The sequence below is a fragment of the Cervus canadensis genome, chromosome 28, assembly GCF_019320065.1.
Source record: "Cervus canadensis isolate Bull #8, Minnesota chromosome 28, ASM1932006v1, whole genome shotgun sequence".
Lineage (NCBI taxonomy): Eukaryota > Metazoa > Chordata > Mammalia > Artiodactyla > Cervidae > Cervus > Cervus canadensis.
The window spans coordinates 21,162,179-21,234,267 of NC_057413.1; the positions used below are offsets into that span (position 1 = coordinate 21,162,179).

At 37.6% G+C, this 72,089-nt stretch overlaps 6 protein-coding genes across 6 annotated transcripts; all 6 read left to right on the forward strand.

Annotated features, from left to right (window-relative positions):
- Positions 1–10,775: 10,775 nt before the first annotated feature.
- Positions 10,776–11,723, forward strand: LOC122429092 (olfactory receptor 5V1-like). Its single transcript, XM_043449248.1, has one exon. The coding sequence runs from the start codon at positions 10,776–10,778 to the stop codon at positions 11,721–11,723; it is 948 nt and encodes a 315-aa protein (XP_043305183.1).
- A 7,026-nt stretch (positions 11,724–18,749) lies between these two features.
- On the forward strand, positions 18,750–19,700 carry LOC122429964 (olfactory receptor 12D3). Its single transcript, XM_043450689.1, has one exon. The coding sequence runs from the start codon at positions 18,750–18,752 to the stop codon at positions 19,698–19,700; it is 951 nt and encodes a 316-aa protein (XP_043306624.1).
- Positions 19,701–25,972: 6,272 nt separating this feature from the next.
- Positions 25,973–26,929, forward strand: LOC122429971 (olfactory receptor 12D3-like). Its single transcript, XM_043450715.1, has one exon. The coding sequence runs from the start codon at positions 25,973–25,975 to the stop codon at positions 26,927–26,929; it is 957 nt and encodes a 318-aa protein (XP_043306650.1).
- Positions 26,930–35,637: 8,708 nt separating this feature from the next.
- LOC122429973 (olfactory receptor 12D3-like) lies at positions 35,638–36,576 on the forward strand. Its single transcript, XM_043450718.1, has one exon. The coding sequence runs from the start codon at positions 35,638–35,640 to the stop codon at positions 36,574–36,576; it is 939 nt and encodes a 312-aa protein (XP_043306653.1).
- Positions 36,577–47,568: 10,992 nt separating this feature from the next.
- Positions 47,569–48,525, forward strand: LOC122429239 (olfactory receptor 5V1-like). Its single transcript, XM_043449478.1, has one exon. The coding sequence runs from the start codon at positions 47,569–47,571 to the stop codon at positions 48,523–48,525; it is 957 nt and encodes a 318-aa protein (XP_043305413.1).
- Positions 48,526–56,683: 8,158 nt separating this feature from the next.
- On the forward strand, positions 56,684–57,637 carry LOC122429093 (olfactory receptor 5V1-like). The gene has a single exon (XM_043449249.1). It carries the CDS (start codon positions 56,684–56,686, stop codon positions 57,635–57,637), a length of 954 nt encoding a protein of 317 aa, XP_043305184.1.
- The last annotated feature ends 14,452 nt before the right edge of the window (positions 57,638–72,089 follow it).

The following is a 72,089-nucleotide window of genomic DNA, read 5'->3' on the forward strand; positions in this document are numbered from 1 at the left end:
AATAATAGTAATAACTTTTCCTCCTCTTAGAGTGTTAGTGGAGCTAGTGGTGTTCTTATACTGATCTCTTTCTGACCCTCACACTTGGAAAAGTCATAAAACCTTACTGGGGTAAGAAATGTGCTGTGGTGTACTTAGTCGCTCAGTTGTGTCCAACTCTTTGTGACCCCATGGACTGTAGCCCGCCACGCTCCTGTGTCCATGGGGATTCTCCAGGCAAGAATACTGGAGTGGGTTGCCATACCCTCCTTCAGGGGATCTTCCCAACCCAGGAATTGAACCGGGGTCTCCTGCATTGCAGGTAGATTCTTCACCAGCTGAGTACCAGGGAAGTCCCAGCTAAGAAATAAGACCACATTAATCAGACAATAGCCAGAGGTATATTTGACATTTTATTACTGCTTTATGTGATGGTGAGCTTAGTTTTCCCCTACAATCTGAGAAAATATAATTTTATATGTAAATATAAATTTTCTCAAAACAGGATCCCCAAGTTATTACTTTGATGACAAATGTTATTATGCTTCTTTTCTCTAGTTGCCCTGGGACTCTTTTTCATTTCCCAAATTGCCAAATCCCTGGATAAGAAAAATTCTTCCTCAAACGAGCTCACTAGTTCCTTATTTTACCCTACACTGATCTCTCTTTGAAGTATGTATGAGTTCAACCCTCTTAAAATCTTATATTTTCTGAATGATTTGCTTTCTGAAGTTCCATTTTCATTTTGTCTTCAATAAATTTGCTCTTCAAATATTAAGGAATATTCTACCCCAAGTGCGGTTTACCTTCTTCACTTCTAGTTCTGTTGCAGGACAGGGGACCCCTTCCAGGGCCCAAAACTGGGCTCTTGTCTAACACTCGGAAATAAATTGTCTGAGGAGACACATCTGCTGACAAAGCAAGAGATTTTATTGAGAAAGGGGACCAGGGTGGAGAACAGTAGGGTCAGGGAACCCAGGAGAACAGCTCTGCCACATGGCTCACAGTCTCAGGTTTTATGGTGATGGGATTAGTTTCTGGGTTGTCTTTAGCCAATCCTTCTGACTCAAAATCCTTCCTGGTGGTGAACACCTTGTTCAGACAAGATGGATGCCAGTGAGAAGGATTCTGGGAGATGGTCAGATATGTGGTGTCTCCTTTTGACCTTTCCTGAACTCTTCCAGTTGGTGGAGGCTTATTAATTCCATGTTCCTTACCAGGACCTCCTGGTGTAAAACAACTCAGGCAAATGGTTACTGTGGTGCCTGGCCAGGGTGGGTGGTTTTAGTCAGTGTGATTCCCCTAACAGTTCAGTCACTGTGTCACTGGCCAGGTCTATGTGCTTTAAATCAACTCTCTCCCAAATTGTCACAAATTTCTCTCATTTGAAAATTGTGTTTTCTCTTTTGATTTTTGTATGAAATAAAATTCTTATTTTCTACTGCAGGGATGCATTAATTTTAATTTCATTGGTGGGACTGAAGCCTTTTCTTTAGTGAAGGCTAAAACTCCTAAGGAATTGTAAGGAAATTAGCTGTAATGAAGTTTGATATTTGACTAAATTTGCCCTATTTACTGAAAGGCAGGAAACCTTTTGAATCTTTTTTTCCTCTATTATTTACAAAGTATATTGTTTTCCTTCAGGTACCCTGACAAAAGCAGATATAATTACATAAAATTGTTTCCTCTTTGTTCCTTTTATTTGCTGATGTAACGATCTAGCCCTTGTATATTTGAGGGAAGAAGCAAGGGTGGGTAGAAGACTTATAGATATGGAGGCACTGAGAAAAAAGTAAGAGCTGTAAGGAAATTTGTATAGAGATGCAGATATTGGAGAGGTGGATAGTTCAATTCTGAGAAATAACTGAGGGCAAAAGAAAATGATTTGACTAGAGTAAAAAAGTGAATGGACTGGGAAGCACTTTGAGGGAAATCATAGAGTTTTAGGTTTATCTCTGAAAGAAAAATTGAGAAAATTATCTGATCTCTACACATCTTCAAAAAGGGTTATTTCAAATAACTCAGTAGATTTTTTTGATAGCGTGTATATTTTGTGTATTTAAATAATTTTATCATCACTGTTTAAAATAAAAATGATATGCCAAATATCATCTTGGTTTTCTGACCAACCCAAAAAATATTATCAAAAATTATTCTCGGAATAAACAAAACACAACACACACACACACACACACACACACACACAACTTTCTTAATTTCTAAAGAAAATTAACAATTAGATTCCTCTGTTTTAAATTATTTCTTTCACTATGTCAATATTTAGACATTAAAGATCAGTATGAAGAATGTCTAGAGAAGCAGGAGCATTGAATGAGGACCGTGACATGGCAATACAACTGTGGGAAGTAAAGTGCCTTCATAATCCACAAACACAATAAGGAGTCCATCATAAGACAGGAAATCAGCTCTTAACACCGGGTATTAAAAAAAGCCAAAACAAAACAAAACAAAAAACACACTGGGTATTTAATTTTCATACTAGCAAGCAGACAGATCACTTATTCAGAGATAGAAAATATGGGCAACTTCCCAGCCGGTCATCTGTTTTATTCTCTTACCTGATTGAGTATTCAGATTCATAGGTAAGAAAGCTTTTTAGGTTGACCCTCCTAATGATAAAAAACAGTAGAAAAACATTTGTAAGGATGGTTCTTCCTGAGATTGTAGCATAAGCTCTTTATTTTGAGAAGTCTTCTGTTCCCTTTCTGAAAATTTGCCTGCCTTTTTATGGGTCACATATTTCTACACAAGAAAATCCTAGGGGAGAATGTCTCCTGGGTACCGAGAAGAATTGCTGTAAGGAGAAACACAATGTTTTTCACACATACAACATGATGAGGTAAGCTTGGGGAATTCTTTTCTTTAGTTCCATTTGGTTTTTTTCATTCTTCCTATTTTCTTTACTGTTTTTGTCCCTTCGTTTCAAAATCATAGATAGCGGTAGGATTTCAGTGGCTATTCTGTGTCCTTTCATTTCCTAGGACAGGGGTACAAATTCACTTTTTCATTTTGGAAATTATCTTGGAAATACTCATTGGTGTATATGATGAAAAGAAAATTGGTAATATGAGTTAAGGAATGGGAATCACATTAGCGTCATGGCAGAGTGAGATGCTCCTTGTATCTTTCCCCTTCAATTTATAGCCAGTAAAACACCCACAGCTCAACAAGGTGCCTCTGCCAAACCACCAGGATGTCAGATAATTCCACTCATCTTTTCATCTAAAAGAGGGTGGACTGGAACCCATAAAGGAGGCAAAATTGAGGAACAGCAGAAACGGTGCCTACAATCCCAGCATACCCCTTGTGCCCTGGCCACAGCAGCTGGTAACAAAGCCCCAGAGAACCCAGTAGTAGCAGGTGGTGCCCATGACTGTGACTTCCCAGCCATACTGGCACTCAGAGCCAAAGTAAATGGGCATCAACAGTGGGGTCTATGACCCTATCCTTCCAGCTGTGGAGGCATCCATGACTTGGGCCCCCAACCCTCCAACCATAGTGGCAGCTTCCACATATGCCACAGCATTGGACATGACAGAAGCACCAGTGACCCCAATTCCACCTTGATAACACATGGTAGATAACGAATGGGAAAGGGGAATGAACCTAACTTTTACCGAGCGCCCTTTGTGAGTCAGGAACAATATCCTTTATCCATCTTGCTATCAATTTTTCATTTTTGTTGCTTTTCAGGAGTTCCTTGCTATGTAATATGTTGCAAATATTATATAAAGATAACATTTATTGTGTGCTCATTTTATGTGTAAATTTTTGTTCTGAGTTCTTTACCTGTGTCAGATTATTTAATTTTTACAAAAGCCCAATGAGGAGGAGATTAAAATCATAAGAGCACAAAAACCCAAGGCTCGAAGGATTTTAACAAATTTCCAAATTTATAACAATACATTGTGAAACTAGGATTCAAAGCGAGTCACAAAAAAATCTAATACTTTAAAATATCACCCATTCTTGGTTCCAGATCAAGATGGTGGAGTAGGAAGTTCCTGAGTTCACCTCCTCCCATGAACACACCAAAACTACAATTGTGTATGACAACTATCTCTGAAAACAGACCAAAGACTAGTAGAACAGATTCTATACAACTAAGGATATAAATAAAAGGCCATATCAAGATGTATATGAGGGGCAGAGATGTGGTCTAGTCAGAAACCACACTCTGGTGTGGCAACCAACAACCAGGTGGGCTATCACAACCTCAGAGGTCCCCCTCGGTAGGCTAGCCATGAACACTGTGCATGTACGATCAGTTGCTTCAGCCACGTCTGACTTTTTGCAAGTCTATGAACTGTAGCCTGCTAGGCTTCTCTGTCTATGGGATTCTCCAGGCAAGAATACTGAAGCATGCCCTCCTCCAGGGGATCTTCCCAACCCCGGGATCAATCCCTGGTCTCCCACATTACAGGCAGATTCTTTACCATCTGAGCCACAAGAGAAGCCCAAGAATACTGGAGTGGGTAGCCTATGCCTTCTCCAGGAGGTCTTACTGACCCAGGAATTGAACCGGGGTCTCCGGCATTGCAGCAGATTTTTTACCAGCTGAGCTATGAGTAAGTGAAGTCGCTCAGTCGTGTCCGACTCTTTGCGACCCCTTGGACTGTAGCCTACCGGGATCCTCCGGCCATGGGGTTTTCCAGGCAAGAGTACTGGAGTGGGTTGCCATTTCCTTCTCCAGAGGATCTTCCCGACCCAGGGATTGAACCCGGGTCTCCCACAGTGTAGGCAGGCGCTTTACCGTCTGAGTCACAAGTCTGCAAATATTAAGCCCGCCTTACTTGTTTTGCAAATAAGATCATTTAAACTATTTTTCTAGATGAGCTGAATGGGAAGGAAGTCCAAAAAGGAGGGGATATATGTTTATGTGTATGTATGACTGATTCATTTTGCTGTAAAGCAACTCTACTCCAGTAAAAATTAATTTAAAAAGAAAAAAAGACCAAGTTGAACTAAGGATAAGATACAAATGCTGTATGTTGAAAATTAACATTTTTTTCTTAGATAAATTAAAATTTTTTAGTCTCTCCTTTAAATTAAATTTATTTAGTGGTTAATTTTTATTTGACCATTAAAAATACAGAGTGTGAAAGAGTAATATAATTTCTGAGATAAGTGTGTTACCTGGAAGTCAATTTTGTTGTCTACGTGGCTTTTGTCCTTACCTATAAGTTTTGTCTTTATTTTTCTTTCTCATGCCCTAAATTTTGGTGTTAACAAAAATTTGATATTTGGATCTTTGTTTTTTTTATTTCATGCTATGTAATCTTCATTAGTTTCATGAGTCAAATGTTATCTTCTTCCACATAACATAATTGTTATTATCTAACTCTTGAGTATCAGTTTAATATATTCAAACATTCTTTGGAGATATCTGCTTGAAAAATATTATTAATAATAAGAGCCAACATTTGTTCAGCACTCTGTGATAATCACTGTGCTCATGTCTTGTACACATTTTTAACTTAATCTCAGTGCCCTGATAGACCAGAAAACCTGAGTCATTTAAAATTCATTTCTTTGCCAAAATAAGCTTTTTCTCTGAATGCCTTTTTACTTCAATAACTTTACCATCCTCCAAATTTCCTCACCCAAGTTTTAATCTTTAGCTCTATTTAATTTTTCTGTCCCCTGTGGCTGAAAAATAAACATGACCACAAAATGTACCTATTTTTTTTTCTTCACAGTGATTTTGATTTTTATCCTTTTCTTTCCTTTTTAATATCATCACTTACACCTCACAATCAAGCTTTCTTAACTTCACAGCTATATCATTGCATTAACTTCCAAATGATTTTTCTTTGCCTCTAGAATTTATATTTAGGAAAACTCTGCATAGAAGCCTTGTATTAATTTTCTATTGTTGTGTTCCCCTCTACCCCCATCACTCTTGATTGGGATGGGGAATACATGTAACTCCATGGCTGATTCATATCAATGTATGACAAAACCCACTGAAATGTTGTGAAGTAATTAGCCTCCAACTAATAAAAAAACAAACAAACAAACAAAAAACTCTTAACTGATTCCCAGTTACTTAGAAGACAAGCCATAATTTCTTAACCTGAAATTTCATCCTTCATGATCTGTATTCATGCAAAGATGGATGAATATTTACCAGCTAAAGTGAAGAAAATATTTTTAATATGAAGGTGAGATTAGGCCAGATACCCGAGTGAGAGAAAAAGTCTTGGACCTTCATTCTGTGTGATCCTAGAAATGTTCAAAACTTATGGGGACCTCAGTTTGTTTTCATTGCCAGTTGGATAGTGGTAGCAAATAAACACGATTGGAACAGGAATGTCTAAAGGCTTTAAAATCTCCTAAGTCAGTCTCTTCTGAGGAGAGCTCTTATGAAATCACCATAAAGGATTACCATTTATCTGAGACTTTTCTATTTCAACTCCCTAAAGCAGCATATCCTGCTTCTGTAACACCCAGAACATCGGCGTTTAATTAGGGATGCTGGGCTCTTGTTAAATGTTTCTAACAGCATGGAAACTCCAGGGACAATAAGTCTGTCACTTCAAGAGTTCATAAAAGAAGCCTCGTACCAGGTTTTGGGAATCTGAATTTGAACATCTACTCTCATGTTCTCTTTTCTATTATAAGTAAGTGTTTTTCTTCTTGTTCTTACTCTCCTCTTCTTCCACCTCCTTTTCCCCACCTCCCTACTTCTTATTTCAGCCTGATTCTTAGACTTACTGTTTTTCTTCAATCACCCTCTTTGGAAAACAGTAGGGAATAGTTAGGAAAAAGGAAATCAAAGATCTCATGGAGCTTTATTTGTAGGAGACAATAAGATGCCCATCCTGTCTCTGGGTGTGTGGGGCAGTGCAAGTGTCTGTAAAGTGTGTAGCTTTCTTCAGCAATGTCATTTTTTAGCTACAGGAAAGGTGCTTGGCCCTCCAAAGTGTTTGATTTATCTGTTCTGCCAATATTGTGAATTCTTTTAATAAGAGACAAGTCATTCAGTCCATGAGAGTGAAAAGGTAAAAATCCTACTGGATGATAAAAGAGTTTGGCATGATTTGGCATAAATGACTATGATCAAATTCATATTATGTGAGAAACAAAGACATGAAATAAATTTGTTTAGTCCAGAGTCAAAAGTTTCATATAGCAAAGTCCTTCATGAAGAAGAGAGACCAAACTTTACCTGTGGTTTCAGAACTCAGACCTAAAACCAAATATGTGAAAAAACAATAATAATATCTATAATTCATTGTTATTTTTAGGTACTACACATTAGGTTAAATACTAAATGCATTACCTCATTTAATGTCACAATTTTCTGATGAGAAAGATATCATTATTTTCATTTAGGGAGGAAGAGCTTTATAATTCATTCATGGTCACACGGCTAGTAAGTGGGTGGAATAGCTGCATTTTTTTGTGTTCACACAGCTGGTAGGTGTAACCATTCTTCCAGTAATAAAACACAGTGACCAGGGACTTCCCTGATGATCCAGTGGCTAAAAGTCCTTGTTCCCAATGCAGGAGGCCAGGGTTTGATCCCTGGTCAGGGAACTAGATACTACATGCTGCAACTTGATCCCATATGCCACAACTAAAACGTGGCTCAGCCAAAAAACCCCACAATGATAAAAATTTTTTTCTAATACTTGGATTTGTCTAAAGATGGAATAGCCTCCCTTTGCAGAGTTTATATCTCGCATCAATACAGTATACAATTTTAGATTGGATTATCACCTTGCAAAATATAGGGCTTGCCTGGTGGCTCAGATGGTAAAGAATGCTCCTGCAGTGCTAGAGACTGGGTTCAATCCCTGGATTGGGAAGATCCCCTGGAGGAGGGCATGGCAACCCACTGCAGTATTCTTGCCTGGAGAATCCCCATGGACAGAGAAGCCCGGTGGTTGACAGTCCACGGAGTTGCAAAGAGTCGGACACAACAGCATCTAAGAACAGCACAGCAAAATATCTATATAGGGTATTTCAGTGGCCGGACTAGATGACTCTTAAAGGCTCCTTCCCAACTGGAGCTGGAATTCCCATTCTGTATGTTCCATAAGAGATGATCCAAAATACCGCATTGAATTTTCAGCACCAAGTACCGTGCCTTAGACTCAGTAATGCTCACTAATTATATAAATAGCCACAGTTAGCCCTGACTTTGATTTCAGTGTGGGAGAGGAGATGGATAGTGGTGGTACAGCAGATAAAAGCCTAAAGAAAAGGTTTTCTCAAGATTTCTACCTTTTTCATGATTTTTCAATTAATATGTGCAGTGTTATCATTTCTAGAGAATTCATTAATTAAAGGGAAATATTCTATTGTAGAGTTTTTCCTTCGCTTATCTGAACACTCTACAAAAACACCAACATAGGGTCCAGTAACACCAAACAAACCATTCTCCAAAATGGAGCTTTTCCAAAACAAGTTTCTCATTTGTATATACTGGATAAAATGGTCAGATGATCCACAGAAAGGTTTGTTGTGTAAATGAATTCATATTAAACCTTTCACTTTAATATTTATAATAATTCTGAAAGCCAGTTTATACTTTAGCTTAGTTCTAGTACTGAACTCTTGGGATTACTATTTCTCTGTCTTCCATTCAGTTGTCCACTGAGATGGAATTCAGCCAAGTACTGCCACCTGTAGACTAACTCATGAGGAATTTTCTTCATGGAAAGCTTATTTTTCATGATACTGAAATGATGCAGGGGAACCAGGAAATTAAATAGAAATAAAATAATTTACATTTACTAAATGTATTTAATCTCATAATTTTTTGAAACAAGACTCTCAGTCTTAATCTCAGTTTCATTAATATTTCCTTGATATTTGTTCTTTGGGTCTTAAACCAAAACATATTTCTAGGGTGTGTTTTGGAAACAGTTTGGCCAACCTAGGGGAAAAAAGCTAAATAATTAGAAATAAAAAGTTACTGATTATTACCATGGATACTATGTTGCTTTTTTACTTTTTTTTTTTTACTATTTTTTATTTTGACAACTTTAAGCATTAATATATACAAAATTTAATCCTATGTCCAAGAGATCCAAGTTTTAAATTATCCTTTATTTTTGTGTGGAAATGTTTATAAATTTGATCTTTGTCATAAGTATCTGAGTTGGAGTAATTCAAACTTTTCATGGATCTGGAAAAAACAGAAATGGGAAAGGACAATGGGCTTATGTCTCATCAAAGCCAATGCTGTCCTAGCAATATTTTACTCAGTGTTTTATTTCAAATTTACTCTTTGAGTTGTAATTTGCTATGATCATAGTATACTTAATTTACTGAGATCACTAACTGTGACATCACATTGCCAAAACCACTGATGACAAATTGATTTTTAAACATTTTTGATTCTTCATCATTCTAAGCAATCAGAATGGATCACTGGTCAAACTAAAACTGTTACTTTTACATCATAATATATAAATATTTTTCTGGAATTTTGGAGACAGAGAGTTTATAATAATTTTACATATGACTCAGGGCTTCCCCTGTGGCTCAGCTGGTGAAGAATCTACCTGCAATGCAAGAGACCTGGGTTCAATCCCTGGGTTGGGAAGATCCCCTGGAGGAGGAAACGGCTACCCACTCCAGTATTCTGGCCTGGAGAATTCCATGGATTGTATAGGCTGCGGAGTTGCAAAAAGTCAGATATGACTGAGTGACTTTCAAATCACATATGACTCAACAGGAAACCAGAAAATTAAAATGATCTTCCCATGTTCAAACAGCTAGTAGATTATAGAACTGAGGAGGGAACCCAGGTATTCTGACTTGTTGTGAGAAGTATTCTCTTGTTTGTTTCATGTTTTCTCTGATCAGCTAAGGTTGCTGTTGGTGACCATACTAGTTATGGTCAGAAGAGAGAGAAGTTTAACTTCAAAATTTCCTGCCCTGAATGCAGATACAGGACTTACTGACTAAACCACCACCACCATCACGATATTTGAGGCTAAAAAGAGACAAAATTATTATTTAAAATTTTTATTTATTTACTTGGTCTTGCTTTTACAGCAGTGAAATCTCCAAATCCTAATCACTGGAGCACCAGGGAAATTGTATGACAAAACTTAGAGCACTGGAGAGTGGTTTCAATAACTAATTCCATTGATAACATTGTCATCTTCAAGTCTTAGTGTCATGGTTTGTAAGAGTCTGTTCCAGGACGTGCTTACTAGTGTCAACTATTGTTTTTTAAGATAAAATTTTATCAAAGTACATGGTATCACATTCTGAAACTATCTTGTTTTTGGAATTTTCTATTCCACTTTCATTTTCTTAAAATAGAACTTAAATAAAAACCATAAAAATCAATCTCTAAGTGTGCAAGGAAGACAAGGAGGCATCACAAGGAGAAACTCAAATAACCCCACAACTCTTGAAACAAATTACGTGATGGATATTCACCAGTCATGTCTAAGACACAACGAGGTGCTAGGAAACGGGCTTGCCGAGACATATTTATATAAATAGCTCTTATGCTGCACATAGACTTTTAAAATATTTACTTTTTCCTGTAAAGGTGTTGCTGACATTCTGTAAGAGATGCGTCCCATAGGAAAAGTTTAAATGTGTGTGTCGAGGGCTTATGTGATGATTGCAGTACAACACTGTAACTTGTCATGGATTCTAAATTTGAGTGTTTTTTCCTGATGTTTTCTGATGATCATTTTATCTATAAAGTTATATATTCTTGTTTTGTAGATTACTGCTGTTGCAGCACATGAATACTGCAATTTGTACTGCTTCTTTCTCAATTTCCGAGAGAAAACATCATGGAAGGAGAAAATCACACTCTGTCTGAATTTATCATCTTAGGATTCTCTGACCTAAACAATGTGCAGTTTTTATTTTTTACCATATTTCTTATGATCTATCTCTGTACCCTGGGAGGAAATATTTTCATTATTTTGGTAACATTGATCGATATACGACTCTATACCCCCATGTATTTTTTTTTAAGGAATCTGGCCTTTCTTGATATCTGTTATACCACCACTAATGTCCCCCAGATGATGGTGCATCTCCTATCAAAGAAGAAAAGTATTTCCTACGGGGGCTGTGTGGCTCAACTTTTGGCATTCCTTTTCTTTGTGGGGGTAGAGTGTCTCCTCCTGGCAGCCATGGCATATGATCGTTACATTGCAATCTGTAAACCTTTAAGGTATTTGGTTATTATGAACAAGGTCCTATACAGCCAGTTAGCAGCCTTCTGCTGGACTGGTGGTTTCCTCAACTCAGTGGTGCACACAGTACTGACATTCTGCCTGCCCTTCTGTGGCAACAACAAGATTAATTATTTCTTCTGTGACATCCCCCCTTTGCTGATCTTGTCTTGTGGTGACACTTTTGTCAATGAGCTGGTGTTACTCATTGTTGGGGTCTTCATTGGATGGGCTCCTTTCCTAGGTATCATCCTTTCCTACCTCTACATTATCTCCACCATCTTGAGGATCCGCTCCTCAGAGGGGAGGCAAAAGGCCTTTTCTACCTGTGCCTCCCACCTGGTCATTGTCCTTCTCTACTACGGCAGCTCCATCTTCACATATGTGCGGCCCATCTCGTCTTACTCATTGGCAAAAGACCGACTGATCTCTGTACTATACAGTGTGGTCACCCCCATGCTAAACCCCATCATTTATACTTTGAGGAATAAGGATATCAGAAAGGCCCTGAGAACTGTGGGAGAAAAAGTAGCAACTTTCAAACTTCATTTCCCTTGAAGTGTGTTGTTTATTTTTCTCTCATGATAAATATAGAAAATTATCTGTCTTGCCCACGCAATCTGGTTTTTCATGCCAACATTATTGATTTCAATGATAAATGGGGCAAAATGTTAGCAATAGATTAATCTGGGTAAAGGATTAATGGATTTTGGGGGTTCTTTTCTTATTCCTGAAATGCTTCTGTATATTCTATATATTTGAAACTATATATAAATAAAAAATTAATTTGAATCTTTTGAGCATAACTAAAACTACGATGTGCTTGTCTCTACTTGTGCACACTTTTTTTTGGTATTTTAACCTCCATATCAAGTATAGTGAAGTGAAGTCGCTCAGTCATGTCCGACTCTTTGCGACCCTAAGGACTTAGCCCACCAGGTTCCTCCATCGATTGGATTTTCCAGGCAAGAATACTGGAGTGAATTGCCATTTCCTTCTCCAGGGGATCTTCCTGACTCAGGGTTTGAACTCAGGTCTCCACACAGCAGGCAGACTCTTTATTGTCTGAGCCACCAGGGAATCCCAAATATATTCAAACATATCAAATATATTCTTCAGTTAATCTGGTGTTCTTAAATTTTATTTTGTCTTATGGTGAACTAACTATCCATTGACTTGTGGTTCTGTTACTTTCAGCGTTTGTCTAAAAGATGTCTTCCTTTGTCACTGTCCTTCTTACATTTACTGTACTTTCCTGGTGGCTCATCTGGTAAAGAATCCACATGCAGCTGGGAGACCTGGGTTGGGAAGATCCCCTGGAGAAGGGAAAGACTACCCACTCCAGTATTCTGACCTGGAGAATTCCATGGACTGTATAATCCATGGCGTTGCAAATTTGGGCTTCCCTCGTGGCTCAGACAGTAAAGCGTCTGCCTGCACCGTGGGAGACCCTGTTCGATCCTTGGGTTGGGAAGATCCCTTGGAGAAGGAAATGTCAACCCATTCCAGTATTATTGCCTGAGAAATCCCATGGACAAAGGAGCTTGGCAGGCTACAGTCCATGGGGTTGCAAAGAGTCTGACACGACTTGGCAACTAAACACAGCACCAGTGGTTAGGACTCAGCGCTTTCACTGCTGTGGCCTGGGTTCAATCTCTGGTGTCAGGGAACTAAGATTCTGTAAGCCACGTGACATGACCAAAAAAAAGGGAAAATAGAAAATATATAATTTCTCTTCTTATCTTCAAAAAGGATATTTATCATAATAGCACAGATAATAAACTTAGATTCTTTGCAATACTTCAAAGATCCCATGCATAAAAATGTAAATTAAACAAATTTATTCCCATTGTTTATTCTTCCCTGTTGTTCATCATTTCCCCAAATCCTTCCAGTTTCTTTATTTGTGGAACTCAGTTTATATTTCATCATTTTTAGTTTTCATTATATTGTTCTAAGTGATATCATGTTTTTGCATTTACAAGCTGTTAGACTTTTGAAGGATAAGAGCTGTCTCTTCTCTTTTATATTCTCATCACCCCCTTTTGCTCATGATCAACCAAAGGTTCTGCCCCAAATTTATTATTAAAGAATTAATCTAGTGACTTCACAAGCATGCCAAAGAAGGGTATAAATTGATACTTATGGAAGAGAAATAGGGAGAGAATAAGTCTCTGGAGAGAAAATCCCAAGACATTAATGTCCAGATACCCCTAGGGAGGTTTATATAGGATTTAGTCTGTTTGTTCTCTGGTCAAAATAAAGAGATGGATTTGCTGAGACAATCTCACATCTAGATAGAGGTTGCTTGCAATAAAATGGGTGTAAGAGTCTTGAACAGCTGGAGCTATCTCTGATGATCTTATTCAAGGAGACAGTAAACACAGCTGATCTCTGATTTTTGGACATCTTTTTTGAGCCAAAAGTTTATTTTATTATAAAGTATGTGAAGACAGATGTTCAGGACAAATTAGCTGAGAGTAAACAGAAAAAAAGTGAGAGGAATAATTTTCTGAAGAAAAGGCATTAATATCATTGGAAAAAGCAAGTGGAAGTACATGGGGAAAACTCTTTGAATCTAGGCTGTGAAAATTACAGAGAGGAAGAGCAGGTGGGTTCACAGCACAAGTCATTATCTAGTAAAGCTTTGAATTTCTCAATCTATGTGTGTGTACATTTTTTATTTTTTTGGTTGTTTGCTATTTATATCAGGGTAGACTCCTATTGAGATCAAGTTAGGTGTATGTTTTAATTAAGTGTCTGAGTGTCTATATCTGTTTAGTGGTGTGTGGGTGTGGGTGTGTGTGGGCAGGTGTGTGTGTTACCAAGAGTTAGAGAAAATATAAGGAGAAGAAGAAAGTGAAGTAGAGGAAAAAATTACATGAGTAATACCTTAATATATGTCAAAATTAATAATACAAAAATGGCATGTTCTAGTTCTAGTCAAACAATATTTTAGATTGTATTTACTGTTTATAAAATTACATATCTTTGCAATAGTATTATTTTTAGTGGAAGACAGATGGTGCTATTATCCAGGAAAAATATAATAATTTTCAAACCTCTTGTATGAATTATTTACTTATGTATTAATATTTTAACTTGAGTATATCCACAGTTTCCAATATATGCATAGGTAATAATGTCCTTCAATTATATTCATGACTCCTGAGATCTTCTCTTCTCTACCAAAAATTCCATTTAGAATAGTTCTTCTATATCCTCATGGAATGCAGCTCCTAGATTTTTATGTTCTTTCACCAATAAAGTAATTCCTTAAATTTTGAATACTGTTTATAGACAGCAATTAATCGTTAAGAATCACAAGTGTCTTTGAGAACAGTCCATGACAAAAATGAATTGCTAAAACTGACCCTATATGGCTAAAAGTTATTTCAGTCAGTCAGTCAGTTCAGTCACTCAGTCATGTCCGACTCTTTGGGACCCCCATGAATCGCAGCATGCCAGGCCTCCCTGTCCATCACCAACTCCCGGAGTCTACCCAAACCCATGCCCATCCAGTCGGCGATGCCATCCAGCCATCTCATCCTCGGTCGTCCCCTTCTCCTCCCGCCCCCAATCCCCCCCAGCATCAGGGTCTTTTCCAATGAGTCAACTCTTCACATGAACTTAATCACCAATATTCATTGCTTACTTTCTATGTTGCCATGTCCTCTAATAAACTGGAAGAATCTTCTGTGAGTGTAGCATCACATTCAGGAGAATAGTATGGATAGATTGTAGGTGAGAATGTTCAAAAGAAGACAAATCTGACCTTTTGAGGGTGGTTTTTGTAGCTGATAATGATTGAACAGGTAATCACAATCCAGTAGTTAATTCAGTAAGTATAGAGAGAGCACCAAAAAAATGTTCCAGACACTGTTTTAGGTGCTGGGTTGCAGTAGTGAATAAAATAGACAACAGTTTTGTGTGTGTGTGTCTGAGACTGCAAGACACATTTAATAAAATCCAGTACAGCAGATTAAGATAAGTGTGATTGATAACAACAGAGCAAGAAAGGATATGCTTTTTTTTTTTTTTTTTGTCATTTAACCTGGAGAAGACTCTTGAGAGTACCTTGGACAGGAAGGAGATCAAACCAGTCAATCCTAAAGGAAATTAACCCTGACTCTTCACTGGAAGGACTGTTGCTGAAGCTAAAGCTACAATACTTTGGCCACCTGATATGAAGAGCTGACTCACTGGGAAAGACCCTGATGCTGGCAAAGAGGGAGGGCAAGAGAAGAGGGTGACAGAGGATGAGATGGTTAGATAGAATCACCGACTCAATGGACTTGAATTTGAGCAAACTCCAGGAGATAGTAGAGGACAGAGGAGCCTGGCATGTTGCAGCCCATCAGGTCACATAGACTTGCACAGGACTTAGTGACTGAAAAAAACAATCAGAGAAATCCACGATGAGGATATAGCTTTAGGGCAAAGGTCTGAAAGAGATGTGGGAATTAAACATGTGGATTTATTAGGTGTAAGAATGCTTCATACAAGTGGAGAGCTGGTGCACAGACCTTGAGATGAGAATGTAGTTAGTGACTTAGGAACAACATAGAGATCAATGTGGTTGAGTAATCCAGGGATAGAGTGGAAGTGGAAGCTTAAATCATTAGACATATTTAACAGAATAATCCTGGATGCTGCCTTGAGAATAGGAGACTGGATAAGTGTGGAAATAAGATCATTCCAATAATCCAAATGAGTGATGATGGTGATTTGCACAGTCACATAGGAGGCAGTGAGAAAGGAATTTTGCATCTGTAGTCATGAAACAGGGTAATCTGCACATCTCCTTTCTGTTAAGTCCTTTTTCAAGTATTGGTATCAAGGTCATGCTAGCCTTATAAAAGAAGTTGAGAGTATTCTTTCTTTTGGGGTTTGGGCTTCCCTTGTGGGAAGTAAGAAAGAATCTGCCTGCAATGAGGGAGACCCGGGTTGGGAAGATATCCTGGAGAAGGGAATGGCTACCGACTCCAGTATTCTGGCCTGGAGAATTCCATGGACCGTATAGTCCATAGGGTCACAAAGAGTCAGATATGATTGAGTGACTTTCACTTTCACTACATTCATCAAGGTTATGCTAGCCTTATAAAAGAAGTTGAGAAGTATTCTTTTTTTCTTTCTTTAGGAGGCTATGTGTAAATTATTATTTCTTCATTAACTATTTGGTAGAAATCTAGATTTGGCATTTTCTTTTGGGGAAGATCTTAAATAGCAGCTACAGTTTTCTATATAGATATCAAACTATTCAAATTTTCTTTCTTTTACTGTTAGTTTTAGTAATTTACTTTTGTTTTGAAGTAATTTGTAAATGTCATATAGATTGTTAAATTTATTGGCATAAAGTTGCTCATAAAGATCTTCTATAATTTTTGACATTGATAATATCCATAGTAATATTACCTTTTAAATTGATATTTTGAGCTCTCTCTCTTTAACAGTCTTACAGGAGTTTATCACTTTCACAATCTTCTCAAATAACTAAGTTTTCACTTTATTGACTTTTCTCTACTGCACTTTTCTTTTCTATTTTAATGATTCATTCTATTATTTTCATTATTTCCTTTCTTTTGCTTTCTTTAGATTTGAGATGCTGGTTCTATTCATTCATTCATTCAGTTTCTTGAAATACAACTTTAGAGTACTTATTTTCAATATTTCTTCTTTTCTAAGATATGAATTCAAGACATAAAATCTCTGTTTATTTCTTTAGCCACATACTAAAAGTTTTGATATGTCTCATCTTCATTATGACTTGGTTAAAATATTTTAAAAAATCTATTTGGATTTTCCCTTTATCCATGAATTATTTAGCTGTGTGTTGCTTTATTTCAAGCATTTAGTGCATTTCTGGATATCTTTTTCTTACTTTTTAAAAATTTTACCATAGTCAAAGTACATTATTTGAATGACTCAATCTATTGAAATTTTGATGATTAAAAAAAAAAACCCTATCTTGATTTTGTAAATGTTTAATGTGCCATTAAAAATAATGTGAATTCTTCTCTTTTTCCATTCATGTATTCTATTCTACATAGTATTAACATCCACAAGTCATAATCATTATGGCCTTGTATAGTCATTTTTCACTTTATTGGGTCAATTTTTCCTTACATGTACACAGACACATACCATTCTGATGTTCTTCACTTCTTTCTGCATTTCCATTCTTCTACTTAGGATCTTTTCTTACTGACTAGAGAACTTCCTTTAGTGTATATTTTTAGTATAGTGATAAGTTCTCTCAGTTTGTATTTTGCTCTTTTTTTGTGGGTGTGAATTCTTTTCTTATTGAGCTGTTTATATATGTCAATCAAATTTGCAAATAATGCTTTTCAGATTTTTATATTCTTAATAACTTTTTTTTTGTTTCCTCTTCTATAAGGCATAGAGAGAGAGATGTTAAAAACTTCTATTAGGATTGTGAATTTTACTCTTTCTTCATTATTTCTGTCAACTTTTGAAGCTGTTTTATTGGGAGCTTACATTGGGTTGTGATATTCTGGACCAGTTGTTAGCAGGGGAATGTTAGTGTGGGTGAGGGTGGGTAGGCTGCTGCTTAATCGCTCAGTCATGTCTGACTCTTTGTGACCCCATGGACTGGAGTCCACCAGGCTCCTCTGTCCATGGTATTCTCCAGGAAGGAATACTGGAGTGGGTTGCCATTCCCTTCTCCGGGGGGTCTTTCCAACCCAGGGATTGAACCTGGGTCTCCCACACTGCAGGCAGATTCTTTACCAACTGAGCCACCAAGGGCTCCCTCAAATGACAAAGCATTTAGTATATTTTTTTCCTTTCTCTTTTAATGTTTATGCTTTATCTTGTTCTAATTCTTCTCCTCTTGTAGAAATTCCCACTAAATGTAGGGCACTTTTTCCTGGGGCTGAAAAATCGGGGATGTTTTCAAAATTCTCTTCCTGTTAACACTTTCTACTCTTTCAAGTTTTTCTCAGCTACACACACAAACCCACCACTGTGCTGCAGTCTTGTGACTATTGATGCTAATTTTGCTGTTTTTATTCCCTCTGCTTAAACACAATATTTGAAGATTCTGGATTTTATGTTTCTTAGTTTTGCTGAAAGTTTATGCTTGTAGGAAGGATGTGTTAATTCCCTGAGGCTTTACATTATGTTAGGAGAAAAGAAATCCTCATTAGGCTACATCACTTTTACTGCCAGAACCAAGAATCATAAGCTGAACAATTATTTCCTTTGTATGTTTTAAATTTTTCTAACCTCTAATTTTTTTTGTCTAACCTCTAATTCTAATGTTGTAAATAAGATATAATCATGCTTTACATTTTATGCTTTAAAAAAGTGCCTTTTATCTATATCTGATTTACTCATTATAAGCTGTTTTTATTAGTACATGATAAATTCTGAAGCAATAAAAAGATGTTTGACTCATATTTAGGAGTGGGTAAAGCTGTTTATTTACCACTTCTAAATATTCTCCACACTGGAGCTCACCCTTAGGTTTTTCCAAATAATAAACTTGCTTCACTTAATTCCCACAGTGTAAAATTCAAAAAAACTAACTCATCGTCATCATTACATTTGCTCCCCAAAGCAATGGAGAATGTCACTACAGTAAATGAGTTTCTGTTACTTGGCCTGACCAGTGTTCAGCAGCTGCAGCCTTTCTTCTTCGTGATTTTCTTAATCATTTACTTGATAAACTTGGTTGGAAACGGAGCTATATTAGTGGTTGCAATTTTGGAACCCAAACTGCATTCCCCCATGTACTTTTTCCTGGGAAACCTTTCTTGTCTGGATATCTGCTACTCTTCAGTGACATTGCCCAAAGTCCTTATAAACCTCCTCTCCGCTCGCAGGGCCATATCTTTCCTGGGCTGTATCACCCAGCTACACTTCTTCCACTTTCTGGGAAGCACAGAGGCCATCTTACTGGCTGTCATGGCTTTTGATCGCTTCGCTGCCATCTGCAACCCACTTCGTTACCCTGTCATCATGAACCCCAAGGTATGTAATCTCTTGGCAGCCATGGCCTGGATCACCAGCTTCTTTTATGCTCTGATACATTCTGTCATGACTGCACGCCTGAACTTTTGCCGCTCTCAAGAGCTCAATCACTTCTTCTGTGATGTCAAGCCCCTCTTGGAACTGGCCTGCAGTAATACACTGCTCAACCAATGGCTTCTTTCTGTTGTCACTGGCAGCATATCTATGGGAGCTTTCTTCCTGACGCTTCTCTCCTACTTGTATATTATTTGCTCCCTTCTGCTCAAGCATAAGTCCTGCAGAATACTCCACAAAGCTTGGTCCACTTGTGCCTCCCATTTCACGGTGGTGTGTCTTTTCTATGGGCCTGTAGGCTTCACGTACATTCGTCCTGCTTCAGCCACTTCCATGACTCACGACCGGATGGTGGCCATCGTCTACAGTGCGGTCACGCCAGTGCTGAATCCACTGATATACACTCTTAGGAATAAGGACGTGAGGCTGGCGCTGAAGAAAACCTTCGGGAGCAAGTTATTTAAAGACTGCTGGCAGCACCACTGAGATTAATGAGGTTTATACCTGACTCCGATTAAGATTTTTATCCCTTCACTCTAATAAATGGTCTACATGATTTTCCCTCAGGAATCTGTAGCCCCGTAACCATGTTCTTCACTCAACTGTGTGTCATTATTTGCTCAGTTTTTATTTACCTACTCACTTATTTAAGAGATAGTCATTGAATATATATTGTGTCAGGCAGCATAGTAGGTGTAGGAAGCAAGACTGAGCAAAAGAAATTCTACAATCTCACACAGTGAACAAATTCATAAGTATTTACGTCAGGGTAATTAGATGCTACAGAGAATTAAAAAGAGATAAAAAAGCTAGGGAGGGATGAATGCAGGCATTTACTACATAATAATTTATCTGTTTCCTTTCTATTCGAATCATTCTATTATCATATATGGAGAAGGCAATGGCACCCCACTCCGGTACTCTTCCCTGGAAAATCCCATGGCCGGAGGAGCCTGGTAGGCTGCAGTCCATGGGGTCGCAAAGAGTCGGACACGACTGAGCGACTTCACTTTCACTTTTCACTTTCCTTCATTGGAGAAGGAAATGGCAATCCACTCCAGTGTTCTTGTCTGGAGAATCCCAGGGACGGCAGAGCCTAGTGGGCTGCCCTATGGGGTTGCATAGAGTTGGACATGACTGAAGCAACTTAGCAGCAGCAGCAGCAGCAGCATTATCATATATGTCAGATGTTCTCATATCAATTTATTCATTGGAAAAAGATCAGTTGATATAAATGCTAGAAAATGCACTCAATTTTTTGGTAAATCCCTTGTTGTATACCTTGAAAAGGGAAGACATATTAAAACTGAGATTTATAATAAATGTCTCCATCAGCATCTAGATGCAGGATAATTGGAAGCCAGACTCTCAGGCAGCAGTTTTCAATGTCTATAGACTTCCTTCATTGGAAGTCTGTAAGAAGTGAGTTTGTCTGCTTCTCCTTCATTGAGCCCTGGGGTGGTAGCCAGTTAAGAACAGTTTCTTTGTGACTGTCCTGGTAAGCCCAAAGACACAAGCCCCTCTGGTCATTAGAGCAGGCTATCTGGGTTATGTGGCCTCTGGGTGTCAGCAACAAAAACTGGGACACCAGAAAGATGTTTCTTTGTCAGAAACACCAGAGATCTGAGCCAGGGCAGAGCTATAGCCTGAAGATTGGACTCCCCAACCAGCTGTGTGATAAATGAGAAGCCTGCCTCTTAGGCTGTAGCTTTTAAGGGAAGCAAATAGTCCTATTTCACAGAAAGACTGAATGTTTCTGTCTATGTCTCTGTGCTGTGCCAGGGGAGATAGCCAGCTAAGAATTGCTTCCCTGTTACAGACCTGTGGGAGCCAAAAGATGTGAGCCCTGCTATCCACTGGAGTGAAATGGTCAAGGGGTGTCCCCTGGATGTTGGGATATATTGGCAATCTAAATGAGGCAGAGGGATAGAAAAGAGATGGTGTCTGCTAAGGCCTCTGTCCATGGAGAGTATTGTAGTTGGCCTCTAGAAGTGTGCCAGATAAGAAGCCTACCACTTAGGTCAAGCCTTTAAAATAAGCAAATAGATCTCCTTCACATGAAGACTGGACACATTTCATTCTATGGGAGTTTTTTTTGTCTGTTTGTTTTGTCTTTTGTATTTTGACTGTGCTATATGGCATGTGGGATCTTAGTTCCTTGATCAGGGATTGAACCTGCACCCTCTGCATTTGAAGCTCCAAGACCTAACCACTGGACGACCATGGAATTCTACAACTTGATTTTTAAAAAAGCATTTTGATGCAAGAAAGTCTCCTGGGGCTTCCTTTGCTGTTTTCACCTCCTATGTCTAGTCCTCCCATGAGAACGTAAGAAGGTCACTCCGGGAAGGACTTCAGTCTTAACCACTGGACCACCAGGGAATTCCATAAGACTGGACACATTGCAATCTGCTGCCTCTTTTCTGAGCTTTGGGGAGTAGTAGGGTGTCAGTTAGCCAGAGTGAGGTCCTGTGAGCCTTCTAAGAACTCTCTCTTAGTTCTCCATAGCCTTGTAGGTCTCACATATGCAAGCCTTGTTTTTCAAAGCTAGATGTCTGGGGGCTTGTTCCTCAAGTGAAATTCTTTAGAGTTGGGGTACCAGATGTGGAATCTAAATTCTTTACTCCTCAGTGAGAAGCTGGGAGTTGTGAGTTGCCGTGCTGGGAATAGAGTGTTTGGCCAGATTGCATCTTGGTTTCTCTGCCTGATTCAGTGTGGAATATTTCTCGCTGATTTGATGTGTGACAGTTCTTCAACTAGTTTCTGGTTTTCTTTTCTGTGTAGCTAAAGATTGGGTGTGTCCATGGGAAGAGGTGAGTTCAGGGTCTCCTACTCCGCCATCTTGAACCAGAACCTCTGTTATTCTCTTTTGTTAATTTAGAATCCGCTTGTCAATATCCATGAAAGAAAATATATTTTAAATTGGATGAAAAGTAATCCTTTGGCAAATGTCATCCTGCAGTAGAACTGGATAAAACTCTAGATATTTGTGATTGAGGTTTCCAGACTATGATTCTTAACATCACAAATTCTCTCTCTGCTTCTTGCAAAATGTCTTCATAACCCTTATTCAGAATTCTCTGTAGTCATAATTGTGTGTGTGTGTGTGTGTAATCACTTATATAGAGTTTGTTCACTTACAGATATTATTTTATTTAACCTTAGTCATCACATCAATCAAAGCAGATTGGTTTCATCATCTGTTTACAGAAGAGGAAAACCAGAGACCAGAAAGGAAAAGTAACTTAACTATAGTCACACTGCGAGCAGAGCCAGGATTCTAACTCCAGGAGATCTTGTTCCAGAGTCTGAGAGTTTTGCTGTATGCATCTATAAATAATCATTATTAAGAAATTTTTGGCTAAGGCAGATTATAAGAAAAATCTGTCAATTTCTCTTCCATTTATAGACAGGATCGATCTATTTTGAGTCTAACAAGGTACTTTATTTTCATTTTGGTGGCTATAAAGCCCTTATTTTGTTCTTGTTTTCTTTTTCTCTGACGTTTCTCAAGTTAAATCAATCACCTTGTCTTGTCAAAATGATTCAATATAAGCTTTATCGTCTTTTAATTTCTTAATATATTTCTCTAAACAATGACAAACTTTGGATCCACAAGCTGTTAAGAGTTTCTAATGATAGGAGCTGTATTGTTTATAAATTGTTACTTACTCTTTCCTTAATCTTTCAGTGGAAATCACTGGCTCAGCATAATATTCTTTCCTAGTTAAATGTAGCAAAATGTTCTACCAAATAGATTAAAAAAACAAAATAACTATTTATTGAAAGATTAAAGTAGAGAGAATAACCGTTTGAGAAGAGATCCCTAGACATCTATGCTTGGAACATCTCTAGGGAGAGTTCAGAGGGGATTCAATGTGCTTTTTTGTGCTTAGAATGGGAATGAAGGGCAAGTCCTCTGTGATTTATATTTACTCTTAAGTATATGATATTTGTCATATAAGATTCTGAGCAGCTTAACTCTTTCTGACAATTTTATACAAAGAGATAATCAACATATTATAACCCTGATTCTTGGGTTTCCTTATGCACCAAAACCATATATTTTTTCCAAGGTATGTACACAGAGGAGTAAAGAATAGGGTGAATTGCCACAGTCAGTAAGTAGAACATAAGAGAATAGGTAAGAAGGAAGGTTTTTGTTTTTGTATATGTACAAACGTGTGTTTTTTTTTCTTTTTTTTTTTGGTGTTTTGTGTATGTGTGTGTGTTTTATAGAAGGAAATTGAGACCATTAGAAAGGGTGAGTGAGAGTAGCTGGGGAATCTCTTTGAATACAATTTGTTAAAATTATAAGGTGGAGCAAGTGGGTTTATGGCACAATTTCTTAGCTGGAAAAGTTTTGGTTTTCTTAATCTTTTTAATCATTCATTTTTGTATGAAGTTGATATAGCAGCACATATGCATTTCTACCTGAATACTTGTGTTTTTTTGTGCAAGAGATGAAAAACAGTATATAAAGAGCTGCCTCATTTTACTATTTCCTATGTACTGAAAATTATTTAACTAGTCCTCTATGGTCATTTAGTATGTTTGTAATCTTTCGTATGGCAATGCTTAAATAAATATCATGGCAAATACATAATGTTTTACATTTGCAAACACATCTGAAGGACAATCTAGAAAGTGGAATTGCTTTGAGTGTGAGATTTTTAATAGTTATTGCTAAAATATATGTTAGAGATTAAATCAACTGACACCCCCATCTGTGTGTATTTTACCACCCTCAGGCAAATATAATGTCTCAAACATTTTCAGTTAAGTTCAGTCGCTCAGTCGTGTCTGACTCTTTGTGACCCATGAATTGCAGCACGCCAGGCCTCCCTGTCCATCACCAACTCCTGGAGTTTACTCAGACTCATGTCCATCGAGTCGGTGATGCCATCCAATCATCTCATCCTCTGTCGTCCCCTTCTCCTCCTGCCCTCAATCCCTCCCAGTGTCAGGCTCTTTTCCAATGAGTCAACTCTTTGCATGAGGTGGCCAAAGTATTGGAGTTTCAGCTTCAACATCAGTCCTTCCAATGAACACACAGGACTGATCTCCTTTAGGATTGACTGGTTTGATCTCCTTGCAGTCCAAGGGACTCTCAAGAGTCTTCTCCAACACCACAGTTCAAAAGCATCAATTTTTTGGCACTCACAGGCCAACTCTCACATCCATACATGACTACTGGAAAAACCATAGCCTTGACTAGATGGACCTTTGTTGGCAAAGTAATGTCTCTGCTTTTTAATATGCTGTCTAGGTTGGTCATAACTTTCCTTCCAAGGAGTAAGCATCTTTTAATTTCATGCTGCAATCACCATCTGCAGTGATTTTGGAGCCCAAAAAAACAAAGTCTGACACTGCTTCCACTGTTTCCCCATCTATTTGCCATGAAATGATGGGACCAGATGCCATAATCTTAGTTTTCTGAATGTTGAGCTTTAAGTCAACTTTTTCACTCTCCTCTTTCACTTTCATCAAGAGGCTTTTTAGTTCCTCTTCACTTTCTGCCATAAGGGTGGTGTCATCTGCATATCTGAGGTTATTGATATTTCTCCCGGCAATCTTGATTCCAGCTTGTGCTTCTTCTAGCCCAGTGTTTCTCATGATGTACTTCATCAAAATAGTATATCATTGTGTTTTAATTTGAAATTCTGCTTTGAATATTTGTATTTTTCATTAAAAATTATGTTGTAGCTTTAGTAGCTTAGGAATGTTGTGCTGAAGTTTTCTATTTCACTTCACATATTTTTTTCAGAAGAAATATATTTGATTAAGAAATCATGATTTTCTATTTATCTGTTTTTTTCTTATTGTGCTTTCATGTAGATGCAGAAGTTTTCATATTTATTGTTTATTTATGAACAAGGTTGAATTTGGGGACAAGTTATCAGCAGGTGGTTTATGGGAAAAGGGATAGGATATTTCCCCCAGATTCTTGGCTCATTGGTCCCCTCTTGTACTGCAACATTCTTACTGCCTCTGTAGTAATGTACTTTTCTCCTCATTCCATCATTACAAGCACATTGACTCGCTCTTTTCTGATATTCTAGAGAAATTCACTCTCAGTGTGAGGTACTCTTTTCTGAGACTGAATTTTTTTGCTGTTTTCACTATTCTCTTGCTGTTAAACAGCTTAATATTTGGGGATTTTCCTGCATAAATAGCCCTGTTGCTGTGATGCCCTCTTTTGACACTGACATCGATTCTGCTGATGTGTATTCCCTCTGCCTATGCATGATTTGAAGTTTGTGGATTTTAAAAAATGTCTTCTAGTTTACGAAGGTTTAGGTTGTGGAGAACCTACTCTTTTTTAAAAGAGAATATTTAGGACTATTGCTAAGCTTCTATCTGTACCCAGAAATAAATTTTTATAAATACATCTGACAAGACTCTTCTTAGATACATTAATTTTAATGCTACAATGAGGCTAAAACTGAGTCCTGTTCCCTTACTGTATTCACTGAATATCTGCCTTTACTCTATATGAGCTGCTTTATAGGTTTAACTCAGCATCCTAAATATGCTTCTTAGTTTTATGTATCACATATATCACATTGACTCAGAATTTATCATATATTTCTGTCCTTAATTATGTTGCAAGTGAATTTAATTCTAGCATTTCTAATTATTTTACTCACCATAGATCATCCTTATATACTTTCAGATGATGAACTTGCTTCATTTAACCCATACAGTCTACTAGAGGAGCTTTACTAATGCCATTGTTATTACTCCTTCTCAGAGCGATGGAGAACATTACCACAGTGAATGAGTTTCTCCTGCTGGAACTGACCTCCACTCAGGAGCTGCAGCCTGTTCTCTTTATGACCCTCCTGATTATATACATGATCGATCTGTTTGGAAACGGGTCCATATTAGTGGTTGTCATCTCGGAGCCAAGGCTCTACACCCCTATGTATTTTTTCCTGGGAAATCTTTCTTGTCTGGATATCTGCTATTCTTCAGTGACATTGCCCATACTAATGGCAAACCTCCTGTCTGCTCACAAGGCCATATCTTTCCTGGGCTGCATCACTCAGCTACACTTCTTCCACTTTTTGGGCTGTACTGAGTCCATCTTGCTGACCATTATGGGTTTTGACCGATTTGTGGCCATCTGTTATCCACTTCGCTACACTGTTATCATGAACCTCAAGGTGTGTATTCTCCTGGCAACTGTGGCCTGGATCACCAGCTTCTTTTATGCTCTGATGCATTCTGTCATGACTGCACATCTGAACTTTTGCCACTCTCTGAAACTCAATCACTTCTTTTGTGATGTGAAGCCCATCTTGGAGCTGGCTTGTGGTGACATTCGACTCAATCAGTGGCTCATTTTTATTGTCACTGGCAGCTTAGCTATGGTACCATGCTTCCTCACTTTCCTCTCCTACTTGTATATCATCAGCTTCCTTCTGCTCAAGAACCATACCTGCCGTGGGCTCCACAAGGCTCTGTCCACATGTGCCTCTCATTTCATGGTCGTATCTCTGTTTTATGGAACTGTGGGGCTCACCTACATCTCTCCAACCTCTGCCACCTCTGTGATACAGGAGCGGTATGTGGCTGTCATACACACCACTGTCACTTCACTGCTGAATCCACTGATATACACCCTTAGGAATAAGGAAGTGAAGTTGGCTCTGAGCAGAGTCTTTGGGAGGAAACTGAAGCTGCCTAAAGAAAATCATTGGCAGCACTAGAAAAAAAATCAAAACTCCATTTTATGCTTGTGACATTTATTTCTCATTTTAATACTTTTGATACATTTCTTGAATTTTCTTTTCCTATCAGAAATTTGTTCCATTTGTAACTGTGTTCTTCACATGTATGATTCCAATTACTCATTAGTCATTCATTCACTTGAAATATGTTTTTCAGCAAGCAGTGTTCAGTTTGCAGAGGATACTACCTTGGAAAAGATCTATGAGTACCTGACATGAGGATATGGATCTTTTTCATTTGAAAACATTTGCAAAGATAAGATGAACAAGTTAATGCATATATCTTTCAGAAGATAAAACACATGGAATATAATGAAGAATGAACATGTGCCAGTGGGCACTCTTTTGTAAGATTGGGTCTATGAAATCTTCTTTAAGAAATGACATTTGAGCAGAATGACAAAGGAAGTAGGAAAGTGAGTCATGCAAGTATGTGACAATAAAGCTTTTTGTGTAGAAATGACAGAGAATGAAAGAGTATTGGTATAGAGTGCTGTTCCAGTAAGAGGTCCCATGTGCCTGGAGCTCAGTGAGTAATGAAGCGGGTGGCAGGAGATAAGGGCAGAAAGTTGATGATAGTCATGTCATGGGTATTCTGTTGTTTGGCTGAAGGCTTTCAGCACTTCCTCTAGGTGATAAGTATGATACAGGGCCTTTGAGCCAAGAACTGACTTGACTTCTGTGGTGAAAGAATCACAATGTCACTGTGTTGAGAACAGAGAGTAGCGGAGCAAGGATGAAATTAGGATTTCCTTATAGTCTTTTGGATGAGAATTGATGGCAGCCTAGACAAGGGTAATAATGGTGGGTATAGGAGAAGCAGTTAGATTCTGGATGTATTTTGAACTCTCAACTTTCATTATTTACTGATAGCTGTGTGGTAGGAAGATGAGAGGCATCAAGGATGATCATTAATTTTTATGTACTTATGTTAACACCAAGATATGTCAATGGTGTAGAAAAATCAGGCTATGAACAGAGAAGGGTGTGATAAAGGTTTTGATTTGTTTTTCTCACCATAATAATGTTTTGAATTGAGTTCTCCTTCCTAGTAATTGGGCTTCCCCGATAGCTCAGATAGTAAGCAATCTGCCTGCAATGCGGGAGTCTGGGATTCAATCCTGGGTCAGGAAGATCCCCTAGACAAGGGAATGGCTACCCACTCCAATATTCTTGCCTGGAGAATTCCATGGACAGAGGAGCCTGGTGAGCTACAGTGCATAGGTTTGCAAAGAGTGGGACATGACTGAAATGACTTAACAGGGCACACACACAAGATTACCACAAAGGTATAATAGTTTAAATGTGTTGGTTCACAAGATCTTAGTGATGTACAGACAATCATTAATATTAAGATAAAGGAAAAATTCTCAAGTATTTTCTTCTGATTTCTTTTCAGAATATGCCAATACAGGCAGACCTCAGAGATACTGTGGGTTTCCAGACCACCACCATAAAGATGATATGACAGTAAAGGAGGTCACACGAATACTTGGTTCCCAGTGCGTGTAAAAGTTATGTGTACACTATACTGTAATCTAGTAAGTGTCAATAGCATTATGTCTAAAAAACCATGTATGTACCTTAATTAAAAATACTTCATTGCTAAAAAAAATGCTATCATTTGAACTCTTCAGTGAGCTATAATAACAACAGCAAATATCACTGATCACAGTGAATATTGTGAGAATTATTTGACTGTGAGATCACAGTGAAATACTGTGAGAATTACCAAGATGTGACAGGAGATTCAAAGTGCTGCTGGGAAAATGGAGCTGACAGGCTTGCTTAGTTAGACCTTGTGCCAGGTTGCCACAGACCTTCAATGTTGTAATAATATTACAATTTTGTAACAACAACAAAAAACCACAGTATCCATGGAGTGCAATTTAAAAAAACCAATAAATCAAAGTATGTAGATATCTCAAGTAGAAAAATGGTGAAAAATGCTGGACTCTCCTTCCTATACTGCCCTCTTCTTCTGGATCTTGGTCCTGAAAATCCTCAATGCCTCTCTGACTCCTTCAGAAGGATTTTTGATACATTGACCAACCTTTTGTTCCCAACCTGAGGGATATATAAAACAGTGCAACCTGCTGTTGCCAAAAGCATAAGTTTAGCTGTAGCAATTTTTTAAAATTAATTAATTTGTTTTAATTGGATGTTAATTAGTTTACAGTATTGTAGTAGCTTTTGCCATGCATTGACATGAATCAGCCATGGGTGTTCATGTGTCCCCCATTCTGAATCCCTCTCCTACCTTCCTCTCCATCCCATCCCTCAGGGTCATCTCAGTGCACTGGCCCTGAGTGCCCTGTCTCATGCATCAAACTTGGCCTGTAGAATTTTTGATCCCACTTTTGAAGTGAGATGATTTCTCCCTTTGTAAAATAACTGAGATGTGCAGCTCTAGGTCTGTTCTCACAGCTTTAGTATCAGACAATTTCCTTCAAAAATGCAGAATTATTCTCTACATCACCACTCCCAACTGGAAATAACTTCTGATTCAGCTTTCTTCTTTTAGTTCACACTGACTGCTCTGCTCTAGGAACCAAACAAGGTCAAGAAAATTTCCTGCTGCTGTCTGGTTCATATCTTAACCTGTGCTACTTACTTTAAAAAGAGAAATTTGGTAGCTTTTTCTTAGCTTTGCACCAGTGGGCTTCCTTTCTTAACATCTTCCTACTCCCTTCTCTTGCCTCCATTGTTTTCTGAATATTTATTTCTTTTTTATTGTTCTGGGATTCAGACTTTTTCCAATACTTGTTTTGAAATAAAGTTTGGATTTATACTTCTTTCTCTCCTTATTTCTTTCAGGAAAGTTTTTAGAAGATAAGAGAGGAACACTGATTAATCCAACCATGTTATTAACACTGGTATTAATAACAGCCATATTAGCACTAGATGTTTTATTTGTAAATTTAAATAATAATTTTCATGGCTGAATTTCTGTAAATCTCTTCACCAAGAAAGCTGGCTGAAATTTGTGTGCTAGCAAAATAAATGCAGAATGATTAGAAAAAAAATGAATCACTTGATATTATTGTCAATTGATTACAGTGGCTATGATGACATTTTACAGAAGGAGATAAAAAACAAAACTTTTCAGGTCTTCCCTGGTGGCTCAGAGTAAAAGAACCTGCTTGCCAATGCAGGAGACACAGATTCAATCCCCGATCCAGGAAAATCCAAATGCTCGAAGCAAGTAATCCTAGGCACACAACTATTGAGCCTCTGCTCTAAAGCCCAAGAATCACAACTACTGAGTGCAAGTGCTGAGACCAGTGAAGCTCACGTGTGTTAGAGCTAGTGCTCCGCAACAAGAGAAGCCACTGCAATGAGAAGCCCATGCACCGCAACTAGAGAGTGGGCCCCACTCACTGCAACCAGAGAAAATCTCATGCAGCAATGAAGACCCAGAGCAGACAAAATAAATAAATAAATAAAATTTTTAAAGCAAAACTTTTAGATATTATGCTCTTTTAAGATTTCACTCTTCTTTGAACAGTTTCTTCTCTTCTTCTTCTAAGTGTATGCTATTTAAATTTATGTAATTTTGTAATGAAGTGCACATTAACATCATTTAAATACAACAATAAAAACAACAGCAATAATAAAAAATTTCAACATTATCCAGTTATAAGGATTTAATATTATGGAAAATTATAATGGTAGTACTATTTTGGTGGAAAATGATAATAACAGTATTTTTCTTATTTTGCCCCTATAGACAATTTTACAATATACCTTAATTACTAGTAAGATACCTAAAGTCCCCAAAGTCTTCATCATTGCTATTTGGGGAAAAGCAATTAAATTCTCAGTACGCTGTGTATGCTTTTTTAAAGAAATCATATAAGCAGGAGGGTTTATAAAGAAGAGGGTTCCTGGTGTTGGGTATGTGAGTTGGACGAGAACAGCAGATTCCAGCCATACTTCCAGTGGTTCCAAACATAAGTGGGGACAGATGGTAACACTACAGGAGAAAATTTCACTCCTGTTCACATAATAATATGAGGGAGAGGCTATTATTTCATTATGAGGGTAACATTTTTCTTCATGACAACTCCTGGTTGAACCTATACCACAGCAAATCAAATTAACCCAAACTGGGTAAGTGGGGCAAAAATAAGTTGTCTTGAAAAAACAAAGAGACTTCCTATGAGTTTTCTGCAAAGGGAAATCAGCTAAGTTAATTCCTCATGAAAGGAGACTAGAAAGATTGATTTAACAAAGAACAAATATGTGTTGTGTGCCAGGTACTGTTATAGATTCTCAGAAGGCATCATTAAGAGACAATACACTGACTTTGTAAAGATTATATCCCACTAGGGGAGCAGGTAATACACAATAAACACAGTAAATAGATAAATGATATGGGATTTCAGAAGGTGTTATATGTCATGGGGAAATGAAGGAGAGTGAAGAGGGTATGGAGTGTATGAGGGCACCAATAGGATGATCAGAGTGGGTCTCATTGAATAAATACCATTGGAGGTAAGATTGAAATGAAGTTAGGGATTTTGTCAGATAGCTAATCACGGGGAAGAGCAAAGGGGAACAGCAAAGAGACCAGTGTAACTTGACTGATTGAACTCAGGGGAGAAAGGGAGGAAATTAGACTGGAAGAGTAAACAGAAAAAGACATTACAGAGGTTGTAGTCTTTCTTAGAATTTGAGTTTATGGAGAATTTCCTGGTGGTCCACCGGTTAGGACTCCACACTTTCATGCCAAGTGTCCAGGTTCCATCTCTGGAACTCTGTGTGACTAAGATCACACAAGCTGTGTGGTGTGGCAATGAATAAATAAGTTTGAATTTACAATCTGAGCTGAAGTGTGGTAGGAGGGTTATAAGAAAAAGCATGATGATGGAAGGTGATTTACAGGCAAGGTTAGAAGCAAGAAGCTATTAATAACAATACTAGAACTGTTAATAATAATAACTAAGACATGACATGGACTCACTTGATAGCTAGAGAAGTGAAAATAAGTGGTAAGATTCTGTGTGTATGCATTTCATAATTGATCCAACAACTAGAGTTCAGGGGAATTTTGAAATAAAGGTCTAATGAGGTAGGTTGAAGAGAGAGAGGAAAGAATAAGAGTGGAGACCATCAATTTAGACATTGTTTGTGAGAAGCTTTGATGTAAAGATCAGGGAAAATGGACAGTGAAGAAAAACAGAGAGAAAGGAAGACTTTAAAAATTTTTTATGATAGAAGAAATAATAGCCTGTTCCTTTGCTGAAGAGAATGTTACATTAGAGAAAGGACAAATAATTATGGAAGAGAGAATGGCACTGTGGGAGTGCACACCTGATTAAGCAAATGGGTATCATCGAAAACACAAGCAAGAGCTTTGGCCTTAAAAAAGCACAGATTGGGCAGGGAGAAAGGCTCGTGAGGAAGAGAATATCTGTATGATTCATGTTGTTATATGACAGAAACTAACACACCATTATAAAGCAATTATCCTCTGTTAAAAATAAATTAAAAAGAATGTAAAATCACTTTCTAATAATATAGACACAAATGATAGTGAGTCTGGAAGTTCTTTTCAATTGCTTCAAATTTCTTATAGACAAGGAAGCAAGGTCAGCATTGGGCAGTCAATATGGAGAAGGTTGGCTGGAGGTTTGAAATGGTTATCCAGGAGTGATGAGGATGAATGGACTTGACGGTTGTAAATAAGTCCTTGAATACACTGTAACTTGATCAAACAGAAGTTTAATTTCAGCTACGGTGTGAATTCAAATATAGTTGAATTTCAGCAAGTATTTAGCAAAAATCAATATTAGCATTCTGTGCATGTCAATTTAACAAAGAAATCTCTTGCATCATTGATGAATTCCGTTAGGGTTTGATATGTTTATGTTAATAACTAAGACAAAAGTGAATCAAGGAAGTTATATGCCTGGATTTCTTTCATTGGTCAGTGATATTAGTTTTCGTGAAGTACAAAACTTTTTGAATACCAGAAGAAATGTTCCTCCATTTTTGTGTTATTCACAATATAATGGCTACAAATATGACACACTTTTAAGTTTAATGTGCATCATTTCCACCACTTTCTTAAGCCTAGACAATCAAAAAACCATAAACCACACTTATAATTTGTAGAATTTACCAATTCCTTGGCATAAATACTTCCACCATGACCAACTGCAAGCTGTTAATGTGGTTCACTGAACATGAATTTGGGAATAAATGAGCAGGCCATTTTACGGCATGGCCAACATACAGATACAATAAAAGTGATAAACTCTAAAATACTAAAATAGGAACATCTAAAATGATGAAGGAGTGATATTTTGTGTAATTTTGTTGTTGTTTAGTTGCTAAGTTGTGTCTAACTCTTTGTGACCCCATGGACTGCAGCACATCAGGCTTCTCTGTCCACTATCTCCTGGAGTTTGCTCAAATTCATGTCCATTGAGTTGGTGCTGCTGTCTAACGATTTCATCCTCTGTCACCTGCTTCTCCTTTTGCTTTCACTCTTCCCCAGCATCAGGGTCTTTTCCATTGAGTTGGCTCTTCTCATCAGGCGACTAAAGTACTGGAGCTTCAGCGTTAGCATCAGTCCTTCCAATGAAATCTAGGGTTGATTTTCTTTAGGATCAACTGGTTTAATCTTGCTGTCCAAGGGACTTTCAAGAGTCATCTCCAGCACTATAACTCAGAAGCAGCAGTTCTTTGGTGCTCAGCATTCTTTATGGTCCAACTCTCACATCCATTATTACTAAAATGTCTGCTAGAGATTAAACCAATTGACATCCCCATCTGTGTGTATTTCACCACCTTCGAGAAAATAAATGTGGCAAACATTTTAATCTTTGTCAAAATAGTATATCATTGAATTTTAATTTGAGTTTCTGTTTTGAATATTTGTATATTTTTTCCTCACTAAAAAGTATGTTATAGTTTTAGTGGCTTCACTTAGGAGTGCTGTGCTGCCATTTTTCTGTTTCACAACAAATATTTCTTTCAGGTGATGTAATTCTGTTAAGAAATCATGATTTTCTATTTTTCTGTTTTTTCCTTATCATACTTTCATGTGGATACAGAAGTTTATCTATTTATATATGAACAAGTTGGATTTGGGGGGCAAGTTATCAGGAGGTTTATATGGCATGGGGGATAGGATATTTTCCCCAGATTCTTGGCTCATTGGTCCTCTCTTCAGTTGTAACATTTTTACTGTCTTTGTGGTAACATACTTTTCTCTTCATCATTACATGCACACTGACTTGTTTTTTTTCTGGTATTCTGGAGAAATTCACTCTCAATGTGAGGCATTCTCTTTCTGAGACTGATAATTTTCTGCTGTTTTCAGTATTTTTTTTTTCATTTATTTTTATAAGTTGGAGGCTAATTACTTTACAATATTGTAGTGGTTTTTGCCATACATTGACATGAATCAGCCATGGATTTACATGTGTTCCCCATTCTGAACCCCCCTCCCACCTCCCTCCCCGTCGCATCCCTCTGGGTCATCCCAGTGCTCCAGTCCTGAGCACTTGTCTCATGCATCCAACCTGGACTGGTGATCCGTTTCACCCTTGATAATATACATGTTTCAATGCTATTCTCTCAGAACATCCCACCCTCGCCTTCTCCCACAGAGTCCAAAAGTCTGGCTTATACATCTGTGTCTCTTTTTCTGTCTTGCATATAGGGTTATCGTTACCATCTTTCTAAATTCCATATATATGTGTTAGTATACTGTATTGGTATTTATCTTTCTGGCTTACTTCACTCTGTATAATGGGCTCCAGTTCCATCCATCTCATTAGAACTGATTCAAATATATTCTCTTTAATGGCTGAGTAATATTCCATTATATATATGTACCATAGCTTTCTTATCCATTCATCTGCTGATGGACATCTAGGTTGCTTCCATGTCCTGGCTATTATAAACAGTGCTGTGATGAACATTGGGGTATACGTGTCTTTTTCAGTTCTGGTTTCCTCGGTGGGTATGCCCAGGAGTGGAATTGCTGGGTCATATGTTTTCAGTATTCTTTTGCTACTAAAACTTCTTAGTACTTTGGGATTTTCCTGCATAAATAGCCCTGTTGCTGCTATGCCCTCTTCTGACGCTGACACCAATTCTGCTGATTCCCTCTGCCTACACATGACTTGAAGTTTTTGGGTTTGCAAATTTTTTTTTTCTAGTTTCATGAAGGTTTAGGTTGTGGAGCACCTACTCTTATTTTTTTTAAGCAGATATTTAGGACTATTGCTGTTTCTACTTGTACCAGAAATGAGAACTGTGCCTACTATGTCCATTTAAAAATATTTAAATTTTTACAAATATATCTGACAAGACTCTTTTTAGATACACTAATTTTAATGCTACAATGAGGCTAAAACTGAGGCCTGTTCTTTTGTAGTATTCACTAAATATCTGCTTTTATTCTTTATGAGTTGCTTTATAGGTTTAACTCAGCATCCTAAATATGCTTCTTAGTTCTATGTATCACATATATCACACTGACTCAGAATTTATCACAAATTTCTGTCCTTAATTATGTTGCAAGTGAATTTAATTCTAGCATTTCTAACCATTTTACTCACCATAGATCATCCTTATATACTTTCAGATGATGAACTTGCTTCATTTAACCCATACAGTCTACTAGAGGAGCTTTACTAATGCCCTTGTTATCACTCCTTCTCAGAGCGATGGAGAACATTACCACAGTGAATGAGTTTCTCCTGCTGGAACTGACCTCCACTCAGGAGCTGCAGCCTGTTCTCTTTATGACCCTCCTGATTATATACATGATCGACCTGTTTGGAAACGGGTCCATATTAGTGGTTGTCTTCTCGGAGCCAAGGCTCTACACCCCTATGTATTTTTTCCTGGGAAATCTTTCTTGTCTGGATATCTGCTATTCTTCAGTGACATTGCCCATACTAATGGCAAACCTCCTGTCTGCTCACAAGGCCATATCTTTCCTGGGCTGCATCACTCAGCTACACTTCTTCCACTTTTTGGGCTGTACTGAGTCCATCTTGCTGGCCATTATGGGTTTTGACCGATTTGTGGCCATCTGTTATCCACTTCGCTACACTGTTATCATGAACCTCAAGGTGTGTATTCTCCTGGCAACTGTGGCCTGGATCACCAGCTTCTTTTATGCTCTGATGCATTCTGTCATGACTGCACATCTGAACTTTTGCCACTCTTTGAAACTGAACTACTTCTTCTGCGATGTGAAGCCCCTCTTGGAATTGGCTTGTGGTGACATTTGGCTCAATCAGTGGCTCATTTTTATTGTCACTGGCAGCTTAGCTATGGCAGCATGCTTTCTCACTTTCCTCTCTTACTTGTATATCATCAGCTTCCTTCTGCTCAAGAACCGTACCTGCCGTGGGCTCCACAAGGCTCTGTCCACATGTGCCTCCCATTTCATGGTCGTATCTCTGTTTTATGGAACAGTGGGGCTCACCTACATTTCCCCAACCTCTGCCACCTCTGTGATACAGGAGCGGTATGTGGCTGTCATACACACCACTGTCACTTCACTGCTGAATCCACTGATATACACCCTTAGGAATAAACAAGTGAAGTTGGCTTTGAAGAGAGTCTTTGGGAGGAAACTGAAGCTATCTGTCTAAAGAAAATCATTGACCACACAGGAATAAATAAAAACCGTGATTTTTATGACATTCGTTTTCTTATATCTAATAAATTGATACATTTCTTGAATTCTTTTTTCATTTCAGAAATGGTAAGGAGATGAGAGCCATCAAGGATGATCATTAATTTTTATTTATTTATGTTAACACCAAGAAATGTCTATAGTGTAGAATTAGGCTTTGAATAGAGCAAGGGTGTGATAAAGGTTTTTATTTGCTCTTCACATAATAAAATTGTTTTGAACTGAGTTTTCCTTCCTACTAACTAATCCTCTTTATGCATAGAAGAATATATTAAAAGAATAATCTTGAGATTAGTATGCAGGCTTTACTTTCAAAGACAACTTCATTTGTGACAATTTATTCTCTCTAGGCATGGTTTAATTTAATTTTTTTCTGGTAATAAGAGCAATTTAAAAAAAAAGTTTCACCATTATGGAATTTATACATAACTAAAATGAATCAGATAACATATACATACAAGTATATATACAAGTATATATTGTGTACAATATATACATACAAGATAATATAAACATACAAGTACAGCAGAAAATGGCAGGTGAAAAAGACATTCTAAATGTTAATTCAAGGTAAAATCTAGGATGAATAGAAAGCAAATTTCTAAAAGAGAAACCATATTATATTTGATCCTTGATAAATTACCAGAAAGGTATAACAGTCTAAGCGTAGTGGTCTGCAAGATACTAGTGATGTAATAGTTGGAGAAGTCTTGAGACTACTGGAAGAATAAAACTGAAATCCAGAGGCAGGAGACTGAAGCCCAAAACCTCAGAACACCAGAGAACTCCTGACTACGGGAACATTAAGTAATAAGAGATCATCCAAAAGCCTCCATACCTACACTGAAACCGACCACCACCCAAGAGCCAATAAATTCCAGAGCAAGACATACCACGCAAATTCTCCAGCAACGCAGGAACATAGCCCTGAGTGTCAACATACAGGCTGCCCAAAGTCACACCTAACACATAGACCCATCTCAAAACTCACTACTGGACACTCCATTGCACTCCAGAGAGAAGAAATCCAGTTCTACGCACCAGAACACCGATGCAATCTTCCCTAACCAGGAAACCTCGACAAGCCAATCGTCCAACCCCACGCACTGGGAGAAACCTCCACAATAAAAAGGAACCACAGACCATCAGAATACAGAAAGGCCACTCCAAACACAGCAATCTAAACAAGATGAAAAGGCAGAGAAATACCCAGTAGGTAAAGGATCATGAAAAATGCCCACCAAGTCAAACAAAAGAGGAGGAGATAGGGAATCTACCTGAAAAATAATTTAGAATAATGATAATAAAAATGATCCAAAATCTTGAAAACAAAATGGAGTTACAGATAAATAGCCTGGAGACAAAGACTGAGAAGATGCAAGAAATGTTTAACAAGGACCTAGAAGAAATAAAAAAGAGTCAATTAAAAATGAATAATGCAATAAATGAGATCAAAAACACTCTGGAGGGAACCAACAGTAGAATAATGGAGGCAGAAATAGGATAAGTGAGGTAGAAGATAAAATGGTGGAAATAAATGAAGCAGAGAGAAAAAAAAGAAAAAAGGATCAAAAGAAATGAGGACAACCTCAGGGACCTCTGGGACAATGTGAAATACCCCAACATTAGAATCATAGGAGTCCCAGAAGAAGAAGACAAAAAGGAAGGCCATGAGAAAATACTCGAGGAGATAATAGCTCAAAACTTCCCTAAAATGGGGAAGGAAATAGTTACACAGGTCCAAGAAACCCAGAGAGTCCCAAACAGGATAAACCCAAGGCAAAACACCCCAAGACACATATTAATCAAATTAACAAAGATCAAACACAAAGAACAAATATTAAAAGCAGCAAGGGAGAAACAACAAATAACACACAAAGGGATTCCCATAAGGATAACAGCTGGTCTAGCAATAGAAACTCTTGAGGCCAGAAGGGAATGGCAGGACATACTTAAAGTAATAAAGGAGAATAACCTACAACCCAGATTACTGTACCCAGCAAGAGTCTCATTCAGATATGAAGGAGAATTCAAAAGCTTTACAGATAAGCAAAAGCTGAGAGAATTCAGCACCACCAAACCAGCTCTTCAACAAATGCTAAAGGATCTTCTCTAGACAGGAAACACAGAAAGGTTGTATAAACATGAACCCAAAACAATAAAGTAAATGGCAAAGGGACCATACCTATCAATAATTACCTTAAATATAAATGGGTTGAATGCCCCAACCAAAAGACAAAGACTGGCTGAATGGATACAAAAACAAGACCCCTATATGTGCTGTCTACAAGACCCACCTCAAAACAAGGGACACAAACAGACTGAAAGTGAAGGGCTGGAAAAAAGTATTTCACGGAAACAGAGACCAAAAGAAAGCAGGAGTCGCAATACTCATATCAGATAAAATAGACTTTAAAATAAAGGCTATGAAAAGAGACAAAGAAGGACACTACATAATGATCAAAGGATCAATCCAAGAAGAAGATATAACAATTATAAATATATATGCACCCAACATAGGAGCACCACAATATGTAAGGCAAATGCTAACGAGGATGAAAGGGGAAATTAACAATAACACAATAACAGTGGGAGACTTTAATACCCCACTCACACCTATGTATAGATCAACTAAATAGAAAATTAACAAGGAAACACAAACTTTAAATGACACAATGGACCAACTAGACCTAATTGATATCTATAGGACATTTCACCCCAAAACAATCAATTTCACCTTTTTCTCAAGTGCACAGGGAGCCTTCTCCAGAATAGATCACATCCTGGGCCATAAATCTAGCCTTGGTAAATTCAAAAAAATTGAAATCATTCCAGTCATCTTTTCTGACCACAAGATACTAGTGATGTAGAAATAATCATTAATGTTAGGATAAATGAAATCTTCTCAAATATTTTCTTATGACTTCTTTTCAGAATATGCCAGTACAGGCATACCTCAGAGATGCTGCGGGTTTGTTTCCAGCCCTAAAGCAGATGTGGCAATAAAGCAAGTCATATGAAAAAAAGTCATACTTTTTTCCCCAGTGCATATGTTCATACCATAATGTGTAATCTATTAAATATACAATAGAATTATGTCTAAAAACAAAGTATGTACCTTCATTAAAAACACTTTATTGCTGAAAAATCCTCACCATCATCTGGACCTTTAGTGAGCTGTAGTATAGCATCAAAGATCACTGATCGCAGATAACCATAACAAATATAAAAACCCTGGAAAATTTTGAAATATTATGAGAATTACCAAATGTGACAGGAGATTCAAAGTGGGCAAATGCTGTTTGGAAAATTGTGCTGACAGGCTTGCTCAATGCTGGGCTGCCACAGATCTTCAATTTGTAAAAAAAAAAAAAAAAAGCACAGTATCTGTGGACTGCAGTAAACTGAAATACAATAAATCAAGGTATGCTTGTACCTCAAGGAGAAAAATGGTTAAAAAATGCTGGACCCTCCTTTCTGCACTGCCCTACTCTTCCAGATCTTAGTCTTGCAAATCCTCACTGCCTGGTTAGCTCTCTGACTCCTTCAAAAGGATTTTTAATATGTTGACTGACTTTCAGGTCTCCTCTTGAAGGTTTGTGTAAAACTGTTGCGAAAAGTGTAAATTTAGCTGAAGCTTTTGGATCTGGTTTTTGAAGTGAGGTGATTTCTTTCTTTGTAAACCAACTGAGATTTGCAGTTGTAGATCTGTTCTCACAGCTTTAATAACAGACTATTTCCTTCAAATACACAGAGTTTCTCTCTACATCATCACTTTCTTCCTGAAATAATTCTACCAAATGTGGCTTACTCCTTTGATTCTTTGAGTCCATGCTGACTACTCCTAGAAACCAAATCAGGTCAAGAAAAATTCCTACTGCTGACTGATTAATATTTTAGCTTATGCAACTTACTTAACAAAGGGAAATTCAGCAGCTTTTCCTTAGCTTTGCAGCAGTGGGCTTCCCTTCTTAACATCTTCCTACCCCCTTGTTTTATCTTCATTGTTTTCTAAGCATTTATTTCTATTTTATTGTTCTGGGATTCAGACTCTTCTTAATTTTTTTAAAATAAAGTTTGGATTTATTCTTCTATCATTTCATTTAGGAAAATTTTTAGAAGATAAGAAGGGAACACTGACTTAATCTAACCATATTAACATTGGATGTTTTACTTGTAGATTTAGGTGATATCTAGAATAATCTTCATGGCTGAATTTCTGTGAATCTCTTCACCAAGAAAACTGGCTGAAATTTGTGGGGCAGAAAAATATATACATAATGATTAGAATAAAAATGTGAAATGCCTAACATTGTCAATTGATTACAGTGGCTATGATGATATTTTACAGAAGAATATAAAAGGCAAAACTTTTAAATATTATGCTATCTTAATATTTTGCTCTGTTGAGTAATATTCTATTGTGTATATGTACCACAGCTTTATTACTCAGCCATTAAAAATAATACACTTGAATCAGTTCTAATGAGATGGATGAAACTGGAGCCCATTATACAGAGTGAAGTAAGCCAGAAAGATAAACACCAATACAGTATACTAACACATATATATGGAATTTAAAGAGATGATAATGGTAACCCTATATGCAAGACAGAAAAAGAGACACAGATGTATAGAACAGACTTTTGGACTCTGTGGGAGAAGGCAAGGGTGGGATGTTCTGAGAGAATAGCATTGAAACATGTATATTATCAAGTGTGAAACAGATCGCCAGCCCAGGTTGGATGCATGAGACAAGTGCTCAGGGCTGGTGCACTGGGATGACCCAGAGGGATGGGATGGGGAGGGAGGTGGGAGGAGGGATCAGAATGGGGAACACATGTAAATCCATGGCTGATTCATGTCAATGTATGGCAAAAACCACTACAATATTGTAAAGTAATTAGCCTCCAACTAATAAAAATAAATGAAAAAAAAATAGATTTTACTCTGTTGAACAATTGCCTCTATTTCTCTATTATTTTTATCACAATGAACTTGCCCCAAATTTCTTAGATGGAAAATAACAGGGAGTTGGAGAGGGCATAACCATTGCTTCTATATGGGAATAAAGATTTAAATTGTCAAACAAATGTATTTTGATACTTTAGGTATAAGGAAATAGATGTGGAATAGTGAGAAATAGAAATAGTATACTGTGAGAAGATGCGATTTTACCTTCTGCATTATTTATTATTTGTAAAATTCTCATATAGAAATACTTTCACTGTACTATTTTCTATTGTCATTTCTATTAAAATGACAATCATTTATTAGCTCAGTTGTTGGTTCTGTAGGTTAGAATTCCAGGTGTGATATGTCTGGGTTTTCTGCTAAGTTTATCAAATGGCTGAAATCAAGCTGTTGGCTGGGCTGCATTCCTTTCTGGAATCCAAGCTCATTCAGGTTGTTGGCCAAATTCCTTACAGTTGTAGAAAAGAGATTTTCATTTCCTTGTTGAATGTCAGTTGGAGCTACTGCTGATTTTTAGAGGCTGCCTACACTTCTAATCATGTTTAAGCAACAGTGGAGAACTTCTCACACTTAAATTCCTTTTCTAATTTAACTTTGACCTTTTCAACTCAGATTTAAAGGGCCCACATGATTATGTCAGACCCACCTGGAAAATCTCCCTATTTTAATGCTAATTAACTTGAGGATATCATTACTTCTGCAAAATATACATATTTTGCCATATAATATAATTATGGAAGTAATATCACCTTATGTTCATATGTTCTGCCTGTACTCAAAGGGAGATCATGCACAGGTTAGGTTTGTTAGGATTTATCTTGGCATTTTGCCTACAACATACACCCATCTTAAAAGTTGTTATGTGACTCAAATGAGACAAATACTATAAAAATATAGTCTTTAAAAACTTAAGTTTCTATAATTACATGCTATTTAAATTTATAGAATTATATAATGAAGGTCACTTGAACATCATTTTAAATACAACAATAAAAGCAACAACAATCATAATAATGTTCAACTATATCCAGCAATAAGGATATAACATTATGGAAAATTTATAATGGCAGTATTATTTTGTGCAAAATAATAATAGCAGTATTGTTCTTTTAAATTCTGCCACCGTAAACAATTTTATGTGTGCATGCTAAATCACTTTAGTCATGTCCAACTCTTTCCAACCTTATGAACTGTAGCCTGCCAAGGGTCCTCTGTCCATGGGATTCTCCAGGTAAGAATACTGGAGTGGGTTGCCATGCCCTCCCCCAGGATCTTCCCAACCCAGAGATTGAACCCTGTCTCTAATGGTCCCTGTATTGGCAGGTGGGTTATTTACCACTAGTGCCACCTGGGGAAACACATAAACAATTTTATAATATACCCTAATTACTAGTAAGATATTCAAAGTCCCCAAAGTCTTCATCATTGCTATTTGGGGGAAAGTAATTAGATTTTCATTACACTGTGTATGCTTTACTAAAGAAATTATATAAACAGGAGGAAAGAAGAGAGTTCCTGGTATTAGGCATGTGAGTTTGAAGAGAGCAGCAGCTTCCTGTCACACTTATGGTGGTTCCAAACATAGTGGGCAGAGATGGTAACACTGAAGGAGACAATTTCATTCCTGTTCACATAAGAATGTGAGGGAGAGGCTAATCCTTCTTTATTAGGGTAACATTTTCCTGCTTGACAACTCTTGTTTGAACCATTATGACAGCAAATCACATTAAACCAAACTGGGTAAGTGGGGCTAACATAAGTTGTCTTGGAAAAACAAAGAGACTTCCTTATGAGTCTTCTGCAAAGAGAAATTAACTAAGTTAATTCTTTACGAAAGGAGATTTGGAAGACTGACTTAACAATGAACAAATATGTATTGTGTGCCAGGGACTGTTCTAGATGCTCAGAATGCATCATTAACAGTCAAAACACTGATTTTGTAAAACTTATATCCTACTAGTCGTTGAGTTGTGGCCAACTCTTTGCAACCCTATGGACTGTAGCTTATTAGGCTCCTCTGTCCATGGGAATTCTCCAGGCAAGAATATTGGAGTGAGTTGCCATTCCCTTTTCCAGAGGGAGCTTCCAGACCCAGGCATCAAACCTGAATCTCCTGCATTGCAGGAAATTCTTTACTGACGTGTCACTAGGAGAGCCCATATCCAACTAGGGGAATAGGCAATCCACAATAAGCAGAATAAATAGATAAATTATATATGGGATTGCAGAAGGTGCTAAGTGTCATGGGGAAATGAAAGGAGCATGAGAGTGTGGAAGAGCACCAATAGAATGATCAGAGTGTTTTCATTAAATAAATGTTATTTGAGGTAAGATTTAAATAAAGTTAAGACTTTTGTCAGACAGCTAGTCATGGAGAAGAGCAAAGGGGAATAACAAAGAGGCCAGTGTGACTTGACTGAGTGAACAAAGGGGAGAAAGGGGGGAAATTAGGCTGGAAGTGCGAAAAGAAAAAGACTTTACAGAGCTTGTAGCATTTTTTAAAGAATCTGATTTTATAAGGAATTCCCTAGTGGTCCAGTGGTTATGACTAAGTGCTTTCACTGTGGTGGGCCCTAGTTCTCTCCTTGGAGGGGGAAATAAGATTTCCACAAACTGGGCAAAGCAGCAAAAAAAAAAAAAATTGAATTTACAATCTGAGCTAGGGTGATTGGAGGGTTATGAGTAGAAGCATGATGACGGAAGGTGATTTACACATAATTGGGCTTCCCTGGTGGCTCAGCCAGTAAAGAATCTGCCTGCAACGCAGGAGACCTGGGTTCAATCCCTAGGTGGGGAAGATCCCCTGGAGGAGAGTATGGCAACCCACTCCAGATTTCTTGCCTGGAGAATCCTCATGGACAGAGGAGCCTGGTGAGCTACAGCCCATGGGGTCACAAAGAGTTGGACACGACCAAGCGACTAAGCACTGCACTGGGCAAGATTAGAAACATTAAACTATTGAGAATAAGATTATAACTATTAACTGAGACATAGTGAGGACTCGGTAGCTAGAGAAGTGAAAATAAGCAGTAAGATTCTGTGTATAAACATTTCATAATTGATCCAACAACTAGGAATTGGGGGAATATTGAGATAAAGGTCTAACAAAGTAAGTTTGAGAGATGGCAAAGAATAGGAATGGAGACCACCAGTTTAGTTATTGTTTTTGAGAAGTTTTGATATAAATATCAGAAAAATGGGATGGTAAAGAAAAATAGTGAAAAAGGAAGACAACAAATTTTTTATGTTAGGAGAAATAATAGCCTGTTCCTTTGCTGAAGAGAATGCTTCATCAGAGAAAGAAAAAAGAATTATGAAGGAGAGAGTAGCATTGCTGGAGTGCACACTTGATTAAGTGAGGGGGTGTCATCAAAAGAACAAGTGAGAGGGTTGGCTTGTGCTTTTTGGAGGTGGGAGGGGGGTTCAGGATGGGGAACACATGTACACCCATGGCTGATTCATGTCAATGTATGCCAAAAACCACTATAATATTAAAAAAAAATTAAAAAAAACACAGATGGGGCGTTGTAGGGGGAAGCTCAAAAGGAGGAGATATTTGTATACTTATGGCTGATTCACATTGTTTTACAGCAGAAAGCAACACAGCATTGTAAAGCAATTATCCTCCAATCAAAACTGAATTTTTAAAAAAGCACAGACAATCACTCTCTAGTAATATAGACACAGATGGGAAAGCAGACTTGTACATAGAAGCGAACACATGTGATGCTGAGTCTGGAAGTTCTTTTCAATTACTTCAAATTTCTCACAGACAAGAAAGCAAGATCAGCATTTGAGAATAAATAAAGAGAAAAAGCATAGCTGGAGGTTTGAAATGGTTATCCGGGAGTGTGTGAGTGTGAATGGACTTGAATAAGTCCTTGAATACAGTCTAACTTGATCAAATAGTAGTTCAATTTCAGCTATAGTGTGGCTATAGATTCAAGCATTTAGCAAAAATCAACAATAGTATTCTGTGAATGTCAATTCAACAAAGAAGTCTCTCGCATCATAGATGAATTCCATTAGTGTTTGATATGTTTGTCTATGTTAATAAGTAAGACAAAAGTGAATCAAGGAAGTTATATGTCTGAATTTCTCTCATTTGTCAGTGACATTAGTTTTCCTAAAAGTACAAAACTTTTTGAATACTGGAAGAAACATTCCTCCACTTTTTTGTGTTATTTACAAGATAATGGCTACAAACACAACACACTTTTAAGTTTAAACTGCATCACCAACAGGGCTTCCCCAGTGGCTCAGATAGTAAAGAATCTGCCTTTAATGCAGGAGACCCAGATCAGCTCCCTGGGTCAAGAAGTTCCCATGAAGAAGAGAATGGCAACCCACTCTGTATTCTTGCCTGGAGAATCCCTTGGACAGAGGAGCCTGGCCAGGCTATAATCCATGGAGTCGCAAAGAGTCAAACACAACTGAAGGTACTCAGCAGGCAGACATCATTAACATATTTCCACCACTTTCTTAAGCCTATACAATCAACAAAACCATGAATCAGTCTCATAATTTGTAGAATTACCAGCTCCTTGGCATAAATACTTCCACTGTGACTAGTTGCAAGCTATCAACATGATTCACTGAACATGAATTTGGGGATAAATGATCAGTAGCAAGCCATTTTGGAGACGGCAATGGCACCCCACTCCGGTACTCTTGCCTGGAAAATCCCATGGACGGAGGAGCCTAGTAGGCTGCAGACCATGGGATCGCCAAGAGTCGGACATGACTGAGCGACTTAAGTTTCACTTTTCACTGTCATGCATTGGAGAAGGAATTGGCAACCCACTCCAGTGTTCTTGCCTGGAGAATCCCAGGGACGGTGAGCCTGGTGGGTTGCCGTCTATGGGATCGCATGGAGTCGGACACGACCGCAGCGACTTAGCAGCAGCAGCAGCAAGCCATTTTATGGCATCTCCGTCATACGCATACAATAAAAGCAATAATCTCTAAAGCAAAGATAATAGGAACAAGTAAAATGATTAGGGAGTGATTTCTTGTTTAAGTTATCTCTGTTTTTAATAGAATTTACTCAATTGAAAATTTATGTAATTTCATTTTAAATAATGGTTGCGTTTAATATCTTGCCTACAAAATTTCTGGACATTAACAACAGCTTTTTTGAACCAGTAATAGCTAGCTCTAGTGTACCTTGGCTGTAGTGATTTCTAGTGGCATAAAGTACGGGATAAACTTTGTACAGTAAATGATAGATAAAATATTAATTCATTCTCCCTTTATAAAGAGTTCTCTTTTTTTTTTAAAGAAGGGCTTTCAACAGCCAGAACTTATTTTTATTAGCTGAATACCCAAGTCCCAGCATCTTGAACTGTAAGATATATATGGTATGATTAATTGTGAATTTCCTCTGTATTTTATGAAACTGCCCTCCCCCTCAAATATATTATCTACCCGTGGTACCACTATGTCTTTTTCTGCTCTCTTAATTCTCTGAGCATGACCAACTGATTCTACATTCAATCTACAAATGTCAGTCTCCGAAAGTGTGCAAGGCAGCGCAGTTTTTTGTTTAATTAATTTTTATTGGAATATAGTTGCTTTACAATCAGGGCAGCATAGTTGATTGACCCACTGACAATTGTTTTTAATGAGCTTCCAAATTGCTGCAGCCCAGGAAGACAGAATAGATGGGCCTTTTCTTCCTTTAGTGCATGTGTTTTACGCGAAAATTCAAAACTGTCTATAGCATTCATTTTAAAAGATTTGACTAATAGATGAAAGGCTGATAATGTTTATGCTGGGTGCTGATGCACACAGTTTATTTGCTGTGGGATTGTGCATTTTTACAGATCCAACTAATATTTTCTTGATAAATAATATCTTTTCCTCTGTGAAGCTTTTATTTTCTAGTTTCGTAGCCTGTTTCTGGAGCAATACCTGACTACAGAAATCTACACTTCCTCGTTCTCAATTTCAGAAAGAAAACCAGAGCTGTATTATGAAAGGAAAAAACCAAACAATTCTATTTGAGTTTATTATCTTGGGATTCTCCAACTTACATGAGTTGAAATTTTTACTTTTCACTATTTTCCTGGTAGCATATATCTGTACTTTGGGAGGAAATACCTTCATAATTTTGGTGACCATGACTGAACCATGCCTGCACACTCCCATGTATTTTTTTCTGGAAAACTTAGCTTTTCTTGACATCTGCTACACCACCACCAATGTTCCCCAGATGATGGTACATCTACTATCAGAGAGAAAAAGCATTTCTTATTTGGGTTGCATGCTTCAACTTTTTGCATTTATATTTTTTGTTGGGTCAGAGTCCCTGCTTCTGGCAGCTATGGCATATGATCGCTACATTGCAATCTGTAAGCCCTTAAGGTATTCAGTTATTATGAACAAGGTCCTGTATAACCGGTTAGCAGCCTCCTGCTGGACTGGTGGTTTCCTCAACTCAATGGTGCACACAGTACTGACATTCCGCCTGCCCTTCTGTGGCAACAATGAGATTCATTATTTCTTCTGTGACATCCCCCCTTTGCTGATCTTGTCTTGCGGAGACACTTCTGTCAATGAGTTGGCCCTACTATCCATTGGGGTCTTCATTGGTTGGACTCCTTTTTTGTGTATCATACTTTCCTACTTTTATATCATTTCTACCATTTTAAGGATCAGGTCTTCTCAGGGGAGGCAAAAGGCCTTTTCTACCTGTGCTTCCCACCTGATCATTGTCCTTCTCTATTATGGCAGCTCCATCTTCACATATCTACGACCCATATCAGCGTATTCACTGGAGAAAGACAGACTGATCTCAGTATTGTACAGTGTTGTCACCCCCATGTTAAACCCTATTATCTACTCTTTGAGGAATAAGGATATTAAAGAGGCTGCAAAAGCTGTGGGGAAAAAGTGGCAGGCTTCAAGCTCCCTCTCTTTTGCTGCGTAAACTTTTCTAAGAAAATGCCATATTACAAAACTGTCCCTCTTGCTTTTAGAGCTGACTTTTGCAAATTACTCTCAAGAAAAATTAAAAGTCAATGCAAATTTTCACAGCCAGTGATTAACAAACACTCTTGTTTAAAAAGTCTGTATGAAATATTTCAAATTTTTTTTTCAGAGATCAGTGAACTAAAAAGACAGGAATCACAAGGCCAACACTGAACAGAGTTGAAAATAAAAAACTGTGAAATTGGCATTAGGGACTCTCTTGTGAGGACTTCTGATGATCTTAGGAAGTGTTTGAGTTTCTGAACAGCATTTTAACATTTTTGTGAGATCAGAGGGCTAAAATTGGAATCTTGAGCTACCTAATTGAAATTTAGCTGGTATCCTCTATTTTATCCGGCAAATTTATCAATAACTCACGTGCCTGTGCTATGCTTAGTCACTCATAGGCCTAGTGGCTATCATATTGGACCATGTATACGTAGAACAATTCTACCTTTGCAGTTATCGAGTAGTGCTTCTCTGAAAGAAGAAAAATAAGATAGACAACTTGCTTTAAGAGATGTCACAACCAATTGCAAAGTTATAAAGATAGTGTGTTAATGATTCAGTTATTCATTGATCATTGAAACAAATTTTAAAAAGTTCCATGAATAAATATATATATTTGATTATCTGATATGAGGCCAGAAGAAGCTTGAAAGTAAGTTGAGTAAGAATAATCTTTTCAATAAAAAGACAAAAGGGTTTATGATTCCAGCCTTACAGTTTATACAAAAATCAGTTCTCGAATACTGCATACCTCAATGTATTAAAGAACAATAAAACCTTTAAAAAATGATATACGGTGTACTACCATATCACATATGAATTTGTTAGATCCAATCCAGAGAAGAGACCTGAGACTACACAGTCTCCTTGGGAACACTGCAGCCTCTGGTAGGAAGGGCAACAGTCCCTGGGCTCAAAGACCATGGGCTAGAGAATACCAGGCCTCTTGGGTGGAGACCCTCAGCGCTTCCTGCAGCCTTAAGCCATTCAGCCCAGCCCTTTATGGCTAGGGCTGCTGCTCTGTGGTTAATGATCATGGTGGGTGGGGTTGATCCCGGTTTCCAGGGGACTGTCACTGTGGACATCATATGAGATAAGGTGAATAAGTGACAAAGCCAATATTTTACATGTCGAAAGGAAATTAAAATTAAAAATATTAATATATTCCTTTCCACCCCCACTCAAGTCACTCTTGCTTAGGGATTGATTTTTTTTTTCCCTCTCAATTTTCTTGACTAATACTAAAGCCTCCTATTAAGTCTCCCCATTCTTCACCCTATTTTACTAAATCCTATACATTTTGTCTGAGTTAAATTCAAAACACATATTTGTTAGAAGTTAATGAAGCAAAGAGAGAGGGAAGGTGCTTTAGATGGTAATGAGCTGTGTGTTAGGAAGAAATAAATTTCTCTTGTTTCACTTGGTATCAAGTAATCTGTGTTTTAGACTTGTTTATGGGCTTTCCTTTTTTCTTTCTGTTGACAGTAAATGCTTAGTAAATGCTTGTGATAGTCCTTCATACTGTTGCATACACTGTAGCTCATGCACTTTTCATTGCTATATGGTATTCCATCACATGGCTAGGCCCACAAACACTTCATTCATTCAATAAACTTAACAAATATCTAAAGATTGTGTGAAGGTATTATTTTCATAATTTCTAGGTTAATTTTTGAAGAAAATTTTAAAAGGGAGACTTGTTCAACCTGGCATTAAGACATAAACTAAGGCCTACTAATGGAAAGTCAAGTTCCTGGTCCAAAAAGAAAAATATCATGGGATAGAGGTCTTAGATACAGATCCAAGAATTTGTATGGAAACAGTATATACTAAGTATGGTGCTACAATAAATAATGAAAACTTAGTTATAGTTTGGCAAAATCAGATCTTTAAATGAAGAAAAATAAAATTAGTTTTCTAACTTCCACTTTGTAAAAAGATGAACTTTAAGTGGATCAAGAAGCAAAATTTGAAATTTAAATATTGTAAAGTTAATATAAAAAAGTTCCAAGGAATATATTTATGAATTAGCTGGGGGAAATTTTAAATAAATTTTAAATTGCACAGCCCATAACCTGAGAAAATATGGATTTTATCATGACAAAATTAATCACTTCTTTTCTATGGCAGGATATAAAATTAATGCACAGATGACCTCTTTCTATAAAGTATTTGAAAAAGTTAAATTTATAAATGACCAATGATGTCTTAAATAAGGAACTCCTACAAATGAATGAGAAAAAAACCCAGGAAACTTAATTAAGAATATGTGCAAAGAATAAACATAGCAGATTAGTAAAGAGGAAACCCAAATGATTGACACACAAAAAATCTCCTCATAGAGGAGATGTTCAAAATTGCTAGTAGTCTGAGTTATTCAAATTAGAGTAATAATGAGCCACCACCTCACTCCCATCAGATTGATAAAAACTAGAAAACTTGATAACTCCAAGCAATGTGAGGAACACTTGTATGCTTATGTGGATGATGCAGGTACAACTAGGCTAGATGGTAGAATTTTTAAGACCAACCTTGTGTAATTTAACTCTACTCTGTGGAAAGTTGGTTTCACTTTGCTCTAACTTTAATTTGTTCTAGAGAAGTCCCCTCTGATTCTGAGGTACTTCCAGGACAGGAAAGAGCTATAAAAGTCTTAGCATTATCTTTAGCTTTCCAGAGTGAAAAGCTTTCCAGTGTATAATGATAGAATCGATGATGGATGATGGAGTCATATTTTAAAGTCATGGTGGCTTGAGGAACTTAACTGCTTGAATATGGCTTAAGTGCTTAACATGGATAGGAAGGGAGAATTTTAGAAGTGGTAACAGAAGTGGTTTCCAAACATTTTTATTACAAAATCAGTTTCATTAAAAAAAAAAAAAATAAAACCTCTTGGAACCTACATATCAATACATTACACATCTTGCAGGATGTTAAAATATTATGTTTTCATTTTGGCTGAGACATCGAAGGTTACTAGCAAATCTATGCAAAAGCAAGGTGCTGGGTCACTAAAGAAGTATATAGTTAGAGAATTGATTCTGTGGCTGAAGAGGATTTCTTTGGTGAGAACTGGGGTGTTAAGTAAGCCTCCTCCAGTCCCAGAAAGGTGCTTCCCCTTAACTTCAGCTGAGAGAAAAAAAGAGAACAAGTTAAAGAGCTCAACTGTACCCCTGGAATTGTAGAGTTCAAGGACCAATATACGATAATGTGGTAGAGGAACAAAAAACTAGAAAACGGCTTTTCTTCTAATAATGGGGAAAGGCTGCAAGATGATTCTCATTGGTCAGTTGTGGGCCAAAAGTTAAGAGTCTACCTGGAACAGTTTTGATTTCACATGAGACTTCCAGAAGCAGAATTGCAATGGTAACAGAGCTGCTAGAAGACAACCAGATGCTTAGGGACTGAGGCAGGAATTGGAAGGAGCGAGTCTCTGGACCTCAGAGGTGTGTCTCTAGGGTCCTTAGAGGAGTCCACAAAACACAGGGACCTTCTGCATCCAGGGAGCATTGTCCTTGCCCACTCCAATTCCTTGCACTGACTTTCAGGAATTGAGGATGCTCCTGGCATTCAGGTAGAAGACCCTGTATTCAGCACAGTCTTTCCAGGGTCAGTTAATATCTGTCACTTCCTTGTGTTCGTAAAAGTCGTTCTATATTAAGATCTACAATTTGAATTGTGATCTCTGTACTGTTGGTGTATTTTTGATCACAGGTGAGTAAGTAGTTTTTTAATTGCTTAGCTATAGCTCTACATCTCTTGGAGACACATTTTCTATGCCTTGTTCTTTAGATGAGAGACTACCTAAGTGGGAAAGTGGAGTGTAATGAGCTGTGAGATTCCAAAGGAGGGAGAAATCAAACTCTCATCCCAGGCTATGAATGGCAGGCTGAGTGTGTGTGAACTGCAGAACTGCTGTTATTTTAGGTATTTCAGCATCACTCAGAATGGCCTTCTGCTGGCTTACCGATTCTTCATTAAATAAAGGACAGAAACATATGGTCAAAGTCTGACTTACACGTCAATTTCCATTTTATTTGTCATTTTATTTCAAGTTTTCAAAATACATTTGTTGAATAAAATAAGCAGTATGGGTTAGCAGAAGTAGTTGGTCTCTTACCACCTGAAAAATGGAAGGAAAGATTGAAAAAGGTGAAGGAAGAGATAAGCAGTGATGGAAAACATGGATTAGAGAATGGGATTTTGGGGTCCTTCTCTTGACAATGCAGTTTGCATTAGAGAATTCATTTGATTCTTGTAAAGTGAAATACTATATTATGGGAATTTAACCCTTTATCCAACATATTCGTTCCTTCTACTGAAAATATCCACAATAGGTCACAGAGGGAAAAGACAGAAATTAAAACAAAAATACAAATAAGCATCCTTTCAAATTTAGAATTCAAATATGTATTTGTGTACAGACCAGGGCAATCAATGAAGTTTATTGTTTTGATTAATATATAATTCTCTCCTTCATTTTTATTTTTGCTTCTTATTTTATTTTTAAAATATTTATTTATTTGGTTGCACCTGATCTTAGTTGCAGTATACAGGATCTAGCCCCCTGACCAAGTATTCCAGGCCCCCTGTGTTGGGAGTGCAGAGTCTTAGCCACTGGACCACCAGGGAAGTCCCTCACCTTCATTTCTAGACAGTTATGTTTAATTTATCTCATTAGCTTCTTTTTTGCATCAAACTACAAAAGCAATTTTTCTCTTTGAATTAGAGTTTGAACATTTTAAACTAGGAGATTCTCTGTATTATTATTTTATCAAACATTTTTATTAATTGACCTAAACCAAGCTCTAGAGCAGTATCCTTTAATAATACAAGCGTGAACACTTAAATTAATTTACAGCAGAGCCAGGAAATAAAAAAAATTATAATAAGGATCAATTTTTCAAAAAATATTTAATTAAATATCAGATGCTTAGTAACAATTATTAATAGATTTAGCTATCAGGACATGGCAGGCATAGCCCACCGCCATTAACAGTCAGGAATATAAGTGATCAGAGTTGGAAACAAATTGAAATAATCCAGTTATGTGAATATAAGTGGTAGTAAAAGTATTTTTAAAGAAATTCTATTGTCAGCAATAAAGTTTAATTTTTAGCTACTCAATCAAGTGTGTATTAGTCTGGGACAGACAAAACTTGTAATTTTTACCTGATGGCCACATAACTCTATCAGATATTTATTTTGCTGACACTCAGTGTTTTCATCTGGAATTGGGGATGACAACATTGTTTATCTCAGAGGATTTATCTGAAGAGTAAATTAGATTCTGAGTAGAAAGTACTCAAAGGTTTTAAGTGCTTTTCTCTACCCAGCACTTACAATAATTTGTCTAACAAACACTGAATCCTACAGTAGCCAAACGGCTCTTTAATTTTCCAGAATGATGACCAGCATCGGGGGTCTCTAATTTATTAGGATTAATCTTTAAAAGTTTGTTAAAATATAGGACAGTTAACTCCAAGTTCAGGGAATTTAATTTAGTATGCTTATTACTGAAATTTATCATAACAAACATAAACATAATCATCCATTAATAAGGGTGGGTATATAAAAAATTTGCTGTATTCATATGAATATTTGTATATAACTCAAACATTGTGTTTCAGGAGAATATTTATTGCCATGAGAAGTTATTGTAAAATGGTGCTTAAGGAAAAACCGCAGATTAAAATATGCACTTTCTGATCTCCATTTTGAATATTTTGTGCATGGAAAATTGATTATATGAACATATACCAAGCCATTAGTAGAGGTTTTCTTGGATGGAGATACTAATTTTTAATGTTTTTATTTTACTTTCTATATTTTCTAAATATTCTAACACAAATATGTTAATGTTAATCAGAAAAAAATAGATGATGAAAACGTTGGAAAAAATTATCTAAAGGTGAACATTGGGCATGCTCTCTACATCTTTTAAAATAACTCTAAAGCACTCTACAATATGAAAAAAATTCTCCTTGAATTTTGATTTGTTGAGCAATTTAGGAACTAGAGAAGTCACTGGTAAAGAATGTATTGGGAATTTAAATTCAAACTATCCACAATTATCAGTGTAGTAGAGACATTAGATCATGTTAAGCTTATGACACTTCTCTCCATTCACTTCTCTTTGGCACCAATAACATTAAGAAAGTCAGGAAATATCTTTGATGGAAACATTGATAACTGTTACTGAAGTGAAGTGATTAACGGTTGTTGGACTGGTCACCAAGAATTGGTTCTTCTTAGTCTACACAACAGAGCAGAAAAATGTCAGGAAAACTTGGAAATCGCAGAGTTAAAAGCAAGAAGATGTGTCCGAGGAATGTGTGCTAACACCTTATTATACAAAGTGCAATGTTGCCCTATGTGAACCTGTTACAAAAAGCTATAGGAAGAGGGGAGAGTATGGGCAGTGGGGTGGGGGTGGGGAAGGAGAGGGAGAGAAAGAGGGGATAAAAGAGGGAGGGAAGGAGAGGATACTTGAAAGTTTTCCAAAAACAGACTTCAGAAAATCTATCTCTAAAGGCAAAATAAAGCATAGTTTTAAGTCAGGTTGTCAAATGAAAGGAATACATGCGATCACTACCATTTTTGTGATTCACAGCCGAAATTGCTGAGTTCAAGACACATTTTTCTCAACTTACATAGGATACACACAAGTTAGGTAAGCAGTCTTCAGCAAAAGAATTGGCAGGGAAGATGAGACTTGCTTGCCATTCTAGGTCTCCAAAACAGGCTGGAGATACAGACTTAGACAGAACTAAGTGTGATCACTCTTTAGTACTCACTGGCTGTGTGACCTTGAACACGTTTAACCTCTCTGAACTTTAAAACTTCATCTGCAAAATGAAGATGATAACACCCATTCTGAAGAGCTATAGTGAATAGGAAAGGTCAAAAAGTATGTGCTATATCTTACCACAAAGTATAACATCTAGAAAGCTACCATGTTCTCTTTAATCTAAAAATTTCTCTGTTCTTAGAAGAGGTCACAATAAACCAGGATCCATGTCTTTTACCTGTTTCTTCTGGTCTTGCAGATATGAACCGCAATTTGTGTCAGGACACCCTAACAAAGGGTGATTGACCTAACAAAGAGGTGGAAAGGCCTTTTAGTGCCTTTTATCCTTATGTCCTCTTCAACCTCTATAAAACACAACAAATTAAATTTTATATCAGTATTCAAGAATGGAAAAGAGGAGCAGGAATGGCTTTAAAGAAACTAGCGAATCCCAGAGTTTCTTCTATAAATTATTTTGCAACACATACTCACACATTACCAAGAAAATTCTGGTGGACCTGACCTAGGCTTTATTAACAGGGGGTGCTTAGGATGTATGGTTCCCTTTTGTCAGTTTCTATCTAACTGAACATTGTTTGTACTGTATAACTTTCAGTCAGTTCAGTTGCTCAGTCATGTCCAACTCTTTGCGACCCATGGACTGTAGCACACCAGGCTTCCCTGTCCATCACCAACTCCCAGAACTCGCTCAAACTCATGTCTATAGAGTCAGTGATGCCATCCAAACGTCACATTCTCTGTCATCACCTCCTCCTGCCTTCAATATTTCCCAGCATCAGGGTCTTTTCTAATGAGTCAGTTCTTTGCATCAGGTGGCCAAAGTATTTTAGAGATTTTATTTACAAGTAGAACACTAGATGTACTTATAGCTGTGTTTGATGATAAGAAAGTGAAAAAGTGAAAGTGTTAGTCGCTCAGTGGTGTCCAACTCTTTGGGATCCCATGGCCTGTAACCAGCCAGGATCCTCTGTCCAGGGAATTCTCCGGGCAAGAATACTGGAGTGGGTTACCATTCCCTTCTCCAGGAGAATCTTCCCGACCCAGGGATTGAACTGGGGTCTCCTGCATTGCAGGCAGATTCTTTACCATCTGAGCCACCAGGAAAGCCCTGTTCAGTGATACGTATGAGTATGGTTTGCAAAGGGATGCTGCTTCTCAGGGTTGGAATCTGGTACAGATGGTGGTGATTTTTATTCATAACACTTTTCTTGTTTTGCAGATCATTGCTACTGTGCATATGATTATTTTAATCTGTGCTTCTCTTTGCCCAATTCACCAAAGGGAACCAGGCAAAGTCATGGAAGGAAAGAATCAAACAGCTCTGTCTGAATTTATAATTTTGGGATTCTCCAACCTAAATGAACTGCAATATTTGCTATTCACCATCTTCTTTCTGACTTATGTCTCTACTTTAGGAGGAAATGTATTCATTATCTTGGTGTCTGTGCTTGATCCACATCTACATACACCCATGTATCATTTTTTAGGGAATTTGGCTTTTCTTGACATCTGCTATACCACTACCAACGTTCCCCAGATGATGGTCCATCTGTTATCAGAGAAAAAAAGCATTTCCTATGGTGGATGTGTGGCTCAACTTTTTGCCTTCATTTTCTTTGTAGGATCAGAGTGTCTCCTCCTGGCAGCTATGGCATATGATCGCTACATTGCAATCTGTAAGCCCTTAAGGTATTCGGTTATTATGAACAAGGTCCTGTATAGCTGGTTAGCAGCCTCCTGCTGGACTGGTGGTTTCCTCAACTCTGTGGTGCACACAGGACTGACATTCCGTCTGCCTTTCTGTGGCCACAACGAGATTAATTATTTCTTCTGTGACATCCCCCCTTTGCTGATCTTGTCTTGCGGGGACACGTCTGTCAATGAGTTGGCCCTACTATCCATTGGGGTCCTCATTGGCTGGACTCCCTTCTTGTGTATTGTCCTGTCCTACCTCTACATTATCTCCACCATCCTGAGGATCCACTCCTCGGAGGGGAGGCAAAAAGCCTTTTCTACCTGTGCCTCCCACCTGATCGTTGTCCTTCTCTATTATGGCAGTGCCATCTTCACATATGTGTGGCCCATCTCAACTTACTCACTGGAGAAAGACAGACTAATCTCAGTATTGTATAGCATTGTCACCCCCATGCTAAACCCTGTGATTTACACGTTGAGGAATAAGGATATCAAAGAGGCTGCGAAAGTTGTGGGGAGAAAGTGGCAGCCACCAATACTCTCTTTTGATATATAATCTTTCCTTTGCTGCTCTTGTTCAGTCATCCATTCATGTCTGACTCTTTGCAACCCCATGGACTGCAGCACGCTAGGCCTCCCTGTTCCTCACCATCTCCCGGAGTTTGCCCAAGTTCATGTTCATGCATCAGTGATGCCATCCAGCCATCTCATCCTCTGATGCCCTCTTCTCCTTCTGCCCTCAATCTTTCCCAACATCAGGGACTTTTCCAATGAGTCCTCTGTTTGCATCAGATGACCAACATACTGGAGCTTCAGCTTCAGCATCAGCCCTTCCAGTGAATATTCAGGGTTGATCTGTCTAGCTGTTTAAGGGACTTGCAAGAGTCTTCTCCAGCACCACAGTTTGAAGGCATCAATTCTTTGGTGTTCTGCCTTCTTTATAGTCTAGCTCTCACAATCATATGTGACCACTGGGAAACCATAGCCTTGACTATATGGACCTTTTTTGGCAAAGTAATTTCTCTGCTTTTCAATAGACTGTCTAGGTTTGTCATCATTTTCCTGCCAGGAAGCAATTGTCTTCTGATTTCATGGCTGCAGTCACCATCTGCAGTGATTTTGGAGCCCAAGAAGAGGAAATCTCCTCCTTCTTGGAGGAGAGAATAGCAAACTGCCCCAGTATCTTTACACCCTTCCTGTAAGAACCTCATGAACTGTACAAAAAAGCCTTCTCTTATCTGAGGTCAATTATCATGTTAAAAATTAACTTTTTCACTAGCCAGCTATTTCTAGTGACACTCAATTTATAAGAAACTCAATGTAGGGACAGATACTGAACAGTTGGCACACATAAGCCTAAGTGTACATATTTTGAGCTTTTGTTAGTCCTGTGCAAAAAGACATTGATGTTACTCTTTTTATATATTTTCTTCTTGCTGATAATATCCATTCCTGAAGTCTTCATTTCAAAGATGGTGCCCCTTTCTCATGCAAAACTGGTTATAAAGTTTAAATAAACTTCTATATTCACATTTGCTTATCACTCAATCAGATAATATTAATCTTTTTGGTCAGCATATATTTCTCATTAGATGTTAGAAAAGTGAGAAAGAGCCTAGGCTTAATCTTGGAATATATGTTCTTCTATCTCAACGTGGTCTAACTCTTTCATCTCCCTCTCTCCTTCCCTTCCTTCTTTCTCTTTCTTTTATTTTTATTTATCTCAATAAGCCTTTTTTAAACTTTTAAAAATTATTATTTTAAATTTTTAATTGTGGTAAGAACACTTAACCTGAGATCTACCCTTTTCACAAATTTTTAAGCACACAGTACAATTTGATATTGTCAGTTATTTTTTACAGTAACAAAGAAAATGGGCTCAAGTAACTGAGAAGTCCAGAGGGGATGGGCTTCAAATATGGTTGCATCAGGGCTCTGGCCCCATTTGTGATTCTCTTGGATCTGCTCCCATCCATGGAACTTCATCCTCAGGCTGCCTTCCAGCAGCATCCGTGGTTGCAGTCTCCTTCTTTTCCAGGGGTGAAGTTAGACTCCTCCCCACTCTTCAATCTCAAAAACATTGTAAAAAAGGTCTTGGATTTTGTCTGACTTGATCTTACTCGAGACTGTTCTGTCTCTTGGTTCTAAATAGCTGTTTAAGGAGATGGAGCTGATGAGCACTGCTAAGTGACATTTGGCCCCAGGACTGACTGGAGTCAGGAGGAGTTTTTGCCAAGGTGTTGGAGGAGGTAATTGAAATGATAAACTAGCAGTTGACTCAAGAGCTGGATCCCAGCAATCAGAGCCTCCTCACCTCCTCCTCTGTCCTTGGATGTCAGTTCTGCCCATTGTTCCCACAGCGGGAGCCATATTTCAGGGTTGCAGCCTTGAGAGAGCAATGTACTGCTGAGACATCTGGATGGTATGCATGACTGAATCCAGTTAAGACCTCTATATAACCTTTAAGGTTCTTAGGGTGGGTGCTAAGATCTCTTCTGGCAGCCACCCAGGAGAAGTCTTGTAAGCCCCCTGCTTATTTTTTAATTAATTGCCACCTACCAAGCTGGAGTGTTCTGTCTCTTTCTTGTCTCCCCCTGCCCTCTATTTACAAGAGTCAGTTTTTATTTCACCCCCAGTGTTCTCTGCTCTGACTTGCTAGTAGTTGATTTTACCAAACAATACAATTAGCTCGGCAACAGGATACGGGAACTAGGACACCCAAGCCTGACCCCTTCAGGGTTTAGTACCATATGAGGGGTCTCCTTGAAGACCTATGAGTGGTCCAGTGCTGAGTTTTTGAAGGTTATACTATACATCATGGTGAACAGTTGAAAAAATGGCTACGCGCCACATTGAATATAAGTAAAGCCTGGGAGTGGTATTGATAAGAAAGCAGTAGTCACTCAAACCACTCATGTGCCCCTGTTAGCCTCTGTAGCTGCTTTATCTGTCTGTCCTTGCAGCACGAATAATGGCAAGGCTGCTATTCTGCTAAACTGACTTTCACTCTTTCTCTCTTAGACAAGATTTTACTGTTTTTGTTCTGTGATCTATTCATCTATTTAGTGCTAATACCACACTGTCAGGTTTACTATAGGTCTAGGACTATAGTAAGGCTTGAGGTAAAGTTGTTTAAATATTCAAATTGGTCTTTTTTCAAAAATGTGTTGGTTATTCCAAGTATCTTTGATTTACAAATAAATTTTGGAATCAGCTTGTCAATTTCCACTGGAAAGATTGCTGGGTTTTGATAAGAAAGGCATTAAAAGTATAGATCAATTAAGGGAGACTTTACATAGATCAGTGTCTCCCCATCTTTTAAAATTATCATCCCTCTGAGAAGCCCATTCCTACAAAATTTTAATGCCTCAGACAATGATGCTAGTGGTAAAGCACCCGTCTGTCAATTCAGGAGACTTAAGAATGGTTCAATCAGGAAGATCCCCTGGAGGAAGGCATTGCAGTTTTCAATTTCATTGATTACTGTCCTTTATTATTTTAATTTATATACATAATTTGGGTTCTTTTCCTATTCTTTTTCTCTTTTGTTAAGGTTGAAATTCAAATTATTAATTTGAGAACTTTTAAAATTTTCTAGTAGGAACATTTAAGCACTCCTTTAGCTGCATTTCACAAATCTTAATGTTATATTTTGATTACATTTAAGTATGTATTAATGTCCTTTGAGACTTTCTCTTTGATCAGAGACATCAGTGGGAGCAGAACCCATGAGTCAAACTTTTGATGGAGGGGAACCTGATTTTCCCTTCTGTGGAGTTACAGTTTCATGAGAATAGAACCAACTCCAGCTCTCCTTGGATCCCCAGCTTGCCAGCCTAATCGCAGATTTCAGATTTACCAACTCTATAATCACATAAGCCAATTTCTTAAATCTCTCTAAAGGTACACATCCTATTGCTTCTGTTCTGTAGAGAATCTAGACATATACAGATTTTGGTACTCCACATTATGAGCATTAGGAATTCACTTTGTGCTCTTGAGCCAGAGAGTCTCAGCCGGCTTCTCCTAGAGTTCGCTATGACTGTGGTATGTTCTTGCTCTGTGACTCTGTGACCTGTTCTTGCTTCTGTTTCTGATTGTATTAAACTTCAGGCTAAGATGTTGCTGATGGAAAAAATGGTAAACACTGCCAATTTTGGTGGCAATTTGAATTCTAGTATTCTTTCCCAACCCACCTGCTAACATTTATTTTTCAGGATGCTCAAACAGCTTCTCCTTACTTTCTGCTCAGATTTTACAGCTGCCATTTCATGGAAGAGGCAGAGCGAGCAAGTTTATGTCATCATCGGGAAACTAGAACCTGTATTTTGAAATTTTATTGACACTCGGTGAAATAAAATAGTCAAGACTTCTTTCTTCCAGCTTTAGTTGTCCATACTGTTTTCAATTCTGTCAGTACGGGAAGGGATTGACTCTAACAGCACTTGCTGGTGGGTCTAGAAATAGCTGTGACGTGGTGGAAGCACACCAGATTACAGTCAGCAGACTTGAGTTTGAATTTGGACATTACTGTTAAATACCAGTACAATTTTATTCTAGGCTGTTGTTCCTTAATTTCAATTTTCTTTTCTGTTAAAATGAACATAGTCTTTAAAAAATGCAGAAGTAATTTTTGAAATAAACAACTGTAGAAAACAACAAATTGTTATTTGTGTAGCAGGTTAATGAGAGCTAACGTCTCTTATGTGCTTATTGTGTGTGATATGACTGTAACACTATTTAGTGTGCTTAGTATATATTAGAGGGCTTATCAAATGGCTCAGTGGTAAAGAATTCATCTGCCAATATAGGAGACCAGATATGCAGGTACAATCCCTGAGTCAGGAAGATCCCCTGGAGGAGGAAATAGCAACCCACTCCAGTATTCTTGCCTGGAGAATTGCATGGACAGAGGAGCTTGGTGGGCTACAATTCATGGGGTTGAAAAGAGTTGGACAGGACTGAGTGACTGAACTCTAAGTGTATTAACTTATTTGATATTCACAATAGTCACACGAGAGAGGTACTAGTACTACCTTTTTCTTACAAACAATTGAACCACAAAATTATTAATTAGCTTTCCTAAGGTCACTTATTTAACAACTGTTGGGCCATTGTTTAAACTCAAGCAATCTGAATCCAAGAATCTTAGAAAATTAAGATCATGGCATCTGGTCCCATCACTTCATGGCAAATAGATGGGGAAACAGTGGAAGCAGTGGCTGACTTTATTTTTCTGGGCTCCAAAATCACTGCAGATGGTGACTGCAGCCATGAAATTAAAAGACGCTTACTCCTTGGAAGGAAAGTTATGACCAACCGAGATAGCATATTGAAAAGCAGAGACATTACTTTGTCAACAAAGGTCCGTCTAGTCAAGGCTATGGTATGTCCAGTGATCACGTATGAATGAGAGAGTTGGACTATAAAGAAAGCTGAGCACCAAAGAATTGATGCGTTTGAACTGTGGTGTTGGAGAAGACTCTTGAGAGTCCTTTGGACTGCAAGGAGATCCAACCAGTCCATCCTAAAAGAAATCAGTCCTGAATATTCATTGAAAGGACTGATGCTGAAGCTGAAACTCCAATACTTTGGCCACCTGTTGTGAAGAGCTGACTCATTTGAAAAGACCCTGATGCTGGGAAAGATTGAGGGCAGGAGGAGAAGGAGATGACAGAGGATGAGATGGTTGGATGGCATCACCAACTCAACGTATATGGGTTTGGGTGAACTCTGGGAGTTGGTGATGGACAGGGAGGCCTGGCGTGCTGTGGCTCATGGGGTTGCAAAGAGTTGGACACGACTGGGCGACTGAACTGAACTGAATTGAATCTGAATCTAAAAGCTGTGTTTTAAACTGATGTGTCCCTGATAGCTCAGTTAATAAAGAATCCCCTGCAATGCAGGAGACCCTGGTTGGATTCCTGGGTTGGGAAGATCCCCTGGAGAAGGGATAGGCTACCCACTCCAGTATTCGTAGACTTCCTTTGTGGCTCTGCTGGTAAAGAATCTGCCTGCAATGTGGGAGACCTGGGTTCGATCCCTTGGTTGGGAAGATCCCCTGGAGAAGGGAAAAGCTATCCTCTCCTGTATTCTGGAACGCAGAATTCCATGGACTGTATAATCCATGGGATCACAAAGAGTCGGACATGACTGAGCAACTTTCACTTGGACTTGGATGTATATACTACACTGAGAATGAGCCCCATGGTTTATTGCTTTCATGAAATAGTTAAGAAAGAGGAATTGAATCAGTCTCTTTGGAATATTTCACTAAATTATTTAATCACAAAGCAAAAAAGAATTGGAAATAATGGAGTTTGAATTCCTTCTTCTAATATAGAGAACTAGAATAACTTTTAAGGCCCCTACAGTATTTATTTTCTCACCAACACTCGAGATTATGGCGATCGCTAGCCTGTACTAAAGACACGTGTTCACCAAACCTTGTCCCAAGAAACAATCCATTCATTTTACATAGATCAAGCAGCAGCTGCTTAAAGCCATCATTTTGCAGTTTCCAAGCAATTAAAACTTGTCTCCTTGGAAATTGGCTGTTGTCAAGCAGTCTTGTTCTACTACAGCCACTAGAGGGCTCATTAGAAAACTTCCAGATAATTGTATTATTAAAATGTGAACGTTTACACCAAGTCAGTCAGTACCTAAATGTTTAAGTGCTTCAGAACTATTTTCCCTGAAGAGCAAGGTGATTTATCAGGGCACACATACTAGACACTTTCAGGGTTATCTCCAGAGGCTCCAGCTTTGTTAGGCAATCGCTGGAGCTTCTATCTTAATATTGCCTCAAGGTTTTAACAATTTCACAAGTTAACTCCTGGGAGAGACCTCTGGGGGCAGGCTTCTTAACAAAGAACATTGAGATAAACTTTATTCAAAGTTTAAAGCTCTCCCCAAGGAAAAGGAGATGGGTAACTGCACACAAAATACCAGTCAACAGTAGAGTCATTACTATAGAAAAAGGAAGACACTTTAAGAAACCTCCAGGGTGTTTTATTTTCTCTAAGAGCCACTAACGCCAGAATGAATGAGAACTAGACCTCTGTTAACATCAACTCTCTTTATATTCATGCAACCATTCATTCATTTATTCTCTCAGTTCATTCAATTAGTCATTCTGATATCCTGGATCATTGTTATAATAGCTTTCCATATCCAAAGTTCTAATTAAACCAAGTTGAATAATAATTTAGGCAACATAATTGCAAAGAATGTGTCTCACCTTGTAGCATGGAAGCTTTTTACCACTTGATATTTCTATTTGCAGCATTTAAAATAAATTTGTCCAAGTTTATAATAAAATCTTGTGATTTTCTACAGTTTTACTGCTCTTTGTGAATCATGGTATAGATTTTTCCTACTTGAACACAATTTACTGTTAGGATTACAGTCTTTTTTTTTTTTTTAAGATTGGCCTTATGGTCGGGGATCTTAGGTCTAGGATGAGGGATCAAACCCACACCCTCTGCAGTGGAAGCGCAGAGTCTTAACCACTGGCCTGCCAGGGAAGTCCCATGATTACAATCTTATGTCTGAAATTTATTACTAGATTGTCTATAAATTCTTTTACCTAGTTTTGAAAGCTATATAGATTTTATATCTATATATAAAATGCTACATACAGATTACAAACATACATACATATAGATACATTTAATAAAATTGTGTTTGGACTATTTCATTAGGTAATTCCAACTCATGAAACATGTATTATCACAATTAAGAACCTACAAAAAGTGAGATTTTGAGCTAAGGAAAATAACTTCAGATAAAAATAGGATAGTGATAATGGAAATTATCTACTACTGCTATAGCATCTTTTTATTCTAAGTTCATCATTAAATTTCCTTGATATGGAATTTCTATGACTACATTTGAAATGGTTAAATTAACCACCACTACTCCCTTCCCTCATGTCCTCTGTTTTTTATGTGCATTAATAAATTAGTAACTAAGGAGATATATATAGAGATATAAAACAAATCACTTTGCTGTACATTAGAAATTAGCAAAATGTTGTAAATCAACTTTATCTCAATAAAATAATAAAATAAATTTTAAAAAGAAATTAATAACAGTGTTTATTTGAAGGAAATTGATGGATGTGGAAAAAGGATATGTATCTCATTGTATATCTTTCCTTGGCCTTGGAAGAAAAGCTATGACCAACCTAGACAGCATATTAAAAAGCAGAGACATTACTTTGCTGAAAAGGTCCATCTAGTCAAAGCTATGGTTTTTCCAGTAGTCTTGTGTGGATGTGAGAGTCGTACCGTAAAGAAAGCTGAGTGCCAAAGAATTGATGCTTTTGAAGCGTGGTGTTGGAGAAGACTCTTCAGAGTCCCTTGGACTTCAAGGAGATCCAACCAGTCCATTCTAAAAGAAATCAGTCCTGAATATTCATTGGAAGGACTGATGCTGAAGCTGAAACTCCAATACTTTGGCTACCTGATGCAAAGAACTGACTCATTGGAAAGACCTTGATGCTGGGAAAGATTGAAGGCAGGAGGAGAAGGGGATGACAGAGGATGAGATGGTTGGTTGGCATCACCGACTCAATGGACATGAGTCTGAACAAGCTCCGGGAGTTGGTGATGGACAAGGAGGCCTGGCATGTTGCAGTCCATGGGGTCGCAAAGATTTGGACATGACTGAGTGACTGAACTGAACTTACATCTTTCCTATATTTTATTTTCTAAAATATATGAAAGAAAGTAACATCTACTCAATGACTAAACTACATCCATAATTAAATAAATGAATGCATGGCAGAAGTACATTATGCAAGGGTGTTTTCACGTTATTAACTGGCACAGGACATAAACTTTTATCCCATTCAAAGTGGCAGAGAGTACATTTTAAAACGGTGTTAATATCATCTAATTCAAATGGGAATTGTTTTTTAAATTTTAACCTGATGTAGTTTAAAAATTATAAGTCAAATTCTTAAAATCTAACTGACCATTGTGTTTCCCCACTAGTCTGGTGTGCACTTCAAGATATAAACAAATTTAGTATTAGTAGGGGCTTCCCAAGTGGGGCTAGTGGTGAAGAATCCTCCTGCCAATACAGAAGACATAAGAGACACAGGTTCAATCCCTGGGATTGAGTCTCCTCATTAATCTCAGAACTCTTTGACTTCATTCATTTATTGTTTATTCAAAGTGACTGTTCATTACCAACTTAATATAAGGGATGTGTTATCCACTGGACATCAGAAAATAGAAATTTTTTAAAAGTCAAGTCTTAATTCTCCACCCTCAAATAATTCATCATGTAAAGAGAAAAACAGACATTGATTTCAGATGTTTAGAATATAATGTGATAAATGCAATAGTTGACATGAAAAGATGTCACAAAGACACAGACGAGTCCTAGAAAGACATTTCAAAGGAGATGACTAAAGGATTTTAGGATCTCATCATGTTACAACCCACACATCTACCAACTATCCTATTTTCGTTTCAAGGCTTCATGCTCGATCTTGGAGTAAGCTCATATAATTACTATTCTTTCTCCCACTACTTTTCTTTTTCCAAAATTTTTATTAATGTATAATTTACATATAGTAACAATCACCCTTTGACTATATATTTTTGTGATTTTAAACAAACATTTGTAGTCATGTAGTCATAGCCATATTCAAGCCATAGGATGATCCCCTGCATATGTGCTAAGTTGCTTCAGTCCTGTCCGACTCTGTGAGACCCCATGGACTGTAGGTTGCTACGCTCCTCTGTCAGTTGGATTCTCCAGGCAAGAATACTGAAGTGGGTTGCCATGCCTTCCTCCAGGGGATCTTCCTGACCCAGGAATCAAACCCCTGTCTCTTATGTCTCCTATATTGACAGGCAGGTTCTTCACCACTAGCATCACCTGGGAAGCCCCTAGAAAAGTCCTGTCACCCCTAAAATTGGCCCACACCCCTTGCTAGTAAACCCTCTCCCCCAAGCAGCCACTGTGACCATACATCTCTTTCTGTGCTTATAGTGTCAGCTTTTCCAGAAAGTAATCATATTGTAAAAGTGGAATCAAATAATATGTAGTCTTTTACAGTATTTCTTTTTCATTTCTTTGGCTTAAAAAATAACTTCAGTTTCAGACCACACCCTCTAGAGCCAGAACTCACATCTCTAAGAGTGAGAGTAGAAAACTGCTTTTTTTCTGTGACTTCTAGCTCCCCAGAGTATGTGTTCTCCTTTCTTATTTCCACCACACACCCCAAAGCAGCAGTCTCTTCCACTCTATTGCTCAGAAAATCTGGAGGAAATTCCACAATAATTTACTCTGAAATATTTATAAAATATCGAACTCACTCTTACTTTTCAGCGATTTGCCCTTTGTTTCCAATTTTTGCTATTTTTTTCTGGAATTGTTTCAAAATTTACCATTTTTTCATTAATTTATCTATACTCTCTTCATTCTTGGTAGTACCCTCACCTTCTGTTTTATAGAAGAAATGCAAATCATTAGGCAGCATCATTTAATGGCATTTTTCATATTTTCAGCCATCTTCTCCTCTCTCATGGCAGTATCACCAAATACAATTATTGTTAAGAACTAAGATTCAACCATGACACTGTTGCTAATTGCAAGGAACTGATTACTGGCTATAAGCAGGAAGTTTTTGTGTAGTAATAGAAGTGAAAGCCTGCTTGCAGGACGCAGCATGAATGGACACAGCCGATCATACAAAGACTGTTCATAAATGCAGCATGCAGTCTTTCCCATGACCTCTTTTCCATTTCTTCATTTATGATGTTGGGTGACTGACATCATCCTATCAACTTACTTTTTACTTCTACATTTAGCTGTAATGTACTTACTTGGAGAAAAAAATTGTTTGAACATATTTAGCTTGTCATGTAGTAGCTTCCTTAAGCCACAATGCATCTAGATCAGGATTTCTCAGTGGCAGCTGTATTGACATTTGGGGCTGGATAATTCTTTATGTCTGGGGTTTTGTACATTGCAGGATGTTTAGCAGCACCACTGGCCTCTACCCACCAGATGTTAGGAGCATCCTCCCAAGCAATTGTGACAACTAAAGATGTCTCCGGACATTGCCAAATCCTCCTACAGACAAAATCACCCTCTCCGCACATCACTGCTCTTGATGGTACAAAGTTCTATATTTCCCAGTTGTTCATGCAGTAATTGTTGTTTTGCATTTTGGATTAACAGCAGTAATTTAAAGGTCATATCACCATCAAATGACTGATCAACCAACCTACTGGCTTCTTCCTCACTCTAGGCTTTTGTCTTTAGAAAATGTGAAATTGTAAGCTCTTTTTCTGTCCCTTTTTAAAAGGATAAAAATTTTTTTAAAACTTCCTACCATTTTTTCCCCTTTTGTGGCCTCACTGTGAAGCTTGTAGCTTCTCAATTCCCTGACCAGGGATTGAACCCAGGGCTGCAGTAGTGAAAGCCTGGAATCTTAACCACTAGGCCACCAGGGAACATCCTTTCTTGTCAGTTTTACAACCCAAGAATGTCTTTCTCAGGAATGAGAGCCATCATTTTGAAATATAATTGTCAAGGAAGAAACCTTTCTGATCTCTTAGTAAGAGTCTAACCTTCACAGAAATCAATTACTGCTAGATTTATTAGATATTAATAAAGTGGCTAGGTTTATGTTCAGGATATAAGAATCAGTGTAGTATTCTTAACAGTTATAGTTCTCAAATTTCTTAGTAGCAACACACAGAACCAATCCTAACTGTATCTAGCTATACCACATAGTCTCTTAGAAGGTCTGATAATCAAGCTTGGAAGATAAGAGCTCAGCCAATGACATTGTCCTAGAAGGGAGTACACTGCTGACACTGCTGGACAGACTCTGCATTTCCTACCATGGGTGTGGGGAACTAGGTTACAGACTCTACTACTTCCACTCCCCAAAACTGAATGCCTGGACCACTAACTTCTTTAGAAATGGATGCCACATAGTTTCTGCTTCTCACATTTTTCTTTTCTCACTTAAAATCTCAGGCTGAAATATCTAATCTCAGAACCACAGTCCTATGTCTACATTCTAGCTGTAATAAATACCAAGAAAGTGAGTTTTTGTTTTCTGCCTTGAGAGATAGTGGTAGGAGTAGTGTGGGGATTCCTACAATTTATGGCATTGTTCAAAGATGCTTGTTCCTGCAATGAGTGTTCAACATGAATAGAAATTGAATCAGGTTTATAGTAACCACACAAATTTAAAATCATAGAAAAAGGCTATTGAGAAGTGTGAGCTACTTTCATAAAGAGAATTAGCAAAATATTATTTAGTGTAAAACATTTTAGTATTTCTTGGTTAAAAGAAACTATAGGTATTTTTCAGAGAACTAGAACAAATAATTTCACAATTTGTATGGAAATACAAAAAACCTCAAATAGCCAAAGCAATCTTGAGAAAGAAGAATGGAACTGGAGGAATCAACCTGCTCAACTTCAGTCTCTACTACAAAGCCACAGTCGTCAAGACAGTGAGGTACTGGCACAAAGACAGAAATATAGATCAATGGAACAAAATAGAAAGCTCAGAGATAAATCCATGCACCTATGGACACCTTATCTTTGACAAAGGAGGCAAGAATACACAATGGAGAAAAGATAGTCTCTTTAACAAGTGGTGCTGGGAAAACTGGTCAACCACTTGTAAAAGAATGAAACTAGAACATTTTCTAACACCATACACAAAAATAAACTCAAAATGAATTAAAGACATAAATGTAAGACCAGAAACTATTAAACTCCTAGAGGAAAACATAGGCAAAACACTCTCCAACATAAACCACAGCAGGATCCTCTATGACCCACCTCCCAGAATATTGGAAATAAAAGCAAAAATAAACAAATGGGACCTAATGAAACTTAAAAGCTTTTGCACAACAAAGGAAACTATAAGCAAGGTGAAAAGACAGCCTTCAGAATGGGATAAAATAATAGCAAATGAAGCAATGGACAAAGAATTAATCTCAAAAATATATAAGCAATTCCTGCAGCTCAATTCCAGAAAAATAAAAGACCCAATCATAAAGTGGGCCAAAGAACTAAACAGACATTTCTTCAAAGAAGACATACAGATGGCTAACTAACAAACACAATGAAAAGATGCTCAATATCACTCATTATCGGAGAAATGCAAATCAAAACCACAATGAGGTACCATTACATGCCAGTCAGGATGGCTGCTATCCAAAAGTCTACAAGCAATAAATGCTGGAGAGGGTGTGGAGAAAAGGGAACCCTCTTACACTGTTGGTGAGAATGCAAACTGGTACAGCCACTATGGAGAACAGTGTGGAGAGTCCTTAAAAAACTGGAAATAGAACTGCCATATGATGCAGCAATCCTGCTGCTGGGCATACACACCAAGGAAACTAGAATTGAAAGAGAAACGTGAACCCCAATGTTCATCGCGACACTGTTTATAATAGCCAGGACATGGAAGCAACCTAGATGTCCATCAGCAGATGAATGGATAAGAAAGCTGTTGCACATATACACAATGGAATATTACTCAGCCATTAAAAAGAATACATTTGAATCAGTTCTAATGAGGTGGGTGAAACTGGAGCCTATTATACAGAGTGAAGTAAGCCAGAAAGAAAAACACCAATACAGTATACTAACACATATATATGGAATTTAGAAAGATGGTAACGATAATCCTGTATGCGAGACAGCAAGAGAGACACAGATGTATTGAACAGTCTTTTGGACTCTGTGGGAGAGGGCGAGGGTGGGATGATATGGGAGAATGGCATTGAAACATGTAAATTATCATATGTGAAATGAATCGCCAGTCCAGGTTTGATGCATGAAACAGGGTGCTTGGGGCTGGTGCACTGGGATGACCCAGAGGGATGGGATGGGTAAGGAGGTGGGAGGGAGGTTCAGGATGGGGAACACATGTACACCCATGGCAGATTCAAGTCAACGTATGGCAAAACCAATACAGTGTTGTAAAGTAAAATAAATAAATAATTTTTTTAAAGGAAGATTAAAAAAATAAATAATTTAAATTAAAAAAAAGAAACTATATAACAGGGTACATATTCCAAGTTAATTTATAAATTTTGAATGATTGAATGCTCTCAAAAACAAATGCAGTGTTTATTGAACTAAATGAAGAGGTTCAAAATAAGAATACAAGGCAATAAAAATATAAATCAAAGAATAGTCCTCTACCTAAATCACTACAGTAGAAAACAATACAATATTACTTAACTAGTTTAAATACATAAACATAGATTAATAAAAATTTGAAAGCTTAGATATTGAGATAAAAATTGACATACTTTGTAATTCAGTAAGCTCATTAAATAATAGGTCAATAAAAGAAATATTTCATAAATTAACATATTTAGTTGGTGTGTAGCATAAAAAATATAATTTACACATTATTGCAGATGGATTGAAGAGTCTAATAACTAACAAAAAAGATTTTAATTATTAGTTATTTAAGACTATCCCTGGTAATTTAGACTGGCTAAGCTTTGTTGCTACAACCTTTATAAACTCATGTCAAATTATATGAGTTGCATAGCAAAGAAAACTAATATAATAAAGTTAAAGGGGGACTGAGAAAATGGCTTTTGCTGTTATAAAACACAGACTTCGAAGATTTATAAAACTTTTTACATAATGGATAAATAATAAGAATTCAAAATTGAATAATATGAGAGCAAAATAAAAATTGTAAATATATTTAATTTCTTCATCTATCACATTAAAAATAATTAAAGGTAAAATATTCCAGCTATAAAGATTAAAAATCTCCACACTACCCAATGTGTGTATATTTTATATACTTCTATGTTCCAGGCACCTGTTATGATTTCAACCACCTAATAGAATCTCTCTGCATATTTGTTGTATGAATTCATAAATCACTGGAGACATGTAGAACTGACATGGCCACACATTCCCAATAGCCACATAAAATGATTTAACAATTTTAGAAAACAGTATAGTCACATACTCAAAGCAGCTTA

Bases quoted from the DNA above. Each gene is read 5' to 3' on its own strand.
- LOC122429092 (XM_043449248.1), top strand. From the start codon at position 10,776: ATGGAAGGAGAAAATCACACTCTGTCTGAATTTATCATCTTAGGATTC.
- LOC122429964 (XM_043450689.1), top strand. From the start codon at position 18,750: ATGGAGAATGTCACTACAGTAAATGAGTTTCTGTTACTTGGCCTGACC.
- LOC122429971 (XM_043450715.1), top strand. From the start codon at position 25,973: ATGGAGAACATTACCACAGTGAATGAGTTTCTCCTGCTGGAACTGACC.
- LOC122429973 (XM_043450718.1), top strand. From the start codon at position 35,638: ATGGAGAACATTACCACAGTGAATGAGTTTCTCCTGCTGGAACTGACC.
- LOC122429239 (XM_043449478.1), top strand. From the start codon at position 47,569: ATGAAAGGAAAAAACCAAACAATTCTATTTGAGTTTATTATCTTGGGA.
- LOC122429093 (XM_043449249.1), top strand. From the start codon at position 56,684: ATGGAAGGAAAGAATCAAACAGCTCTGTCTGAATTTATAATTTTGGGA.